Source organism: Lactuca sativa, chromosome 3, assembly GCF_002870075.4.
Source record: "Lactuca sativa cultivar Salinas chromosome 3, Lsat_Salinas_v11, whole genome shotgun sequence".
NCBI lineage: Eukaryota > Viridiplantae > Streptophyta > Magnoliopsida > Asterales > Asteraceae > Lactuca > Lactuca sativa.
This window is the reverse complement of record NC_056625.2, coordinates 201,370,862-201,442,950: the sequence shown is the minus strand read 5'-3', so window position 1 is coordinate 201,442,950 and position 72,089 is coordinate 201,370,862. Positions and strand designations below refer to the sequence as shown.

Below are 72,089 nucleotides of genomic sequence, written 5' to 3'. Positions count from 1 at the left end.
TATGTGCTAGTATGTTATGATGTTATGTGATAGTGGTAGTAGTAGGGGTGAAATAGTCCCTGGTTACCGGTCGATAGGACCGAAGGGGAGGCTAGCACCCAGATATGCTAGGCAAGATCCGATCGAAAGGACCGAAGGGGAGGCCAGCACACAGATATGCTAGGCAGTATCCAGTCGAAAGGACCGAAGGGGAGGCCAGCACCCAGATATGCTAGGCAGTATCCGGTCGAAAGGACCGAAGGGGAGGCCAGCACCCAGATATGCTAGGCGGTATCCGGTCGAAAGGACCGAAGGGGAGGCCAGCACCCACATATGTTAGGCAGTGTCTGGTCGAAAGGACCAAAGGGGAGGGCAGCACTTAGATATGCTAGGCAGTATCCGGTCGAAAGGACCGAAGGGGTAGGTCGGGCACCCAGATATGCCTGACAGTATTTGTACGTTATGTGATTGTATGGTATGTGGTACGATGGGGGAACTCACTAAGCTTCGTGCTTACAGTTTACAGTTTTGTTTTCAGGTACCTCTTCTTCGAATGGGAAGGAGCTGGCGTGGTAGCGGCACATCATACACACACATTGTTTTCCATACCATGAGTTATTCTGGGATTTGTACTCTGACATTATGATTGTTTTCATATTTTGGTTTTCAGACAAGAAATATGTTTATAAAATTATAGGATCAAACGATGTTTATTCACAAATGTTTTCCAAAGTATTGATTTAAAAATGAAATTTTTGGACGTGAAAATTGGGTCGTTACAACAGGGCCTTCCTTGACATGCATTTGTGTGTCATTTGTAGCTTTTATGACATGCAATGTGTGTCATTAAAGGGTATTTTTCAAGTAGTGGACATGGCTGGAATAAATGACTTGAAGGCGACCCTGAAGAATGAGGCTTAAATGAAGGATTTGGGAGAAGTAAAGAAGATACTTGGAATATAGATACTGTAACATCCCGACTTCCAGGTATAGGAGTTATCTTTTATATGATTTTCCAGTCGAACTCGTCGAGTTAGGTAGCCTCAACTCGGTGTGTTGAGGAATGTTTTTGCCTTGGGATTTAATGAAGTGACTCGGCGAGTTGAGGAGCCTCAACTTGGCAAGTTGACAGCTAGGAAGGAAAACCTAATTTTTAGCGTGTTGCACCCTATTTAAAGGCCTTACATCCCTTCGCTGGCCTCTTTACCAGCCTCCTCTTTCCAGAATCCCTAAATTCGAGTATCATCTTCCATAGTTGAGTGTGTGAGCTTGTGGAGAGCTTTGAGTGTTGATTTTTGGTACTCTTTTGAAGGAGCCTTGAAGTGAAGGTGTCTAGCGTGGTGGAAAGGCTTTAGATACATAATTTCCCCACTTATTGCAGTCTCTTTGAGGTATAAAGCTTGTACCTTGTTTCTTCATTGATTAGATCTCTTCTTTTGGGATTTTATATTGATTAGTAGATTCTTTGATGGATTGTCCAAGGATTTGAGTGTTTCATGGGTCCTCGTTTTAGATCTAACCATTTTGTGGCATCATTTTGCTTAAAGTTGCAATCTTTATGAGGATTTTGGTGCCATGCATGCATTAAGTCAATTCTTAATTAAGTCCATTTTAAGCTTAAGAGCTTCATTTAGACATGCATGAACATAAAGTTGGCAACTTTACATGGTTTTCGAACTCAAGGAAGTTAGATCTTGGTTTTGGAGTCTTGCCCTTATGGATTAAGTGCTTATTGCATTAACTTGTTGGGTTTTGAGCGGACTTGGTGAGTTTATTGATAAACTCGTCGAGTTGGATCGGTTTTCCTGACTTTGTAGTTAAATGGAAAAACACGGTGAGTTAAAGGAATAACTTGGCGAGTTGGGTCAACTCGGGCCGTTGACCTTGACTTTTTGACTTTTTCCTTTAACTAATTTGTCCTAAGGGGGTACTTGAGGTAACATGAATTGTAATAAAGGAAATTATGGGGTTAGGATAAGACTCATATGAGGTTGGGCCGAATTTGGAAAATTAGGACACTAGTGGGCCTTTGTGGATCTTTTGGTTTTGGACCTTTTGGTTAATGGAATTGGGCCTCAGTTTTGGTTCATGTTGGGTCAGGGGTAAAATGGATGTTTTATCCCAAGTATGGATGGCGGGCCTTAGAATGAAACCCAATTTCTAACGTTGACTTCCAACTGATGGAACATCCGAACAAAGTGAATATGTAGCACGTCCGTGACCTGTGGTTCAATAAATCACCACCATAACCAGAGTCATCATATCTCACCAAGTCACTCTTCGTATTAGCTCCATACACCAAGAAAATATCAATCGTTACCTTCATGTATCACAAGATCCACTTTAAACTTCCCAGTGAGTCTTCCCTGGATTGCTTATAAACCTTCTAAACACACTAACTGCATGAGCCAAATCAGGTCTAGTACAAACCATAACATACATGATACTTCCAATAACACTGGAGTATGAAACACTACTCATGTACTTCCTTTCTTCATTAGTATGGGTATACTGTTTGGACCAAGTTTAAAGTGAGCAGCTAAAGGAGTTCCAACTGGCTTGGACTTATCACAATTGAAGGATTGTAGAACTTTCTCAATACAATTCTATTGAGAAATACACAACTGCCCTACTTTTTTATCCCTTTATATCTGTAGCATCTATAATATTTCATAAAATTTAAACTTTTCAAAACAACCCTTTTTCTATAGAAGCATTTACAAAACCCATTGTTTCCAAAACATTATTAAAAACCAGAATCGTTCTCAACATAGTTTTCAAAACTTTGCCATTCTCAGAGTATCCCAGAAATCATAAATCGCAAAACATGAGGATGTGTACGGTCATGCCTTCACCCTAAAAAGATCCACTGAAGTAGCTGAAACCATAAACCAAAACTGTAAGCATGAAGCTTAGTGAGTTCCACCAAAATACCAACACCCAAATAGATAACATATACAAATTAACAAAATGCATACAGGTCCTTCAGCATGACTGAAACGCCCCACCGGCCTGCAGTCCATCTGGTACGCCCACAAAGCCTTTAGTCTGACTGGAACGCCCTACAGACTTGCAGTCTATCTGGTACGCTCATAGAACCTTTAGGATGACTGGTACGCCCCATCGACCTTCAGCCTATCTAGAATGTTCTTCGGGCCTTCGAACTGATTGGTACATCCCACTGGCCTTCAGTCTATCTGGGATGCCCTGGGTCTGTTGTCCTTCAGCACAAAGCAAGTCCCCCTCAACCCAACCATACATAACCATGTCGACGTATACATAATAGATAAGCATACAAATAACATATCAATATAAATATTATCGGGTTTGTTGATTGGTAGCACAAAGCACTATAGCCTCAACCCAACTACACCACATCAACATATGCAAACGGTAAATATATAGCCAGAGCAGATAACAAGCAGATCTAACAGATCACTAAGCATAGCACCATCATACATACCAGGATACAGATCTAATAGATCACTACAATACGCCATCATATGATAAACCAAGATAACAATCTAAAGGGCTAGCTTTGGTGCATTCGGAACATAAGTATAGTGAGGAAAACTCACCTCAAATACTTAAGTTCACTGCAAGAATCCTTAGTTGCCGCCCCGGCGATACCTCTGATCTATAAGATCAAAATAACACCCAATTAGAAATTGGGTTTCATTCTAAGGCCCGCCATCCATACTTGGGATAAAACATCCATTTTACCCCTGACCCAACATGAACCAAAACTGAGGCCCAATTCCATTAACCAAAAGGTCCAAAACCAAAAGATCCACAAAGGCCCACTAGTGTCCTAATTTTCCAAATTCGGCCCAACCTCATATGAGTCTTATCCTAACCCCATAATTTCCTTTATTACAATTCATGTTACCTCAAGTACCCCCTTAGGACAAATTAGTTAAAGGAAAAAGTCAAAAAGTCAAGGTCAACGGCCCGAGTTGACCCAACTCGCCGAGTTATTCCTTTAACTCACCATGTTTTTCCATTTAACTACAAAGTCAGGAAAAACGATCCAACTCGACGATTTTATCAATAAACTCACCAAGTCCGCTCAAAACCCAACAAGTTAATGCAATAAGCACTTAATCCATAAGGGCAAGACTCCAAAACCAAGATCTAAATTCCTTGAGTTCGAAAACCATGTAAAGTTGCCAACTTTATGTTCATGCATGTCTAAATGAAGCTCTTAAGCTTAAAATGGACTTAATTAAGAATTGACTTAATGCATGCATGGCACCAAAATCCTCATAAAGATTGCAACTTTAAGCAAAATGATGCCACAAAATGGTTAGATCTAAAACGAGGACCCATGAAACACTCAAATCCTTGGACAATCCATTAAAGAATCTACTAATCAATATAAAATCCCAAAAGAAGAGATCTAATCAATGAAGAAACAAGGATGCCTTCTACGCCTGTTGTATGAGCTGCATGCTAGGACTGTTTAGTCAATAGTAGGATGGAGGTTTTGGCTATTTCCAACTAATTAAGGAGCGGATATGTATCAGTACCTGCAAGTTAGTTCGGGGGAAATGGTAGGGGCTCCTGGTGCAGCTGATGGTAGAGAGTAGGTCGGAGAGTGACCTAGGGAAGCCTAGGATGAGGATAATGGAAAGGGTATCGGTAGAGGGACTTGGTGAAGTCGAAGCTATCCTTGAGGAAAGCACGGGTAGATGTGGAAGGTAGTATGGGCCCGTACTACTGAAAGCAGAGGACCCGTACTCAAATCAATGAGGGCCTAGATGAAACCCAGAACCTTGGAGAGTGTGTTAGATCTCTTTAGTATATGTATGATCTTGACTTTTGTGCGTGCATTTTCAGTATGGTGACCACACGACTTGGAACAGGAGGTTCCGGATCAGGATCAGGATCAGGCTCGGGTTCGGGATCCGAGCAGGTTGATGACAGGCTACGCGAGTTCATCGTGTCTGAGATCACGAGAGGCATCCTTGATTCGACTCCTATCATCTTCGGGTCGATCAAGGAGGGGATTGTTGAGTTGATGGAGGATCGCCTCCGATCATTCAGGAGTGACATGGCATCTGGCCAGTCAGGATCTTGCACACTGTCCTTTAAGGACTTCAGGGGCAGTGGTGCGCCGAATTTCCATGGGGCGAAGGACCCCATTGCTGCCAGACGATGGATTGCGGACATTGAGTCTGCGCAGCTGATGAGCTTCTGCCCAGAGGGGTCGAAGGTGAGATATGCAGCAGGATGCTTGCGAGACAGGGATAGAGTGGTGGGAGTCTATTGGTGACTCATTGGGAGCCTCGGCTGTTGAGGCTATGACTTGGTCAGACTTTGTGACCAGATTCAGGGTAAACCAGCTATGGAGCTTCAGCGGCTGGACAGGGAATTTTTGGATATGAGGCAGACTACGGAGACTTTGGCGGAGATCACCGCCAAGTTCCAGGAGAGGGCATTGCTGGTGCCCCAGTATGCGGGTGATGAGGATATGACGAGGACCCGCTACCATGACATGCTACGAGCTGACATTCAGGAGCATGTCAGTTTTTCAGCTTGCCCTACCTTGGATTCCATGATTGCCAGGGCTAGGGAGAGGGAGATTGATCTGGAGCACGTCCAGAAGAGGAAGGCAGTGGAGAGGCTGACAATCGGGGCTTCAGGGAAGAAGCCCAAGGGATCTGATGGTAGGCTGAAAGGCCAGGCAGGGCGGGACCGTTGTGTAAAGTGTGGTCGGTCACACAAGGGAGCTTGTCGCACTGGGCCGGGTTCGGGCTGCTATAAGTGTGGCAAGGTGGGGCATTTTGGCAAGGATTGTACTGCCCCCGCCCCTGCGGTACGGATGACAGACCTGATTTTCTTCCATTGCAATCAGAGGGGCCACAAAAGGGCCAATTGCCCAAGATTAACAGCAGCGTTAGCAGCGGCGCCGGTCTCAGCGACGGCGCGGGTTACAGATGGTCGGAAGGTCAAGGCAGAGGCTCCAGTGGTGAGGAGCCGAGCATTTCAGCTAACAGCCGAGGAGGCACGCGCTGCACCCGATGTGGTGATGGGTATGATTTTTTCCCTCTGATTTATGTATATGATGTTTGTGATATTGATATGTGCTTTGTTTAGGACCGTTCAATGTGAACGGCATCCCAATTCAGGTATTGTTGATTCGGTTGCTACCCGATCATTTGTTTCTCTTGCGCTTAGCAAGAAGTTTTTTGAGTCATCGGGCATGTTGTACTTCCCTCTAGAGGTCGAGATTGCGGACGACCGATCAGTGCGAGCATCTGAGGTCTTCCGAGATTGTGTGCTGAGGTTATTTGAGGAGCGCTACTTGGTAGACTTGGTTCCCATTTCGTTGCGTGGGAACAAGGTGATTATAGGTATGGATTGGCTCAGCCCTAATGGGGCAGTGATTGAATGCGCTCAGCAGTTGGTGCGGGTCAGGACCCCAAGTAGGGGAGAGCTGGTGATTTAGGGCGAGAGGCCACAGTGAGGACCAGGGTTGCGCAGATTATGTCGCGTATTTTATGGATACCCGGGAGACGGGTAGGGCGACGATGGACGATGTACCTGTGGTACGAGAGTTTGCGGATGTATTCCCCGAGGAGTTGCCTGGGATACCTCCGGAACGACAGGTGGAATTCAGGATCGACCTAGTCCCTGGTACGGCTCCGATAGCCAAGGCACCATATCGGTTGGCTCCTCCTGAGATGCAGGAGTTGTCTACACAGCTGCAGGAGCTGTTAGACAAGGGTTTCATTAGACCGAGTAGTTCACCCTGGGGAGCCCCAATTCTGTTTGTGAGGAAGAAGGACGGGTCGCATCGGATGTGTATAGATTATTGGGAGCTGAATAAGGTAACGGTGAAGAACTGTTACCCACTCCCGAGGATTGATGATCTCTTTGACCAGTTGCAAGGAGCATCTTGGTTCTCCAAGATTGATTTGCGTTCATGTTATCATCAGATGAGGGTCAGGGAGGAGGATGTGCAGAAGACCGTGTTTCGGACGCGCTATGGCCATTATGAGTTCGTGGTGATGCCGTTTGGGCTCACCAATGCTCCTGCCGCATTCATGGACCTCATGAACCGCGTATGCAGACCGATGTTAGACCGTTCTATGATAGTGTTTATCGACGATATTTTGGTTTACTCCAAGACGCGAGAGCAGCATGAGGAGCATATGCGGGAGGTTCTAGAGACTTTGAGGAGGGAGAAATTGTATGCTAAGTTCTCCAAGTGTGAGTTTTGGTTGGGCGAGGTGCAGTTTCTTGGGCACCTTGTCAACCAGAACGGGATTTCGGTAGATCCGGCCAAATTGGAGGTCGTGATGAGTTGGGAGGTTCTGAGGTCTCCATCTGAGAATCAGAGCTTTCTAGGTTTGGTAGGCTACTATCAGAGATTCATTCAGGACTTCTCCAAGATAGCAGTTCCACTCACCCGACTGACTAAGAAATCGGTGGTGTACCGCTGGGGGCCTGAGCAGCAGGCTGCATTCGAGGCATTGAGACAGAGATTGTGCGAGGCACCAATTTTAGCCCTGCCAGAGGGTATGGAGGATTTTGTTGTGTACTGCGATGCATCCATCGCAGGTTTGGGCGCGATATTGATGCAGAGAGGGCATGTCATCGCCTATGCGTCGAGGCAGCTGAAGCCTCACGAGGCAAACTACCCGACGCATGATTTGGAGTTGGGAGTTGCTGTTTTTGCCCTCAAGATTTGGCGTCATTACCTCTATGGGGTTCGTTATATGATTTACACAGATCTCAAAAGTTTGAGGTATCTCATGGACCAGCCAAATCTGAATATGAGACAGCGTCAGTGGTTGGATGTGGTAAAGGATTATGATTGTGAGATCCTTTACCATCCAGGGAAGGCCAATGTTGTGGCCGATGCGCTTAGCTGCAAGGCAGCTCCGATCAGGGATATATGTCTGAGGATGACAGTGATGACTCCACTTCTGGAGCGGATCCGGGAGGCTCAGCAGGAGGTTATGAAGGAGGAACATCGGAAGAGTGAGCGGATTGTGGGGCAGGTTTCCTCTTTCGAATATAATAGCCGAGGGTTATCGACTCTTTACCGTAGGGTGTGGGTCCCTTATCATGGAGGTGTGCGCCAGGTCCTGATGGGGGAGGCGCACAAATCCCGAATCTCCATTCATCCCGGGGCGACGAAGATGTATAGGGATCTTCGTCTAGACTATTGGTGGCCCTGCATGAAGCGGGATGTGGCATGGTACGTGGAGCGGTGCTTGACCTGAAGGAAGGTCAAGGCCGAGCATCAGATACCGCACGGCAAGATGCAGCCGTTGGATATTCCGCTGTGGAAATGGGAAGACATCACGATGGATTTTATCACCAAGCTTCCTAGGACTGCGCGAGGAGTGGATTCAATCTGAGTCATTGTCGATCGATTGACCAAGAGCGCCCACTTTATCCCGATTCAATAGAGCATCTCGGCCGAGAAATTGGCCGATATCTATATCAGGGAGGTGGTGGCGCGACACGGAGCGCCAGTTTCGGTGATTTCAGATAGAGATGTGAGGTTTACTTCCAGGTTTTGGAAGAAGTTTCATGATGAGTTGGGTACTCGTCTACATTTTAGCACCGCTTTTCACCCGCAGACGGATGGCCAGAGTGAGCGGACCATCCATACTCTGGAGGATATGTTGTGGGCATGTGTTTTTGATTTCGGAGGTAGTTGGGATACCTACCTCCCGTTGGCAGAGTTCTCGTATAATAATAGCTATCATGCGAGTATCGACCGTCCTCCCTTCGAGATGTTGTATGGGAGGAGGTGCAGAACCCCGATATGCTGGGGCGAGGTTGGCCAAAGGGTAATGGGGAGCACCGAATTAGTGCTTAAGACGACAGAAAAGATTCAGGAGGTCCGGAGCAGGCCTTAGACTGCTTAGGGTCGGCAGAAATGTTATGCCGACAAGCGACGATCAGACCTAGAATTCAATGTCGGGGATATGGTTCTCCTGAAGGTGTCTCCATGGAAGGGCGTCATCCGATTTAGGAAGCGGGGCAAGTTGGGCCCCAGGTTTATTGGACCCTTCAGGGTTGTAGCCCGGGTGGGCAAGGTGGCATACCGGCTGGATCTGCCAGCCGATCTCAGTTAGATCCACAACACTTTCCACGTCTCTCAGCTGCGGAAGTGCCTGGTGGATGACTCAGCAATGGTACCTTTGGAGGACATTCAGGTTGATGATAGCCTGAATTACATCGAGCGGCCTGTAGCGATCCTCGATCGGAAGTCGAAGAATCTGAGGAACAAGAAAGTGGAACTCGTGAAGATGCAATGGCAGCACCGAAATGGGTCGGAGTGGACTTGGGAGCCAGTGGACGAGATGATGGAGCATTACCCCGATTTGTTTTAGGAACGAGCAGCAGACTTCGAGGACGAAGTCTAAAATAAGTGGGGGAGATTTGTGGCACCTGATTCTTGGTACATATCCTCTTATTTAATTCCTTGTGCATTTTGCATCTTGGCCTTGGACTCGGCGAGTCAAAGGATCGACTCGCCGACTAAAAGCGGGAAGGGGCACGGGGTTTAAGTTGTGGACTCGCCGAGTCGAGTCCCGGACTCAGCGAGTAAGCTGTTGTTCGGACAAAAACCCTAATCCAGGAGTGTGCACCCTATTTAAACACTCTAACGCGGCCTCCCTTGCCCCTAACACTTCCAGAAGAGCTGTACAACGAAACCCTAGCCCCCATATTGTTCTTGTGAGTGATTTTGGCTTTGTGAAGGAAGTTTGGAGCTTAGAAGAAGAAGGAGAAGGTTGAAGGGTGCAAGGAGGGGAAGTAGATCCGAAATCTACTATGTGAAAGGCTTCCATTCAGGTAGAAAAGTTCCTACCTTGATCTCTAGTTCATTAGGTCCCCTTTTGTCCCTAATTTGTGGGTTTTAAGCCCTAAAACCTCAAACTCTATGTTTTTATGCTCTATGTTCTGAAAGGACTTCAGATCTGGACCTTAGAGACATCTTGGAAGTATAAAGTTTATGTGGTTGAAGTGATTGAGATCCTTGTTAAGTGTTTGACCTCATAAAGAGCTTGGAATTGCCTTTTGGAGCTCATAGGTCCATGCATGCACGTAAAGTTTGCAACTTTACGTGATAAGCATGCCCTAGGAGCTTAGATCTATGGTTTGGAACCATTGCATGTCTCAGATTCGGTCTGTATGGGAGGAGAGTTGAATGGACTCAGCGAGTGCCAAAGTGAACTCGGCGAGTTCTATAAAGATGGTCTTAGACTCGACGAGTTGGATGAACAACTCAGCGAGTCCTTTGAAGATTGCCCGGAACTCGACGAGTTGTTCTTCAAACTCGGCGAGTCATATGAACAGTTACTGAGTTAAGAGGGGTTTAAGTGTAGAAGGTCCAACCCTTCGTCACTACTCGCGTAATTAGCAATTTATCGAGTAGCGATAGCCCCAGAAACCCAAATCCTCAAGATGGATGCTCTGGTGAGGATTTGGAAGTGAGTAGGAGATCTGTTCGTGAGACTCGGCGAGTTGTTCTTCAACTCGGCGAGTCGGATGAGTTTCCTTGTGGCTTTCGAATGGGTGAAGAACTCGTCAAGTTGTCGGCCCAACTCGAGGAGTAGAGTCGCGAATGGGGACGATTAGAGGGTGAGGGACTCGACGAGTTGATGGCCCAACTCGGCGAGTCGGGTTAACTGGAAGTTGAATTTGACTTTGACTTGACTTGGTTGAGGGTAAAATGGTCATTTTACCCTAAGTAAAGAGATCCATTTCTAACTGAGTTGTAACACCGAAATTTTCAAAACAAATTTTTCATTTAAAATCGTTTATCTCTTTAACACTTTTCACAAAAATCTCCATTTTGTTTAATTTACAATACATGACTCTTTTGTCCAATCAAAATAGTAAACCACGATCCTCAAAATAAACGCTCCCTCTGGTGTGTACAATCGAGCCGGTGCCGTCCCGTGATACTGTGATAACCTGAAACACATAACACATAACACTATAAGCACGAAGCTTAGTGAGTTCCCCAAAATACCACTCTAACACATATTAGCCACTCGAGGATATAACTCTGTTGACCCTCCGGTCAGTGTATCTTAGTGGGACCCTCCAGTCCCAGCTCTCTGTGGGCCCTCTGGCCCTAACTCTATGGACCCAAGGGTCCTAACTCTGAATCATGCATATCACATATCACAATAAATCTCAACATATAAATAGCATACAAATATACTGGCACATAATAAGAAAAACACCACATATAGCACATATTAGCCACTCGAGGCTATAACTCAATGGGCCCTTGGGCCCTAACTCTGCGGACCCTCTGGTCCTAGCTCTGTGGACCTTCTGGTCCTATCTCTGATATATACACAGCATAAATCACATAGAAATAATGCGGTGCCACACATCACATACAATAACTCTGTCACATAACTCTGTTACCACTCTAGGTAAAGTATAGTGAGAAGACTCACCTCGGGTATCTCGGTAAATCTCTGACTCGGTAAACGCTGGCCTAGCCTTCGCCTAATCATATGAAATAAATACCCTTAATAAAATTCTCAAAGGCTAGACTATGTCCTCTTATGACACTCTCAGAAGGGTAAAAGACCATTTTCCCCTCTCATAACTCAAAAGGCCCCACAATAGACCATACCCTAAAAGTCAACTTCTCGGGTTACGCTGCGCGTACCAGATGTGTATGCTGAGCGTACCCGGCTGCATCTTAGAAATGGGGAACGCCACCCAGTACGCGGCGCGTACTAGGGATTACGCCCTACGTACTCCCCTGCTTCAGCCCTTTTGCTCTTGAGGTCTTAAACAGTTAAGACCTACGTCCATATTTTAGATCTGACCCCATCTAAGCCCCTTAATCCATAAAGTTGATGACTTTAAGCCTTTGCATGGCTAAACAAGTCGCTATCTCCCAAAATGATCCATCCTTCAACTCTAGAAGGCTTAAAACACATGCATGACTCCAAAGTAACATCCAAGATGGGAACTTTATGGCTCTAAATCACTAGTAACACTGAAAAGGGGCAGATCTCGGACCATGGAGCACTTTACACTCATAAAGTTTCCACCTTTGGGGTTTTTAGCCCTAAAAAGGACACATACAACAACAACCAAAAGAAGAGGAAAGTTTTGAACTTTATACCTCCAAGTGTAACCCTTTCCTCTGCAGATCTCAGATCCAAAATGGCACCTCAAGCTTTAGTCTCCAAGAACTCCCTTCCTTCTTCTTCACTAAGCCACTAAAGCACCAACAAGCTCAATTCAACACTCTCACACACTAAGAACGATGGGGCTCTCTTTTAGGGTTTCACTCACTGATATGGAGGCTAAGGAATGAACCATAACACCCTTTAAATAGCGCACAAGGAGGATTAGGGTTTTTGCACCTGGGTCGGGTACGCCAGGCGTAACTCTAGGTACGCCCAGCGTACCTTGGCGACTCTGCGTCCAAATTAAGCGTGTTAGTACGCGCAGCGTACCCCTCTGGTACGCCCAGCGTACTCACATGCTACAAACCCTCCACTCAAGGACTAAACATGCCCCAAACAATAAAGAACAAGGATGAAAGGAATATACCTGAATCTCGGGGTGTTACAATTATCCCCCACTAGAACTAGACTTCGCCCCCGAAGTCTCATTCCTCGAACAACTCTGGATGCTGCCCTCGCATCTCCGACTCTGACTCACAAGTCATCTCAGACCCCTTTCGATGTTGCCACTGAACCAAAACCAAAGGTACCTCCTTGTTCCTCAAAACCCTGATCTTCCGATCTCTGATCGCCACCGGTCTCTCAGCATAATTCAGGCTCGCATCCACCTAAATATCCCCCAATGGCACCACTACCGACTCATCGGCTATACACTTCCGCAACTGTGACACGTGAAAGGTGTCATGAATCTGACCCAACTCTGCAGGTAGCTCCAAGCGATACGCTACCCTGCCCACCCTTGCGATCACTCTAAACGGTCCAATAAACCGGGGTCCTAGCTTGCCCTTCTTCGTGAATCGGATCACTCCTTTTCAAAGAGATACCTTCATGAGCACCAAATCATCGACTTGAAATTCGAGCTCGGACCGGTGCCTGTCCGCATAACTCTCCTAGTGACTCTGAGCGGTCAACAACCTCTGCCTGACCTGTTGTATATGCTCTGACGTCTGAAGCACGATCTATGTACTTCCCATCACACGTTGCTCTACCTCTCCCCATCAAATGGGGTCCGATACCCTCTTCCCTACAACAGCTCAAAGAGTGGCATACTTATGCACTAATGATGGCCGTTGTCGTAGGAAACTCTGCCAAGGGCAAATACGGGCCACAATTTCCCCCCGAAATCTAATACACATGCCCGAAACATACCCTCGAGCGTCTGAATCGTTCGCTCGCTCTGAAGTGTCCACAAACATCACCATGGTAAACTCTAGCTCATTACTCATATTCATCTTTGATACCGAGCACCAGGTCAGCTTTTGGCCCCACAGCTGAACCCCCAATGGTCACACATAACATGATCCAAAATATCTCACTAACTTCCTCCCCATGACCACTATCACGGCCCAGTGACACGCAAGTCACGAGATTCCCTTTTCCTCATAAACATACAATCCAATCGAAGATCGACTCAGCTCTAACCTCTGGCGTCTGCTGCGCCTATTCTCCCGCATCATTACGACAGCCTCTGACTAGTGAGTACTACGGCTCCCTGTAGTATCACAACGCTAACTAACTAGTGAGTACTATGGCTCCCCGTAGTACCACGACTCCCTCCCTCTGACTTGTGAGTACTACGGCTCCCCGTAGCATCACAACACCCTCTGACTGTGAATACTAAGGCTCCCCGTAGCATCACGACTCTCTCTCTCTCTCTCTCTCTCTCTCTCTCTTACTTGTGAGTATTACGGCTCCCCGTAGCATCACAACACCCTCTGACTGGCGAATACTACGGCTCCCCGTAGCATCACCCTATACTCTCATTCGCCACACCATGCTCACCATCCCATGCACCGAAGACTATCATAGATAGTTACACACACTTGCCCCGATATGCATTACAGACTCTGGCAGCAACCGCCATAACACAGAACCTACCTCTGCGGAGATCCACTTCCTTAAATAATCCCTCTTGATGACAATATACGAAGGCTCCCACGGGAATCATCGATACATGATACATCACTAGTTATCTTAAACCCAAGACTCTAAATAACTCCGAAATCGGGACGCTATACGCGGAAACCACGGAACACCCTAACAGAGCATCACAATGTCCTGCCTCTACCACTGATTCCCTTACTCCCAGCACCATACACATACAACACTACATTTCCTCTTTCACTCAATGTGCAACTTCAGTGCATCCAAACACTCAATTGGAATACAAGGAAGGCGCTAACTCTTCAGAACACATTGATGACCCTCCGAAACCCTTTCCACTACTGCTCAAAATCCAAGCGAAAATACACATCCCAGCCCGGGAGTTGGCTACTTGACAATCTTCTACCCATATTTCAACCCAGAAGTTCTCAACTGCCCATACCATCATTACGAGTCTTCCACTTGAAACGACTCTGACCACCACCAGATTCCTGATGATTGACCACCCGCCGTGGAAACACCCATTCTTCTCTCAGACATATACCACATGCATTATCTCACCCTGCACCTTTCTTTGATCACCAATGACCCTGATCTCATGAATTCAAGCCGCAGGTTTCTATATCCAACCCCTAACCACTCTTGCACAAATCTCTAGTTCTCTCAATAAACCACCTGGTTCTCCCCCACTTAGGGTTCGAACCATCACTATCTGACACATCAACAACCTCACAAACTATTTTCACCAGCAATAATGCACCTGCCCCTGGAAAGTGCTACACAACGCCCGATAATCCCCTTTAAGGAAATCAATCGATCTCATAACTCTGAACCTCAGACGAATTCCTCAAGAACTTCTCATCACGACTGCCTCTAGTCGTTCCAAGTCTCGTACCAATCCAATTCCAAACAACTCAACTGTCCAATAACATCACTGACTCATAGACTGGACCACGAAATCATCGTACTCCCCCACCTCGACTCATCAACCGAAGTTCCAACACATGGATCATCCCAAGAACAAGGACCCACTCCTATCTTCAATACCCAACATAGATAGAAAAACCACTGCACTGATTAACTCGACTGGACTCCCCACTGATACCTCTACAATACGCCCTACTATACTCAAATAGGTGCAACGTGGTCCTCGACTATCTCAGTCCCAACGGACTGTCTGCTCATGGTAAATCACTGTCTAGTGGCACACATGCTACCTGATACTTTGATGGACAACCATCGTCAATGACAACCTGCAGGGTTTACCCCCAAACCCATAACATAAACATCATACCTCTCATGTTCCGCACATGAACATAAATTGCACCACCCAGGTCATAGAAGGTGACATCTCCTCTATCGATTGATTGCTCAACTCAGACCGAAATTCTCCCCTCCCTCTGACTCCTTACCAAAATTCTCTGAAAGGATCTCGACCTCCCTCTCAAGGGACGCCTCTTCGAACTCAATCATGGCCTACAAGCCTAAAACCCATAACGTCCAATCTCTACCTCATCAATCGTGACCGGATAACCAGAGAACCACAAGTATCATTCACTACGAACTATGGTACTCATCCCATGACATCTCTTCTCAATATGCTCCGGTGTATGGTACCCGAACCACAACTTCACTCCTCCATCTATTCCGATGTATGGTACTCGAACCATAACATCGCTCTTCAATCCGCTCCGATGTATGGTACTCGAACCATAACATCACTCCTCAATCTGCTCCGATGTATGGTACTCGAACCATAACATCACTCCTCAATCTGCTCCGATGTATGGTACTCGAACCATAACATCACTCCTCAATCTGCTTCGATGTATGGTACTCGAACCATAACATCTCTCCTCAATCCGCTCATTAGAACCTCCAGAATACTCCCTGTATCAAGTATGGGTCCTCTGCTTTCAGTAGTACGGACCCATACTACCTGCCACATCTACCCATACTTTCCACACGGACTATCCTGGAGCTCCTAAGTAGCTGCTCGACCTTCTAGTTCACTAATTCTGTCGCGCGCTCGCTCCCCAGTGAAATTCTCTACTCTGCCAACGCTCTCGTCTGGCTAAGGTTACTCCCTAGGCTCTTCCTAGATTCCCACACTTCTCTTGCATCAGCTGCTGAAGAGCGCCTAATGATGCCAACCATCTACCTCCTGAATATCGTCATATTCGCTTGGTAGCTGACTCCCATCATCGATAGTTCCACAAATCACGAAGCAAGCAGCATTCGAGCATCGAAGAATATATATGACTCACTCTGGGTGATAACTCCGCTTGCTCTGCTCATCCTCGAAAGTACCACTGAACTCTGCAACTCTACCCCTCGCGGGTTCGGACTATTCTTTCGATAAGCACCACGGTACTCATCTAGGCATCTCCCTTAGATTACTCCTCTACTCAAATCCCCTAAAAGGATTCCAACTAAATATTCTCACTCATCACATACTCAAAAGCACATCACATATAACAGCAAATCCTAGGCTAAGGCATCACAAATCAGGCCACTCGAGTCCTAAGATATGGAATACCTAGCCTGTCTCTAGCATGCAATAATATCTCATAAAGTGCATCATAAATATCTCATAACACAAAAGTAAGGGTATTTTGGGAAATCACCGTTCGGGCTCTGGCTGATTGTACACACTGCTCTTTCTTGCTTTCTCTTTGAACTCTTATTCGCTTTAGAAAATTATTTCTCTAAAAACTTTTCTTACTTCCTCAGTTTGAGTCCAGATTTACTCGAAGGCGCATCCGAATACCTCAAACCAAGGCTCTGATACCAACTTGTAACATCGAAATTTTCAAAACAAATTTTTCATTTAAAATCGTTTATCTCTTTAACACTTTTCACAAAAATCTCCATTTTGTTTCATTTACAATACATGACTCTTTTGTCCAATCAAATAGTAAACCAGGATCCTCAAAATAAACGCTCCCTCTGGTGTGTACAATCGAGCCGGTGCCATCCCGTGATACTGTGATAACCTGAAACACATAACACATAACACTGTAAGCACGAAGCTTAGTGAGTTCCCCAAAATACCACTCTAACACATATTAGCCACTCGAGGATATAACTCTGTTGACCCTCCGGTCAGTGTATCTTAGTGGGACCCTCCAGTCCCAGCTCTCTGTGGGCCCTCTGGCCCTAACTCTATGGACCCAAGGGTCCTAACTCTGAATCATGCATATCACATATCACAATAAATCTCAACATATAAATAGCATACAAATATACTGGCACATAATAAGAAAAACACCACATATAGCACATATTAGCCACTAGAGGCTATAACTCTATGGGCCCTTGGGCCCTAACTCTGCGGACCCTCTGGTCCTAGCTCTGTGGACCTTCTGGTCCTATCTCTGATATATACATAGCATAAATCACATAGAAATAATGCGGTGCCACACATCACATACAATAACTCTGTCACATAACTCTGTTACCACTCTAGGTAAAGTATAGTGAGAAGACTCACCTCGGGTATCTCGGTAAATCTCTGACTCGGTAAACGCTGGCCTAGCCTTCGCCTAATCATATGAAATAAATACCCTTAATAAAATTCTCAAAGGCTAGACTATGTCCTCTTATGACACTCTCAGAAGGGTAAAAGACCATTTTCCCCTCTCATAACTCAAAAGGCCCCACAATAGACCATACCCTAAAAGTCAACTTCTCGGGTTACGCTGCGCGTACCAGATGTGTATGCTGAGCGTACCCGGCTGCATCTCAGAAATGGGGAACGCCACCCAGTACGCGGCGCGTACTAGGGATTACGCCCTACGTACTCCCCTGCTTCAGCCCTTTTGCTCTTGAGGTCTTAAACAGTTAAGACCTACGTCCATATTTTAGATCTGACCCCATCTAAGCCCCTTAATCCATAAAGTTGATGACTTTAAGCCTTTGCATGGCTAAACAAGTCACTATCTCCCAAAATGATCCATCCTTCAAATCTAGAATGCTTAAAAAACATGCATGACTCCAAAGTAACATCCAAGATGGGAACTTTATGGCTCTAAATCACTAGTAACACTGAAAAGGGACAGATCTCGGACCATGGAGCACTTTACACTCATAAAGTTTCCACCTTTGGGGTTTTTAGCCCTAAAAAGGACACATACAACAACCAAAAGAAGAGGAAGGTTTTGAACTTTATACCTTCAAGTGTAGCCCTTTCCTCTGCAGATCTCAGATCCAAAATGGCACCTCAAGCTTTAGCCTCCAAGAACTCCCTTCCTTCTTCTTCACTAAGCCACTAAAGCACCAACAAGCTCAATTCAACACTCTCACACACTAAGAACGATGGGGATCTCTTTTAGGGATTCACTCACTGATATGGAGGCTAAGGAATGAGCGATAACACCCTTTAAATAGCGCACAAGGAGGATTAGGGTTTTTGCACCTGGGCCGGGTACGCCCAGCGTACCTTGGCGACTCCGCGTCCAAATTAAGCGTGTGAGTACGCGCAGCGTACCCCTCTGGTACGCCCAGCATACTCACATACTACAAACCCTCCACTCAAGGACTAAACATGCCCCAAACAATAAAGAACAAGGATGAAAGGAATATACCTGAATCTCGGGGTGTTACATGAGTGTTTGTGGGGTTTGTAGCCGGAGGATTTCCGAAGCAGCAGCGGACGAAGGTTTCCCGCACTAATTATCAGCAGCTACTTGTACGAGGTGAGTTACCTTCCAGTAGGGGTGGGTCTAAGGCCACAATGCCGGCCCACCAATGAGGAGTACTTAGAAGATAATTGTCTTTGTGATAATTTATCTTGGTATGGTATGCGTTTGGTTATGAGTTATGTCTGTATGATATGTTACATGATAGGGATAGTTTCCCTGATAGTGGTCCTTAGGATCAAGGGGTAGGTCAGTACCTGGATATGCCTGACTGTGTGCTTATATCTTGCTATTGTATGCTAGTGGTAGGGGGTGGAATATTCCCTAGTTACCGGTTGCAAGATACCGATGAGGGTTACCGGTTGAAAGATACCGATGATGATTACCGGTTGAAAGATATCGATGATGTTTTATTTTTAATTAATTCAACAAATATATTTCATAGAATCATAATGCGTAAGGAAACCAGAAGCTTTATATATACACAGTAACAATGATTAGAAAGTGTAAATTTCTTTGACAAAAAATGTGAAATAACTTAAGAAATACAAGTTTGACTTAGAAACGGTGTATATAATTTATATTTATATTTTATTTTTAATTAATTCAAAATTTTAATTTCATAAAATCATAATGTGTAACAGCATAAGGATTAAGGAAACTAGGAATTAGGAAAGTCAATATGTTTTTTTATTCAATAAACCAACGCGTCAATACGAGTCGTCTCACGTTTGCTTCGTTCCCAACTTCCCGCTGTCCGCCTCCTTCCTGCCTTCGAATTCCAACCGGCAAGCATCTCCATTCTCCATCGATTTTGTACCACGATTGATGACACTAACATATCCATTAGTGATCAGATGACGGAAGACGGGTTAATCGATGGCATCGGCGCTCAATTGACGTCGTTTATCGATCCAAGTTTGTTGTTTATACTTATTACTTATCGATTATTACTTATCCCTCTCCATGTTCATTCGATTTTGTTGAATGTCTATTGTGTGTAAGAGTGTATCAGACTATCATCCTATTTTAAAAAAATTTGAAAATCTCCATAACAAAGGAGTAGGGCCTTATATATTGATGTGCAGCTAGCCAATAATCCCTTAATTGATAACACAAGAAACATCCACATGCCAAACTCAATAATAATAATAATAATAATAATAATAATAATAATAATAATAATAACAATAATAATAAATGCACCTTTAAAAAGGATTCTGTAAGAATCAGATCAATACTAGCTGGCATAGAATGAGCTTGAATTAACCATTTGTCAAGTTGATTTTTAAATTGATTTTTGTGGTGACCGTTTATATGTCGAACTGCTGTGAAATTAATTTGTTTTAGGCAGAAAAATGGAAGAGATTGCCTCCGGGAGTGAACAACAACATCCTTCTACACCAATTGGTTCTACAAATGTCGAAGTTGAACACGATAATACAAGTCCAAATGTTCCTTTCGTTGAAGAAGCATCTCAATCAGATGCAGCAAAACCTCCAAACAAAAGACAAAAAAGCATTGCTTGGGATCAATTTGTTAAAATTACTGTTAACGAGAAACTGAAGGCACAATGTAAAACTTGTAGGAGCAGATTAAAAAAATGGCACCAAACATTTGTTAGTACCTAGGGAGAAATGCTTAGCTAAGGGCCAAACTGATATTTGACAAAAACTTTTGGTATCAAACTTGAAAACTGATTTGTCTAGATATGTCTACAATGAAAAAGATAGTAGAAATGCATTGGCTAAAATGGTCATATTACATGAGTGTCCTCTTTCCATTGTTGAGCATGTTGGTTTTAAGAATTTTACAAGAACCGTTCAACCTTTATTCAAATGCCCTTGTCGGAATACAATGAAAAGTGACATTAAAAATGTGTATGCAATGGAGAAAAGTAAGTTCACTCAAAAGACTGAAAAATTGCAAGGTAGAATTGCCATTACAACTGATATGTGGACTTCCACCAATCAAAAAAGGGGTTCATGGCTATTACAAGTCATTATATTAATGATTGGCATCTTCAAAGTAAAATTTTAAGGTACTATTTTTTTGTATGTTATATGACTTTGTATTTCTTTTCTTAAATTTATGATTATTATGTTTGGCAGGTTTATTTATGTGCCTTGCCCACACACGAGTGAAGTTCTTACAGATGTTTTGATCGATGCATTGATGGAGTGGAATGTAGACACCAAATTGTCTACTATCACAGTGGACAATTGTACTACGAATGATGCATTAATCGGTAAGATTAAAGAAAAGTTGCAATTAAGTAAGTTGATACATGATGAAACACACATTCACATGAGATGGGCATCCCATATTCTTAATCTTGTTGTCAAAATTGGGTTAGAGGTCATTAAAGGAGCAATTGAAAATGTACGTAATAGTGTAGCTTATTGGACAACAACCTCGAAAAGAGTTGATGCATTTGAGAACTCATGTCGACAACTCAATATACCTTACTCGAAGAAGTTAGGTTTAGATTGCCCCACAAGATGGAATTCAACTTACATGATGTTGAAAGTGGCATTAATGTATAAAGAGGTTTTTGGGAGTTTAAAACAACGTGATAGTCAATGCAAAACATTTCCTAATTCATTTGATTGGGAGAACGCACAAGAAATATGTGGGAGATTGGAATTGTTTGATAATGTCACTTCGATCTTTTTTGGAACAAAGTACCCTACAACCAACTTGTATTTTCCCAAAATATGTGAGATTAGACTTGAATTATCTAAATGGAGTTCTTGTTCTAATATAATTGTGCAAAAAATGGCAACGCAAATGATTGCAAAGTTCAATCATTATTGGGGTATTGTTCATGAGTTGACAGGTGTTGCTGCTATTTTTGATCCACGTTACAAGATGGAAATGATATAATTTTATTTCCAACTTCTCTACCCAAAAGATTATGTGAATCAAGTTAGTAGAATCAAAAGTTTTGTGATGATTTGGTTAAAGAATACGAAGAAAAGAGTATGGAAAGTTCACATAGGAGTTGTGATTATATGGGGTCTACTTCCACACATGAAATGGATGGTGATGAAAATTTGTCGGCTTGGGATAAGTATGTCAAGGCGAAGAATAGAGTTCCTCAATCGGTTTTGAAAACTGAGTTCGATCATTATTTAGAAGAAGGGATTGAGCCTGAATCTCAAGAATTTGATATTTTGATGTGGTGGAAATTAAGGGCAACAAAATATCCTATATTACAAGCAATAGCTAAAGATATATTGGCTATTCCCGTCTCTATCGTTGCCTCCGAATCCACATTTAGTACTAGTGGAAGATTGATAAGCCCACATCGAAGTCGACTTAAACCAAACACAATTGAAGTTCTAATGTGCGCACAAAGTTGGTTGTGGGAAATTATTAACAAAGGTAATCATCTATTTTATTATTATTTCTATTTGTTTCTAATTTACTAGTTACTGTTAACTTTTTTTTCCTATTTAGATGAAGGTGTGCAATTTACCTCAGATAACCATGCAACTATTTTTGATGATTACGATACAGACAGTGAAAGTGAAAATTGATGGTAACTATGAAACCATTTTTCATGATCATAATCGATTAAATTATAGTTTTTTATGCATTTGTTTATACTTTGTCTTTGTTTTGTTGGTAGGTGTGTGACAACCCAACGTTATTCCGTTATATAATTCCGTTTTCGCTAACGGAATATGTCGTTCAATAAAAAGTCCCGTAAATTGGAGTCGTCAAATAAATAAATATTCATTTATTTAATTATAATCCATATGATTATTAGCTAGTAAAAATAAATATAACTCGTTTATGTTAGTCCGTTTAACGAAATAAAGTTATATTATTATTTTTACCACTTAACCCGGGTAAAAAGTTTAAACCCCGTTAAACTTGAGCATCGGGTAGTCGTGTACCGGGTGCAGTACCCGAGGCATATATAAGGAAAGTGGACACCACCTTGCACCCTTTTACCACCCCAAACACACTCTCTCTCACTACTTTCTCTCTCTAGACCCGATTTCGACTCCAAAACCGCAAATTCCGGCTTCCAAACGTAAGGTTTTCCTCCCTAACTTGTTCTAAACTTGCATCAATGTGTTTATAGCTGAAAAATCATATGATTGAGGGGTAAACAATGAGTTTACGGCCTAAGAAGCTCCTTAGGCCGTAAACACCCAAAACATGGCCAAAAGTCCAACTTTTCCTTCCTTTAGGCTTGTATACTAATTAGGGATATTACCTAGAAGAGTTTAGCCATCAAAACATGAGATTTTGAAGCATAAAAGAGGGTTTACGGCCCAAGCACAAGCTTAGGCCGTAAACACCCTTTTTCCATGTAAAATTGCCCCAACAACTCATCCAATGTATGTTAGATTTGAGATATGAATTTAGGAAATGCCATTTCGAGTTTAGGGCCATCAAACATCACATTTTAGGGGGGTAATTTAGAGTTTACGGCCCAAGCACAATCTAGGACCGTAAACTCCCCCAAAGATCACCAAATGAGGGTTTAAAACCCCAAATTGGCCCTAGACCTTCACTAGAACAATTAAGGGATTGATTTAAGACCTTTGGCATCAATTTTGGAGAGTGAACAAGAGTTCACGACCAAGCCATGAGGCTTACGTCCGTAAACTCCCAAGGAGTGGCCTTTGGGCCGTAAACTCCAAGGGAGTAAACTCTTGGACCCCCCTTAGTACCCCTTTTGGTCTTGTACAATCCCTGAGAACCACTTCCAATCCATAAGACCCCGAATCAATGTTAGGATATGTAAATGTTTTAATAAAAAGTATAAAATGACTAATATCTTTTAAAACACATATCTCACATGTTAATAGGGTCCTAAACGGTGTACAAGTCCTTAATTGACACCAAATGCTCAACCGACACTTTTACCCGATTTACCCGACTTCAGGTGAGTTCATACCTCTTAATGAACCTTTCTAATGTTTTTATATGTTTTAGGGGGGGGGATACAAGTCAAATATACATGTTTATGAAAGTTAATCACATGTGATTCACTACCCGTAGTTCAAATCACATGTGATTTATCACTATGCCTTATGAAAGAACTTTGCGTTTTCAAAACTACTTTGGATAAATAGACTATTTTCTAAATGTTTTCTATAGACAAGATTTTTATAAATAATTTTCCTTATAAAATGTAACCACACTGATATATTTATATAAGTAAGACTTGAAGGACTTAGGACCGATAGCCCACCTTATTTCCTGTTCTTGTTTGATTGTGGGCTTAGGGTAGTTGTTATCCGTCTGACTGTCGTTGATTTCTTAATTATATATCATGTATATTGGTGTTGGATACAAGCATTTGCATCCCATTCGATGCCTATACTACTTAATTGCCAAGAATCATACACACTAAGTTAACTATAATAGGTATAGTTAAGGTCACTACTACTCGTTACTGCCACTACTTTGCATATTATAATACATATTATTATGAGACGATACACGAATAAGAGAACACACTACGAACTACATAAAAGACTAATACACTATAATACAAGCGAAAGCACTAATCCAGAAGAACACACACTAACTCGCTACAAGATACTCTACGCAGTACATACTATGCTCAGAGTTTTCCGGTAGGAAATGCGACGCTACATGTATAGATCTATACGGGGCAGGCGCTACTATATCCCGACTGTTAACTTCAATCCGAGCCGAGCAGGCCCAGGGATGACACTACTTCACTACACTGTGTATGACCGGGAAGGTCATGGGGTCCTCTATTACTCACACTACTAGTCATATAAAAAGGAATACACTGTATTCACACTAAAATACAAAAACTAAAGTCTATGTTAACATTCCGAAGTAAATAAGTATCTATTACTAATGGGAGTTGCACCACTATTACTGACAATAGGCATAACTTTTCTTATTACAGTATGTATTGGAGATTCACTAATATACTTTTACAACAAACGGTTTTCAATGATGAAAATTACATGCAACTTAAGGGTTTTCACTTACGATGTAAATTCTGGAAAATATAGGATTTTCTAGGGTTTTCTACTACTTATGAATGTAAATTGCAGCTTTTCACACTATCTGTACTAATGCATTTTACACAAAAACTCACACTAAACTCTTATGAACTCACTAACTTTATGCTGATACTCGTTTTCAAAATAACTTGTATCCTCAGGTCAAAAATAGACAGATACATGTGCAACATTTTGGAGAAGGTGGAGAATACAAGATCCATCTCTTATTTTTGTATTACTTTTGGCGTTTGCTGAACTTTACAGAACACACTTGTAATTAAACTTACTATGAAATGATATGGTTGTATGTTTCTTATTTTTATTATTATGCATTTGTGATGATACTGTACATGACATCCTCCACCCCAGAACGTATTCCGCCGTTATCGGTTTTAGGGTGTGACTGATTGGTATCAGAGCATTGTTTATAGTGAATCAAGTATATCAACCTATAAAAGATATACGAACTATAAACACTTCGGGACTAAAACACTCTGACCAAGAATATATACTGTTAAGTTTTTAAAAGATTTAACTAAGTATATATATACACACATCTCTATAAAACACAGAAGTCGGTATCGCATTAGAACAGAACAAAAGTATTAAGATTGTTGGATAGCACAATTGGGCTTAGAGACATATAGTCACATTTGGGGGGGGGGGGGGGGGGTGTAGCCTGATCAACTACATTTTCCTGGGAGTGACTAGCATGTGCCTAAGTTTAGTTGTGGTGTTGGAACAATTCTAAAACTTACCAACACTACCACAATAACATTTGAACAAGAATACTATAGGAGTATTCTGTATACCACTAACTACATAGGTGATAACTAAAAGGGTCGTTACTGGTAGGACAATAGTTGCTAAGTGGATACACTACGGTTGCATGTGACTAGGGCGCTATAGACTCAGAATCTGTGGCCTTTGCTTCATTTCCTGTTCTTGTTTGATTGGGGATCTGAAGTTAGGGTTGCTTATTCAAAGGACTATCTTGCTTCGGTTGCATGTAATTGGCATGCACTACGCAAGTATTGGATCGACTAATAACGATTCATCTTATAAGTATCTTAGAGTAGTACGTCTGTTAACCTTTCTTTCCCCCTTTCTCGTGTAGATAGCATGGCTGGCTTCCACCATCCCGGTGATCCGTACTATCCAAACATGGGCAATGGAGGATGGCTCGATGAGGAGTCAGACGATGATCACCCGATCCCTTTGGATGATCATCATGCTGAAGGCTTCTCGGATAGCTCCAACTCCGAGCCAGAAGTTAACAACCAACCTCCTGAAGCTCCGAACCCCAACCCCCGTCCGGCATTTCAGGGTCCCACTCCTATGTGGGCCATATCATTATACCGGTGGAGCGAGGAGCAGGGCCAGCCCTTACCTTTCAATGGAGACTGAAGCTTCTACAACATAAGAGAAGGAGCATCAGCGGACCGAGTTTTGCCCATCATGGTCCGAAGGATTGCCAGGAATGTCGAGCAGGGTCAAGCAACCATTGGTCGAGTTGTAGAAATGGATGCCAACTCGAATCTCAACACTGTTCGCATCCGCCAACTTGAAGAAGCCATGGACAGGACAAGGAGGACCAAAGAGGCTCTACAGCACCAGCTAGCTGCATCCCGAGCCGAGGTTAGTGAACTCCGAGCACGTCAAAGGATTCATGATTGACACCTTCAGGAAGTTATACGTCAACTAGTGGATCTGAGGGTTCGCCCAACAAGTAACCGTCGCATGTAGAAGACGTCTAGTTACCTCACTCTTTTGTCTAAAGGACTAGCCTTTCCTCTTATTGTTCCGTAGATCTTTTGTCTGTAACCCTTCCTAGCCTTAATAGTACTCTAACTAGACCTCTAAACTGCCAACATTTTCCTTATGGTTTGATGTAAGACCTACTGTTAGGTCAATTTTCATGAACTTGTATTACATCATTAATACCAGTATAATGGCAGTTAACTGCTCTATTACTATGACTCTCATTCTGATCTTTGGATTATGTTGATTTAATCCATGAAACACTCTATTCATATTCGCAATAGACTCTTACTATTGCTATCATTTCTATGATCTTCCAGTGAAAGATGCCTCCACGAAAGCGTCCGAACAGAGGCAGACCAGCAACTCAAACCCCTCTTCCACCACCTCCTCCTTCGCAGTTCGATCCAGTGCTGTTCCAAACGGCTGTGACTGCAGCTGTGACAGTAGCCATGGCTCAAATGAACTCCGGTGATGCGACCGGTGGTAACTCTAGATTTGGTGAAGTCCATCAAAGAGTGCAGGGATGCACTTATAAGGACTTCATGAACTGCAAACCTACCTTCTTCGATGGTACCAGAGGAATTCTAGCATTGTCTCAGTGGTTTGAAAGAACCGAAGCTGTCTTTGAAATGTGCTCTTGCCCCGAAGAGAGCAAGATCAAGTTCGCTACTGCCACCCTCACTAACAGGGCCTTGACATGGTGGAACGGCCATGTCAGTGCACTCTCCTTGGTAACAGCCAATGCCATGGGCTGGAACACTCTGAAAGACCTCATGAGAGGAGAGTACTGCCCTAGGGGCAAAATCCAAAAACTTGAGGAGGAACTTTGGAACCTCAAGATGGTAGGGACCGACATAATAGCTTACACGGCCAGGTTCTGCGCTTGGCAGCTATGTGTCCCAACATGATCCCATCCGAAAGCAAGAAGATTGAACGATACATCTGGGGTTTAATGCCCCCATATCATGGAAATGTTCTAGCCTCACGCCCTACCACCTTCGATAGCGCCAAGGAATTGGCCCAGAGTCTGATCAACCATGAAGTCTCTTCCACTCCAGCAACAGCAACCACAACTACCACTGCACCACCCGATTCATCTGACAGAAAAAGGAAGCGATGGGATAAGAAGAAAGGCAAGAAAACTCAAACCTCCTCCAAGGACCAGCAAATTGTGGCGGTCCATGCTGCCACTACTCCAGCCACTCCTGCACCGCCAAAAGCTTATAGTGGGAATCTGCCCAAATGTCCAAAGTCTCCTTACCACCACAACGGCCCCTGCCGTGAATTGCAGTGTTCCAACTGCGGTCGAAAGGGCCATACGGTGCGATCCTGCAGGGCCCCTCCCAAACCTATTTCGCAGGTTCCCGGTTCGGGAGTGACCCCGACGTGTTACGACTGCGGTGAAGCTGGTCACTTCAAGAAAAACTGTCCGAAGGTTGCGAATGCTGGGGGAACTGGAAGACTACTCGCTATTGGTCACAACGAGGCAGTAGCGGATCCCACAGTAGTCACGGGTACGTTCCTTCTCAACAACTCTTATGCCTGTGTCTTATTCAATAGTGGTGCAGAAAGAAGCTTCGTAAACCAAAACTTTAAAAACTTGCTCAAACAAACCCCTCAACCACTAAAAGAAACATTCGTCGTAGAAATGGCTAACGGGAAGACTGAAAGCTCTAACGAAATCTACATAGGTTGTATCCTCACGTTAGACGATCACTCGTTTCCAATCGATCTCATACCAGTCTCAATCAAGAGTTTCGATGTCATTGTTGGTATGGACTGGTTGAGTCTTCATCACGCTGACATCCTATGTTTCGACAAAGCCATTCGCCTAAACCTTCCGAATCATGAAACTCTATTAATCTATGGAGATAAACCCGGTACGAGCCTTCGTATCATCTCCAATATACAGGCTCAGAAATACTTACGTAAGGAATATCGCGCCTTTCTTGCTCACATCGTCGACACCAGCCAAAAAGTGAAAGATCCAAAAGACATCCCAGTTGTATGCGATTTCCCTGACGTTTTCCCAGAGGATCTTCCTGGTCTACCTCCCAAACGTCAGGTTGAGTTCAGAATCGATCTAGTCCCAGGAGCTACCCCCGTAGCAAAGTCGCCCTATCGTTTAGCACCTGCCGAGATGCAAGAACTGTCCGGTCAACTTAACGAGCTACTCATCAAGGGCTTTATAATACCAAGCTTCTCACCCTGGGGAGCTCCGGTCTTGTTCGTAAAGAAGAAAGACGAATTGTTCCGTATGTGCATCGATTATAGGGGAACTCAACAAACTCACGGTCAAAAATCGCTACCCTCTCCCTCGTATCAACGATCTATTCGACCAACTACAAGGAGCGAGTTACTTCTCCAAGATTGATCTTAGGTCCGGGTATCACCAGTTACGGGTACTTGAGGAAGATGTTCTGAAGACAGCCTTCCGAACCCGTTACGGGCACTACGAGTTCGTGGTGATGCCCTTTGGACTGACTAACGCCCCCGCCGTATTCATGGACTTGATGAATAGGGTATGTCGTCCATATCTAGATCAGTTCGTCATCGTCTTTATTGACGATATACTCGTCTACTCTCGGAGCGAGGAAGAACACATGGATCATTTACGACGAGTCCTGGAAACCCTACGGTCAGAGAAGTTATACGCGAAGTTCTCTAAGTGCGAATTTTGGATCCGAAGAGTCGAATTCTTAGGACACGTGGTTAGTGAAGACGGAATCCACGTGGATTCCTCCAAAATTAAAGCTATTGAGAACTGGTCAGCACCGAAGACGCCTACAGAAATTCGTCAATTTCTAGGCCTCGCTGGCTACTACCGCAGATTCATCCAAAACTTCTCTCGGATTGTGAAGCCTCTCACCATGTTGACACAGAAGGGCGTAGCATTCGATTGGGAAGAGAAACAGGAGAAGGCATTCCAGACCCTGAAGTGAGCCCTATGCACCGCACCAGTATTATCCCTTCCCGAAGGAACAGAAGATTTTGTTGTATACTGCGATGCATCAAATCAGGGGCTCGGTTGTGTCTTGATGCAACGAGGTAAGGTCATCGCCTATGCCTCAAGACAGCTAAAGACGCATGAGGTGAACTACACTACTCACGACCTCGAGTTAGGAGCGGTCGTCTTCGCATTAAAAATCTGGAGACACTACTTATATGGAACGAAGAGCATAGTGTACGCTGACCATATAAGCCTCCAACACATACTGAACCAGAAAGAGCTCAACATGAGACAACGCCGTTGGGTCGAGCTACTCAACGATTACGACTACGAAATTCAATATCACCCGGGGAAAACCAACGTGGTAGCAGACGCCCTAAGTAGGAAAGAGTATTATGGTCGAAGAACCAAGTCGTTAACAATGACTATCCATTCACATCTATCCGCACAGATCAAGGAGGCTCAGCTTGAAGCCTTAAAGCCTGAGAATGTGACGGGAGAATCCCTACGCGGAATAGATAAGAGTTTGGAGGTCAAGGGTGACGAAGCCTACTATCTCATGGACCGAATCTGGACTCCACGCCACGGAGGTTTCAGAGATTTGGTCATGAAGGAAGCACACAACACTCGATACTCCGTCCACCTAGGTTCGGATAAGATGTATCTGGATCTCAAAAAGCTATACTGGTGGCCTAACATGAAAGCAGAGATAGCTACCTTCGTGAGTAAGTGCCTTACTTGCGCGAAGGTTAAGGTCGAATACCAGAAGCCATCAGGTCTCCTTCAACAACCGGAGATATCGGAATGGAAGTGGGAGCGGATCACGATGGATTTCATAACCAAGCTGCCCAAGACAACGGGTGGGTTGGATACCATTTGGGTCATCGTCGACAGATTGACCAAGTATGCACACTTCCTACCCATCAAGGAAACGGACAAGATGGAGAAGCTCACAAGAACGTACCTTAAGGAAATAGTACGGCTGCATGACGTCCCTATATCTATTATCTCAGATAGAGATAGTAGGTTTACCTCGAGATTTTGGCAATCACTACAAAAGGCACTAGGGACGAGGTTGGATATGAGTACAGCCTACCATCCGCAGACTGACGGGCAAAGTGAGAGGACGATCCAAACCTTAGAAGATATGATGCGAGCTTGTGTGATCGACTTCGGTAAATCGTGGGATACACACTTACCTCTTGTGGAGTTTTCCTACAACAATAGTTATCATACGAGCATCAAGGCAGCTCCATTCGAAGCCCTCTACGGCCGGAAGTACAGATCCCCTTTGTGCTGGGCTGAGGTGGGCGACACTCAGTTAGCTAAAGGACGAGTTCCTGATAGCGCTCTCACTGGTCCGGAGATCATTCGAGAAACGACCGAGAAGATTGTTCAGATTCGCGAACAATTAAAAGCCGCTAGGGATCGACAGAAAAGCTACGCAGACAAACGAAGAAAACCCTTGGAATTCCAGGTGGGAGACCGAGTTCTTTTGAAGGTCTCACCCTGGAAGGGCATGACACGCTTCGGAAAGCGTGGAAAGTTGAACCCAAGGTATATAGGGACTTTTGAGGTTCTCGCTAGAATCGGCCCTGTAGCTTACAAACGCAACCTACCCCACGAGCTAAGTAACATACATCCTACCTTCCACGTCTCAAACCTGAAAAAATGCCTGTCCGATGAGACTCTGGTGATTCTGCTTGACGAGATCGAGGTCAACGAGAGCCTCAACTTCGTGGAAGAGCCTGCGGAGATTATGGATCAAGAAGTAAAACGAACGAAACAAAGCCGCATCCCAATTGTGAAGGTTCGTGGAACGCCAAGCGGGGACCGGAATTCACTTGGGAGCGCGAGGATCAAATGAAACTCAAATATCCCCATCTCTTCACTTAGTAGTACTGTAATAACTTATCTGTTGAATCCTAAATTTCGGGACGAAATTCCCCTAACGGGGGGATGATGTGACAACCCAACGTTATTCCGTTATATAATTCCGTTTTCGCTAACGGAATTGTAGGGTTTCAAAGCACTCCATGGATGATGGCAATGGGCCCTTTGATGAATTGTAGGTTAAAAGCCCAAGACTTGTCTTTTCCCTATAAATAGTCATGTATTATTCATTATTAGGGTTAAGAAAGAGACAAAATGTAGCCGCCACGTTGTGAGGTTTCTGTAGAGTTAGATACTTATTTCTTAAGTGTAATTTGTTCCTCACAATTCAATAAATCGAGTGATCATTTGACCTAATCTTCATATTTGTGTTTGTTCTTATTTGCCGCATCTTGTTCATCAAATCACAATTAGGGTTTTAATCCCAACAAGTGGTATCAGAGCGGGTATTTGAAGGTCTATTGATTTTTTTTTGAAGTATCGGTTCTTTATTTGATGATTTTCTACACAAGTTATTGAAGATTATTGATGTTTTGGCGTTTTGGAATCAAAATTCTGTTCAAGTTAGTGTTCATGGATATTTCTGTTGTTCCCTGCTGTTCGTGGTGGTAATTTTTTTCTCTCTGTTCTTTGGATCTGGTTAATTTGTTTTGAGATCAATAGATCCCGTTTGTGGCCCTATAATCGAGTCTTATTTCGTTTTATCACACCGATCCAATTTTGTTTATGTACACTTGGGTCTGTTACTGTTTTCATGTATTGTTCATCAACGATAGTTTGGCTCATTTATCGTGTTCTCTGAATTCGTTTATTGCAATCGACTAAACATGATTCTGTGATTTTCGTCCCTGCAAATTTTTTTCCTTCTGTTCCTAAATTGATTCTCATAATCAAGCCTTTTATCAAGATCGATTTTGATTTATCTGGTTTTTGTGTTCGATTTATGTCGGTATATTCATTCATCAAATATCAATTTGGCTTCCTGATTATATCGCTTTGTGAAGATTAAAGATGATATGGAGTATCGTTGATTAAGGGTTGTTGTGTGTAACAACATCTGTTATAGTCAAGATTTGTTGAAGAGTTTCGCTATCTGGGTGAAAACTCAGTCGGAATGAGTGTCAATTGAACTGGATTGTATTTTGATTTGGAGGGTCAAGCCATAAAAAGTCAAAATTGGATTGCAATCTTAATCAGATTCATGACCGGATGTGTAATACGACCGAATGAAATTGAAATTGTGAAAACTTCGTTTGGAACGGTGAATGTGATCGGAACCATGTCGATTAGAATCAAAACAATGAAAAGCGAGATGAAAGCATCAAATTTTTTTGGAATCGGAACTGAATGAACGATGATGAAATTGGATGCTCTGAATTGAAAAAACCTGATATCGGATTCGTAATGTACTCCATTGGGAACAAAAGAAAGAAATCTTACCTGCGAACGAATAAGTCAAACGAAAAGTCAAAATTGACTAAGTTTCGGGGTGTACAGCGAACGAAAGTCTTATCTGGGCTCGCTTTCATTTTTCCATGATGGTTCGTTGACAGTGAGAGCGTGAACCTACGCTCGGATTCGTTTTTCTGGAGATTCATTTTGGGTGTATAATCGATGGACTCGGAACGAACGATTGCACTTAACTCAGATTCGGAGCAAGCGGTCACGGATTCGCAACGAATGTTCATAATGGTGAACTGCATTGCAATCAACTACGAATGCCTTGGATTCGCATCTTGATGCTCGGAACGAATGATCCATCGGAGTTAATTAATTGGATTCATTGATTGGCTTTCGCTTACGAACTTGTTACTGGACTCGTTCCTGTGATTCTTTTAATCGTCAATAAATTGGGGAAGATGACTCCAGTTACGTTTTTGGTCCCTGAAGCTTCAATGATTTGACACCTTTGATCCATGTTGTTTTCAAAGCTTGGAATTTTTGGATCAATTCCAGAAACTGTTACAATTAAAAGGGAATTTGATGCAGAGTTATATTTTTAGTCCCAGAATTTCAGAAAAGTGACAATTTCAGCCCATTTTTCGAAAAGTTTGCAAATTTAGAGGCTAGTGAACAGTTTTAGATTTTTTAACGCACATATTTTTTCGTGAACAGAAAAATAAGGATTCCATCAAGTCTTGGCGGTTCGGAAAGTCGTTTTTCGTGATAACGACAAATTTTCACGACTTTTTCGGATTTTATACTTCATTGTATATATCATTTTGTCGCGGGGGAGCACCGTAATTTTTATCCATTCAAGATCATTCTCATGACCATAATAAGGATTTATAATCACGTTTTCGATTATAAATCGGGGGAGAATTTGGTATGGCCATTCGAAATTGGATTTGTGACTTTTCAAAGTTGAAGTTTTTTTGATAAAGCTTGTGGTAGAATTATGAAGGTAGCTTTTACAGTGGAAGTTCTTCATCAAGCTCTGCTAAAGCTTTTACAGAGAAGTATCCTTTACAGCAGAAGTTCTTTATCGAGCTCTGCTAAGGACTTGTTATATCTCCGACTTCTAGTATTTTCTCGATCAAGCGGCATTACGAATCTTAAAGCTTGGGTTGTTACATGATTTTTTTTAATCAGAATGTGTCGAATGATTAGATTACTCGATCCTCAGCAGAGCTCGACTAAGAACTTCCACTGTAGAGGATACTAGGGTTACAAAATAAGAACGATGAATATGCTGAACAATACTTTTCTAATCGTTTCTAATCCTCTCTTTTCTAGGATGCATGCAAACATCTATTTATACTAAACCCTACAAAACTCACGGATGGACAGGCCCATACCGGAGACAAACATGGACTAGCTAACGAGCCCAATAGACGCAACACTATACTGACCCTAACAATCTCCCCCTTTGCGACAATTTGGAGCGAGACTATCGTTTCTTCTTGCTTGGGCCAGCAGCGGGAGCCTTCTTTACTGTATCAAACAAACGTGTGATAAGTGCAAGGATTGTCTGTCTGAAGCGAATGTACCATTGAATCATATCATCAAAGTACTTGATATCATCCGATGTGTTCTGCTTGCATCGATGGATGATCCCTAAAACGTGTTCCAAACAGGCAGTGGTGTAGAAATGTTTGTCTGCCAAGGCAAAAAGACATTTCTGTCCTTCTTTCCTGGTAAACATGACGGAGTTTCTCTTTGGGTCAATCTTCCCCATCTGCATCAAGTTGAGATCACTGGCAGAGCCAACAGGAGATATGGTGGGCTTCTTCTTGAATACACTCGCTATCTCCTGATCCATCAGAGCAACTTCCATGACATAGCATACAAGCATCCTCTTAAAGTGGTCGATGATCGGACCATATTCAGCTTCGTTCGTAAGAAGAATGTTGTGCTAGATAATCCAGTCATGGGGATTAAGGTTGGGAAGATCTGCAAGTGAGATGGCATGTTCGGTCTTGGCAGATCCCCGTAGTACCTTGAACCGAACGTTGGTGAAGTTGCCTTCCCTGTACGGCTTTAGGACCCGAACATTGATGATTTTCTGAGCGCTCCAAGTTTGGTATTGTGGTTGAGCTACCCTCAGATAAAATTTGACTAAGTCTCGATCAACCTATGGATGAGGATGGGGGAACTCAGCAATGTTGTCAAAGGCATAAAAAACAAACACCTTTCGGGTCAGTGGCATATCGAACTGAGAGTCGACAGTGTTAGAACAATCTAAAGAGATCACAGGTTCTAGCCACAAGATATTTGGTGTTTCGATGGCTTCTTTAATCAGCTTCTCAAGAGTCCAAGGAGGAAAAAGAGTTTTCCTGCTCTCGAGAAGGTCGTGGGCTTCTTTCTGTCTTCTTTCGGCTTCTTCAGCCTCTCTAGCCACACGAGCACTGATGTCAGCCTCTTTATCTCGACCCCGTCGCTTCAAAAGGTCGGCAATTGTCTCCTTATCATCTTCATCACTCTCCTCAACAATATTCTTGCCTTTGTCTTTCACACCAGAACCGGAGGCTTGGCCTACTGGAGGAGGTTCGGTTGTGTGAGTTGCTGAAGTAGGAGGTGGTTGAGACACTTGTTCTTTTTCTCCCCCTTGTTTCGGAATGGACACGAAATCAAGGAGCCCTTCAAGTTTGCTTAGGAGAGAGAGGGCAAGAGCAAGCTTCTCTACAAGGTCATGCCTCACAGAATAATTAAGGATCGGGTCATGTGCTTCAAGGATGTTTGAGATAGCTGAGTGGACATCCGAAACACATGATTTAACCACCTCTCTTTCAAATCGAAGAGAGTCATTCTCCTGTTGAGAGTTGGAGAGTTGAGTACTCTTGACCTTCAGAGCCGTAGTCTTCCTTGCGAGAGCATCCATGAGAGAGTTCTCAGCAGCTAAGTCTTCTTGAAGCTTGGAGAGACGCTCCTCAATGGTTGTTCTGAAAGCTGAGTTGTCGTTAGAAATTGTTTGACGAAGTGAAGCGAATGACTTCAGCTCTGATGCGATTGAGAATTTGGTATGGCCATTCGAAATTGGATTTGTGACTTTTCAAAGTTGAAGTTTTTTTGATAAAGCTTGTGGTAGAATTATGAAGGTAGCTTTTACAGTGGAAGTTCTTCATCAAGCTCTGCTAAAGCTTTTACAGAGAAGTATCCTTTACAGCGGAAGTTCTTTATCGAGCTCTGCTAAGGACTTGTTATATCTCCGACTTCTAGTATTTTCTCGATCAAGCGGCATTACGAATCTTAAAATTTGGGTTGTTACATGATATTTTTTTATGGCTTATATCATTATCTTATTTGAAGATCATTGTGACTTGGAGAGGGAGCTCTTCAAAGACAAGAAGTGATTCAGTTTCTTTGTTCTGAAATAGGTTTTTATGGCGGGTTTGGTTTTCATGACGATTTTTTGGGATTACATTCAAAAATGAAGTTTAAAGACATTACTTCAGTGCTTGATTTATATATCCTAGAGCCCGTGTTTGAAGACTATTGAAGAATCAAGATTCATGGATTGCTTCATCTATTCCTCGTTGCAAGTTCTTTTTATTCGCTAGATGCTTGTTTTGGAAGTTAAAGCATTGTCATCCATTCCATACTTTGAGGGGGAGATTGTAGGGTTTCAAAGCACTCCATGGATGATGGCAATGGGCCCCTTTGATGAATTGTAGGTTAAAAGCCCAAGACTTGTCTTTTCCCTATAAATAGTCATGTATTATTCATTATTAGGGTTAAGAAAGAGACAAAATGTAGCCGCCATGTTGTGAGGTTTCTGTAGAGTAAGATTCTTATTTCTTAAGTGTAATTTGTTCCTCACAATTCAATAAATCGAGTGATCATTCGACCTAATCTTCATATTTGTGTTTGTTCTTATTTTCCGCATCTTGTTCATCAAATCACAATTAGGGTTTTAATCCCAACAGGAATATGTCGTTCTATAAAAAATCCCGTAAATTGGAGTCGTCAAATAAATAAATATTCATTTATTTAATTATAATCCATATGAATATTAGCTAGTAAAAATAAATATAACTCGTTTATGTTAGTCCGTTTAATGAAATAAAGTTATATTATTATTTTTACCACTTAACCCGGGTAAAAAGTTTAAACCCCGTTCAACTTGAGCATCGGGTAGTCGTGTACTGGGTGCAATACCCGAGGCATATATAAGGAAAGTGGATACCACCTTGCACCCTTTTACCACCCCAAACACACACTCTCTCTCACTACTTTCTCTCTCTAGACCCGATTTCGACTCCAAAACCGCAAATTCCGGCTTCCAAACGTAAGGTTTTCCTCCCTAACTTGTTCTAAACTTGCATCAATGTGTTTATAGCTGAAAAATCATATGATTGAGGGGTAAACAAGGAGTTTACGGCCGAAGAAGCTCCTTAGGCCGTAAACGCCCAAAATATGGCCAAAAGTCCAACTTTTCCTTCCTTTAGGCATGTATACTAATTAGGGATATTACCTAGAAGAGTTTGGCCATCAAAACATGAGATTTTGAAGCATAAAAGAGGGTTTACGGCCCAAGCACAAGCTTAGGCCGTAAACACCCTTTTTTCCATGTAAAATTGCCCCAAAAACTCATCCAATGTATGTTAGATTTGAGATATGAATTTAGGAAATGCCATTTCGAGTTTAGGGCCATCAAACATCACATTTTAGGGGGGGGGGGTAATTTAGAGTTTACGGCCCAAGCACAAGCTAGGACTGTAAACTCCCCCAAAGATCACCAAATGAGGGTTTAAAACCCCAAATTGGCCCTAGACCTTCACTAGAACAATTAAGGAATTGATTTAAGACCTTTGACATCAATTTTGGAGAGTGAACAGGAGTTCACGGCCAAGCCATGAGGCTTACGGCCGTAAACTCCCAAGGAGTGGCCTTTGGGCCGTAAACTCCAAGGGAGTAAACTCTTGGACCCCCCCTTAGTACCCCTTTTGGTCTTGTACAATCCCTAAGAACCACTTCCAATCCATAAGACCCCAAATCAATGTTAGGATATGTAAATGTTTTAATAAAAAGCATAAAAATGACTAATATCTTGTAAAACACATATCTCACATGTTAATAGGGTCCTAAACGGTGTACAAGTCCTTAATTGACACCAAATGCTCAACCGACACTTTTACCCGATTTACCCGACTTCAGGTGAGTTCATACCTCTTAATGAACCTTTCTAATGTTTTTATATGTTTTAGGGGGGGGATACAAGTCAAATATACATGTTTATGAAAGTTAATCACATGTGATTCACTACCCGTAGTTCAAATCACATGTGATTTATCACTATGCCTTATGAAAGAACTTTGCGTTTTCAAAACTACTTTGGATAAATAGACTATTTTCTAAATGTTTTCTGTAGAGAAGATTTTTATAAATAATTTTCCTTATAAAATGTAACCACAATGATATATTTATATAAGTAAGACTTGAAGGACTTAGGACCGATAGCTCGCCTTATTTCCTGTTCTTGTTTGATTGTGGGCTTAGGGTAGTTGTTATCCGTCCGACTGTCGTTGATTTCTTAATTATATATCATGTATATTGGTGTTGGATACAAGCATTTGCATCCCGCATTTGCATCCCATTCGATGCCTATACTACTTAATTTCCAAGAATCATACACACTAAGTTAACTATAATAGGTATAGTTAAGGTCACTACTACTCGTTACTGCCACTACTTTGCACACTATAATACATACTATTATGAGACGATACACGAATAAGAGAACACACTACGAACTACATAAAAGACTAATACACTATAATACAAGCGAAAGCACTAATCCAGAAGAACACACACTAACTCGCTACAAGATACTCTACGCACTACATACTATGCCCAGAGTTTTCCGGTAGGAAATGCGACGCTACATGTATAGATTTATACGGGGCAGGCACTACTATATCCTGACTGTTAACTTCAATCCGAGCCGAGCAGGCCCAGGGATGACACTACTTCACTACACTGTGTATGACCGGGAAGGTCATGGGGTCCTCTATTACTCACACTACTAGTCATATAAAAAGGAATACACTATATTCACACTAAAATACAAAAACTAAAGTCTATGTTAACATCCCGAAGTAAATAAGTATCTATTACTAATGGGAGTTGCACCACTATTACTGACAATAGGCATAACTTTTCTTATTACAGTATGTATTGGAGATTCACTAATATACTTTTACAACAAACGGTTTTCAATGATGAAAATTACATGCAACTTAAGGGTTTTCACTTACGATGTAAATTCTGGAAAATATAGGATTTTCTAGGGTTTTCTACTACTTATGAATGTAAATTGCAGCTTTTCACACCATCTGTACTAATGCATTTTATACAAAAACTCACACTAAACTCTTATGAACTCACCAGCTTTATGCTGATACTCGTTTTCAAAATAACTTGTATCCTCAGGTCAAAAATAGACAGGTACAGGTGCAACATTTTGGAGAAGGTGGAGCATACAAGATCCATCTCTTATTTTTGTATTACTTTTGGTGTTTGCTGAACTTTACAGAACACACTTGTAATTAAACTTACTATGAAATGATATGGTTGTATGTTTCTTGTTTTTACTATTATGCATTTGTGATGATACTGTACATGACGTCCTCCACCCCAGAACGTATTCCGCCGTTATCGGTTTTGGGGTGTGACAAGGTGAACAAATGATATTTGATGGTTCGATGTGAAAGTAGGACTTGGAATTTGGTGAACTTGATTTTTTTTGTTTTGATGATAGATGATGTTTGGCAACTTTTTGGAAGACTTTTTATGTTTATGTTTTTTTTTCTTGCAAAAAAATGGTTTAATTTGCAAACTTGAAAGATATTGTTTGTGTTTGATGACATTCAGTGATTTAAGCACTTTATATTATTTCTATAACCCTTTGTTTTGTTGGTAAATATTTAACTATTAGTTATTTTTCATAAAACAATTGAAAACCTTGTAATGGGGAAAATCCCCGATTACCCGTTGGGGATCCCCGTTACCCAATGGGGATGGGGATGGGGATGAATTTTTAATCCTCGATGAGGATGGGGTCGGGTATGGGGATGGGGAGCACGATCCCCGCTATACCCATCCCCGTTGCCATATCTATCTGCATTTGGTATGTGTAGGGGTTAGAGTTATCATGTTTTGGTCTGTGTAAGGCGGTTTTGGGTTGAGCCGCATACGCTAGGCGTACTAGGGCATCCCTAGTATGCTGGGGTAAATTGAGTACGTTGGGCGTACATAATCAGTGACCAAACCCTATTTTTGTGGTTTGAGCCGTATTTAAGCTCCTTAACTCCCCCAAACTCATTTTATTCTCAGCCTCCATCTCTCCAACACCCTTCTCTTGAAACCCTAACCCTAGTTTGAGCCTTGTGAGCAAAAAGAAAGTGTTTTTAAGTGCTTTGGAGTGTTCTTGGAGCACATTGGAGAAGAAGGAACTCAATGTAGAAGTGTTGGTTGCATTGGAGCTTGTAGATCCAAACTTTTTTCACCTTGATTTTCCTTCTAGAGGTATAAAGCTTGAATCCTAATGATGTATTTGTTAGATCTAGCTAGTTTTGGGGTGTTATGAGCTTTTGGTCACTTTAGTGCATAAAGTTTAGATCTTGAAAGTTTGTGAACTTGTTATGGAAAAAGTTGGAAACTTTATCCATCTAAACATCATATTGATTCATATCTAAGAGCTTGAGACTTGGACTTAATTGACTAAGTTACAAAGGATGCATTTTTTGGTCTCTTTGAGACTTAAAGACTAGATCTTGGTTGGTTGGACCATTCTAATGGATAAAGTTGGAAACTTTATCCATTATGGAGTTATTAAGAACCATAAAAATATCATTTTGATGGGTTTTTATGAATCATGCTTAAGTTGATGTTCATATTATAAGTTTAGATGTATAAAAATGTGTTTTGGGTCCCATTAAGGCATGCAAAGGAGTAAAGTTAACAACTTTATGGTTTAAGACCTTATCTAGAGGTTAGATTTGAGTTTATATGTTTGGTCTTCAGCATTAAGTGCTTGATAAGAATTTTTGTCCCTCTTACGAGTACGTTGGGCGTACGTAGGAGTATGCTCAACGTAATGCATAGATCAGGCTTCGTGACTTGTACATTGTGTATTAGAGAACAATACGCAGGACGTACTCCCAAGAAACTCATTTTGGGCCTTTTGGGAGTTGGGCCATGAGTTTTTGGACCAGTTATGGGAAGGGTAAAATGGTCTTTTACCCTTTAGGAAGACAGAATATTGTTCGGGCCTTGGATTTTGGGAATTTATCGTAATTATTTATTAGGGATAATTTGATTATATTCAGTGTGAAGATTCCGGTAGTAGCAGCTCGCGTGTCCGGTTATCTTGGATTGAGGTGAGTTTCCTCACTGTGTTTAACAGGCCGAAGGCACCAATGCCAACCCATAGTTTATTATGATTAGGATGCTAGTTGTCTGTGTGACTCTGCATGTATGTTTTATGATATGTTTACCGGGCGGGGCCCAATGTCGGGTGGGGCCTTGATATGGGCTTATTTAGTCATAGACATCATTCATTATCTTATTAATTATTGTTGATTTTATATCATTTTATGGACAAAAGGTACTTAATTAGCTTAATATTTCAGTTTCAGCAATAAAAGACATGCTTGGATGAAAAAGGAAGAGGATTGAGTGATTGGAAGCTTGGAGATCAAGGATTAAAGGAAGAAGCTAAATAAAAAGAAGAAACTCGACGAGTTTTTAGCATAAACTCGACGAGTTTATTAGAATATTCTAGATTTAAGGATGCCTTGCTGTATACGCTAAACGCGCGAATTATTAAAGAAACTCGTTGAGTTATTCTCAAAAACTCGACGAGTTGGGTCGATTTTTGGAAACTATAAATAGATAACTTATAGGCCCGAACCCTAAATTTTTGTGGAGGCTAGCTACGATTTTTGAAGATCAGAAGGGTTCTTGGAGCTGCTATTTTCGAGATTGCAACCTAAGAAACAATTTCAAAGAGAATCAAAGGCAAATAATCATTCTTCTTTTCTTAATCTTTGTTTTGAACCATGTTTGAATCATTAGATTTTGATTTTAGGTTATTACTTGCTGTAGATATGAGCTAAAAGCTTTTTACTTCTGTTTGGATGAGATAATCTTATGAACATGGTTTGATTGAGTGGTTGAATTGATATTAATTTGGTTATTCATCTTGTTAAGCTTGTTATAGATCCTTATGAATTGATAATAAATGTTTTTAGTTAGCAAATAAGTGATTGAGTTGCATGAATATCTTCTTGATTACTTGATTCATATAGTTTTATGAATATAAGATTGTATGCCTAGGAATAGTGAATATGAAACTAGGGTTAACTATAAAATATGTAAATCAATGTGTGAGCAAAACTAGAGAAAACCCCCCTCTTTTATTAATTGTTTTTAATTAGGTAATACTAGTACTTAATTTGATTGTTACAGTTCCCTGTGTTCGATACCCTACTTGCTTAAACTAAACTACTATCGATAGGTACACTGCCTGCGTGTGTTTGTTTACATTTGAGTTTGTTAGGATTAAAACTAGTTCGTTTTACACACATCAGGCCTGATGATTATATTGTATGTTATTTATCTTTGTGATTCATGCATGTATTTATGTGTTTGTATGTATACCGTGCGGGGACCGATGTCAGGCGGGGTCTGATGACTGACAGATCTGTTCCGAGCGGGGATCGATGTCAGGCGGGGCTCATTATATGGTTATATGTATGGTATGTAGTATTTTGGGTAACTAACTAAGCTTTGTGCTTATGGTTTCTATGGTTATGGTTTCAGGTACTTCTAGTTCGAAAGGGATGAGTCTGACTTGATCGCAGTGCATCCACTCATGTTTCCGCAACCTGATGATTAAGGAAAAACTACTTAGAAATTAACCAAATTACAATGTTTGAATTTGATGTTTATGGTTATGACAATGCACTTTAAATGTAATCTTTATCGAATTTCTTAATAGAAGTTAACGTTGCTGGTACATATAATAACTTATTGTTGCTTTTGGTTTTATATGGCCAATATGAAAAGAGCTATGTGAGCCTTCATGGGGATTGGTACACCGAACAAAATCAATTTATAAAGCTACTAAACAACATGTTTTAATCAATGAGTCGTAAACAAAGATCACGCGGATCATTGATGTTAAAAGTTACTATATTAAAAAATAATCAAATTGCTCTAATATAATTAAATATTTTTATTTAATAAGCTTGGTTCAAAAACTCAAAAAATGAATCTAACTAACATCTTTTTATTAAAATTCCACCTAAAACCACACCTTTTAATATGATATGTATTTAATTTATGTTTTCCCGTTTAACACCAATGATAATCTAGTCATCCCTAATAAATAAAGATATTTTTGCCACATGTCACATTCTCATTTATTTTGTCATATGTAATTTTGTGGTTATTTTAAATTAATTTTTATTCCACATGTCATTTTATGGTTTTTTTTATTTTATTAAATTCCATATAGTATTTAAATACAATAATAAATGCATATCAATTTAATTAATGAACTTTCTTTTTAATTTCAAATTATTAAATTAAAGATTTATTAATTTTCTTTATTTATTTATCTATTTGTTTAAATTTAAAAGAAAAAAATACTTTAATTTTTATAATTCAATATTTTTCACTTTTCGTATAAATTCAACTTATCAAATGTTTAAAATTTTGTATTTACTTTTTTTTAAACAAATTCATATAATACATGAGTCTCACACCTAAGGCTTAAGGGAGTGAAGTGCGGTTTAGGCCGCACTCAATGCCACATAAGCAGGAACACCACCCCCCTCTGCAGTTTAACCGCACCTCTCCCAAAAACTGTTGCAACCCCCTTTATTCTCTCTCTTTATTTATGTGTTTTTCTCTCTCTTCTCTTTTCTGTCACCTCTCTCTTTCTCAATCATGGTTTCCACTAAGTGGGATTGTTGGAGAACCACACTTTATGTGGTAAAAATGATGTGGCTCCTACGTGTCAAGGAGGAAGTGTGGTTCTTGTGGCACCACTCTCTCCATCCTAATATAAAATATACAACATACCAAAAAAAATTATAAATTTATAAAAAAGAGATAGGAAAAAAAAAAGAGTGATCAAGTGACCTATACGTGATGCTAGTTTTGGATACACAAACACCCTTGCTTCACGCACCCCTAAAAGGACCTGACTATTGCTATTGCTATTCTGCTAATGTCATGGTGGAAAAATTTAAACGTTACAATTTGATACATCATCCACGAGCAGTTAACAATCCGATTAGATTTGATTTACGAACCAGATGATCAGAGAAATCAATCACCATTTCAATCGAGTGAAGCCTCGAAAGAGCCCGTGAAATCTCAGATCATCCTGTTATTCGCCGAGCCTCAATTCGGAGAAGGAATCAACAAATGCAGAACCGACGATGAACGTCCCCGGTTGGAAACCCTAGAAGTTTCATCTCGGTTTCTCAAGGTTCGTTTTGTTATCATTATTGAATTTCAAGGGTTTAGGGTTAGGTCTAGGGTTTATATTTCGGTTCCTCAAACGTCGTTTTGCTATCATTATTGTTCCATCGTAAGATCTGTAAGTATCTCAAATTGAAGTTTCATGCGTTTTCTTATTGGTTGGATTCCATGGCTCCGTAATTTCATCCAAGCAATTAACATCCCTGCTCGTGTTCCATGTTAATTGTAGTAGAAGAATCGAAAACGAAAACAAAAAGTCATTGCCGGTGGTGAATCCGGATCATGTCAGAAATCTCAAGGGACATGAATACCTCAGATGATTCAAATATCGGGCCGGACTTATTCCAATACTACATTCGCGGTGTATCAGAGCTGCTCTCCGGAGATGATTTCTCACCTTCTTCTTCTCGATTAGTTGGAACAGAAGCAAATAAGAGCATCGCATCTAACGAGAAAACTTCTCCTGCTGGCCTTGGTTCCTTGTTTTCTAATGCTGTAGGAGATGGGCTCTCAGGTGTTGAGAAAGCAAGATTGATGTCAATGCTACGCCAAAGTGTTGTTACCCTCACAAAGGAAGTAGATGAGGTATGTTATATGTCTCAAATAACTTTCCACCATGGTTTTAATTTGATCTAGATGTTATTGGGCGAGTTTATAACTTTTTCATGAAGTGTTACACCATCACTTGATTGCTTACATAAAATTTGAAAGCAGATGTTGGGCCCTGTTTTTTCAATGCATCGGTTAAGAGCTCTTATGGGACCTACAAAGACCTGTGCAAGATTTCAAGATTCAAACTGTGAAGTTGTGACTGAAAATCATGCACCAAAGAGACTTAAGGTTTCATCTTCTTTGTCTTTGACTTTACACATGTTTTGTTTTACTCTATCACTATTCTATAAGCATTACTAATCAACTATATTGGAAAAAGGAAAAGTTACCGAATTGGTATATTAAGTGGTTGAATCATTAATGAACTTGGGCGTTTGTGGAAACAATTATATTTTCATTTATAGTTTCTTATATCACATTGCCATGTTTGTATCTTAAACTTATCAGTTTTTAGTAGCTAAGATTCCGAATTGTGAGAGTTAAAATTATATCATGAATCACAAAGTTTCCTTTTATTTGTGAAGAGCATAGATCTTTTATCGTATCACGTGGCTAAAGATGAGACAAAATTATTGTTTTAATGACTTATTTGGCCATTATGTGACATTAACTCTATCTTATTTCAATCTTACCAATTCCTCTGTCTGAATATTTTGAAATATACAGGGAACACCAAATGAACAAAAGGGTATGGGTATATCAGATAAGTCCTGTCAGAATAAGGAATGTGCAAAGTTTTCTGAAACGGACAATAATACCCAAAAAAGCAACACTAATGAATCCAAGGTTATTGAAGTTTTTATATTTCACATGTTCTTATCTGATATTTATGGTTATTAGTTGTTAATTTAATCCTTCATTTTTTCAGTCATTGTGTGGTGATTGTTTAAAACAAGCAAATGCCTCTCATGAATACATGAATGAGTCGTTTTTGGGATCAACTTCTAGAGATGATAAAGAAAATGGAGAGGTAGATATTCTGACATTTATTTGTGTATTATAGAATCCTACTTTGATTTGACCCTTTTGCCCCTCTTTCCCCCATTTTCAGGTTAATGATGATTTGCAAGTTCTTCTGGTAAACAGAGGTCCTAAGGTTGTAGAAAAGATGGAGAAACATTCTGCTGAATTATCTGCAATGGTAGAAAAAAAAATTCTGAAGTTCTGATTTTTTATTTTTTACATTTATTTTTGGCTAATTTGATGATGAATTTGTGTTTTTTTACAGCTTGGGTGCATGGAGGATAAACTTGAAGAGCTTCTTGATGTTATCATTTCCAGTTGCAGGTAAATTTTCATTTTTCAGTTTGCCATTGATTTGTTGATGGAGGGCTTTTACGTCTTTTTAAAGAAATGCTGAAAGTAAATGGTCAGCTTATCAAATGCTTATATGTTGATAGATCATATGCTATTCAGTTTATAAGCCAAGGCTGCAAAAGGTGCAAGACCTTAAATTATTAAAAAAATTATTTTATAAAAATTAAATATGACCAATATCTTAACAAAATAAGTAAGGGCAAATTACACGAATGGTCCCTATGGTTTAGGATAATTTGTATGTTTGGTCCCTAACTTATTTTTTTAACTCGGAAGGTCCTTACTGTTTGTTTTTGTTACGCGCTTGGTCCCTATCTTACCTAAAAAGACTATTTTGCCCTTGATTTTTTAATTTATTTAAATAAACACACCTCCAACCCCACCCCCGCCACCTTACCTTACCTACCCCACCATTTTTTCTATTTAAATGGTAGTCTTTTTAGGTAAGACAGGGACCAAGCGCGTAACAAAAACAAACAGTAGGGACCAAGCGCGTACCAAAAACAAACACTAGGGACCTTCCGAGTTAAAAAAATAAGTTAGGGACCATTCGTGTAATTTACTCAATAAGTAAATAACCATCAAAAATATATATTCCAAGTGTTTAAATGAAATAGTTTACTCACCAATCATCATACCATGAGTCCAAAGTAATTAATAAGTTCAAAAACTTAAGTCAAGTTCAAATATTAAATTTGTCCTCATCTTCAACGAGTTATAACCTTTAATAGAATGAAAATATTTGGATAAAACTGGGAAAAAGGGCTTTAAGTCTTAGTATGAGTTAAGATACAATAGAGTTCCAATTATTATTATTATTTTTTTCTGTTTTTTGATTTTTTGACCGATTTTAAGTGCAAGAAATAGCTACATACTTTCATTTATTTGTTTATTAGAGCATCTCCAATGGGAGCTTTTTTTGAGTTTATTACTATTTACTTTTATCTATTAAATGGTATCAGAGGAGATAACTTACTTGCTTTCTTTATTGACTAGCCAATATATATTGAGTGGTCAATATACTTTTACATTTAGTATATCTAAGCCCTCATTCTTTAGTAATATTTCATTTTACTCCTTAAATATATTTTTGTTTTAAATTATTGTTATTTGTTTACTAATTAATTCATTTTATTATATATAATGACAATTTATATAAGAAATGTAAATTTTATATTGATTTTAATAATGTTTTTAGTCTTAGCATAAGTTAACCATTGAAGATGCTCTTAGAGCATTTAGCTTTCATTGTACTTTGAAAACTCTTCTAAGTGTTTGTATTTGGATGCCATTGCTAATTAGGGAGATTTTTTAAAGGACAATGATGTAATAGGAAGAAATGAAAGTAGGATGTTATATCTTTTAGTTAACCATTTTAATAACTGTTATGGCAATTAGTCGTGTCAATTTATGATTTGGTAGAGAAACTTGTTCATTCTAAGACTTGATATTAATATTTGGATTTTATGAAAAATTTGGTTTATTCAGGCACATGACACTTTTGGAAAAGCATAAGCTACGAAAATTAATCGAAAAGTTGCCTCCAAAAAACTTGGATCGTGTTGCGGAAATTATACAACGGGGAAAGCCATCTGAAAAGCGATCTTGTGATAACATTGATGTTGATCTACAACAAGAGGTAATACAATCATGTTTTATGTTTACTTAAATGATAATATCTACTCCTTCGAAGAAAAATGGTAATATTTATAACATGGTCATCCCCAAACACAAACGCATGCACCAAGATATTGTCATCTTTGAGCAGCCCTACGTTAGTACTTCTTAGGGGTCACCCATCATAGTATTGCCCAATATAAAAAAAACGTTTTGAAATTAGAACCACACCCTCACCATTGTAAGGAATATCTCCCCCTATCCTTACCGGATATCGTGTTTTTGGGCGAACCGTCATGAGGACTTCCTATTGGGAATGTAGATTTGGTCTGCTCTTGTGTGACCTTGTTTAACCACCGACACGAGTTCAACATAATGAGGGAAAAAGTGAAATTGATGGAAGTGTGAAGAAAGTAAAAGAAATTGGTGTTCATGAGTTTCATTAAAAGAATGAAGCGAACAGAAATGGAAGGAAAACTTTCGTTTCAATTTGGAGAGAGAGAGAGAGAGAGAGAGAGAGTTCAACCAACTATAAATTGACAACTCATACAAACAATATATAAGTAAGCAAATTGAAAAAACTCTCCTAGTGTAGATATAATGAGTTTATTCATTTCAGTTTTTTTAATGAAAAAACTCAGCACTCTTATTGTCGGTGCTCTAATGGGATCTAGCACCCTCACGAATTTAAAACACGTTTTGGAAGTATAAACACACTTTTATAAGGAATGCTCCGTTCTCCTTCAAATCGACTGTATTGTTTTTGCCCAAGCACGTCTAACTATGGAGTTCTGACCTGCTTTTGCCAAGCACGTTTAACTACGGAGTTTAGATGACGCTTTAATGACTTTAAAGCGCGTCTTTGAAGGAGACGTATCCATACCCTTATAAGGAATGTTTCGTTTCGCCTTCCTCAGCTGCTCATATTATGTGGTTATGGTGCAGGATAATATAACACTATGGCGATTATACTTTTACGTTAAAGCGGTTGAAAACGCTCAAAAGCTTTGTTAGGAGTCACAGACGTTCTTATAGACTTCACGATTAAAAAGATTTTGTTGTAACGATCTAACGTTTCTTATGTTGAGGAGATTTGGGTCAAAGTAAGTCAGAGGTGTATATATAGATATCTTTGGGAAAAGTTGTACATACAACAATCGATCGATCATCCAAATGTTATGTTTAAGTGGAAGACAAGATTTGTTGTTTTTTTTGTTCCATAAATAACCACTTTATAGTTATATTATCTTTTGGGGGTTATGAATTTTGGTTACAAAGTTTTATGTTAAATTCGTTTGGATGTTGATTTTTAATTGTTACAAGTAAATCCATAATGTGGACCTCTTGACTGAGATTTTTTTTTTGAGAAGTGATTCGTACACAACATTTTTTTGCCATACACAACAATTCATGCATTATAGAGTTGTACAATACAACATTTTAAAGCACTAAGTGTTGTGTATGGAGAAAAATTGTTGTGTACGAATCAACTCCCTTTTTTTTTTTACTGGAAAGCATTTTGAGTAGGTAACAAATAATAGGGTTAAGGGGGGTGTTTGAGAGTGCTTTTCAATCTACTTATTGACTTTTTGGAAAAACTAGAAATTCTTTGGCTTTTTGGAAAAGTCAAGAATTCCTGGTTTTTTGAAAAAGTCATTTTTTGCCTAAAATGTTAGTGTTTGCCAAACATTTTTTGAACTTATTGACTTTTCAAAAAACCAATAATTTATTAAGTCATTTTGAAGAACACTCTCACACACCCATAAATGTGCAAAAATAGGAATGTACCTTTTTAACTTTTTACTATGACATTGTATTTTTCATTTATTCTTATTATAATATTCTTTATGAGAAATTAAATATTTCTTACATATTCTTCTTATTTATCTTCCTACTCATTTGATCACAATTGCCAAAATCAAAAGTGGGATTAAGAGAATCTATAGTATCCACATGTCATAATCTTATATGTATATGGGGATAATTATGAAGAAAATGTTGGAGGATATTTAATTTTTCATTCCGATATGAAAAATCTATCTACTAATGTTATCCAAAGGCCAAATTGCAAGAAAGTCATTATATTATCTCAAAATTTTGATTTTGACACAAAGTTATTTTTTTTCTTAATTATTATGTCACTATATTTACAATTTTGTTGCAATATCAACAAAGTGACCGATTTTCCTTGTTTTCTTAGTATCTATTTTTCATGAATTGTAATAAAGTCATTAAGTTTATCAAAAGTTTGATTTTGATATCGAGTTTCAAATTGCAAAAAAGTCACTATAATACTATAAACTTTCGATTTTGACATTAATTTTTTTTTCTCATTTATGTCATTACATTTACAACTTTGTTGTGATGTCAATCAATTGATTGATTCTGAAGATGTTATTGTGGTTTAGAAGTTCGATTTTGAAGCTCGATTTGTACAACAAATTAATGAGGTCGATCCAATGGATTAAACTCACTTACAAGTCAACGAAAAGGTCTGACCTGTCCTTCAGGAGGCAGGAAGCTAGTCTAACCTTGTCCCCCTCGGGATAGCGGCGGGTACGGAAGGTGCTGGCAACATTGGACAACCACTTGCTGCTCACAATGGGGTCCCTCGCCCCATGATAGTATGGCGCTCCACATGCTCGAAAGTCCCTGAAGGTCAGAGTGCGTGTCCCGATCAAAGCCACAATCTCAGCACGAAAGGCGCTCAATTTCTCATCAAGAATCTCTAGAATACCCTCCTTGACCATGCCAAAGATCACATGAGTTAGTTAAAGCATACTATGCGTAATCTCAGACGAGATGAACTCCCTCGTCTAGTCATCAAGCTACCCGTCTCTAGATCCTGAGCCCGAACCCTCTCAGCATCGAAACTGCTCCTTGGCCTGCCTCGTAATACCACCATACTGAAAATAGACCATAAAACTATCAAAAAAGCATCAATGCGCATATCGGGGAAATCATAACTACATAAGCTTCCTGGCTTCATTACAACCCTCCTTGAATCGAGTACGGATCCTCTGCTTCCAGTAGTACGAGCCCATACTACCTTCCACATCTATCTGTATTTTCCTCAAGGAGTGCCTTCACTCAACCAAATTACTTCATATCCAACAATCTCTTCACACATAAGGCTCCTAACACTAGATCTCATCTTAGGTTTTTCCTAGGGCAAACTCCACACCACTATCTGCCATCAGCTGCAGAAGGAACTCACGCTAACTTCTTCTAACTAGCTCATGAATACAGTTACATATTACAGAAACTAGATAATTCTTCGAATGAAAGGCCAAACGCTACAACAGATGGACTCAAACAAGAGCTGCGCAATAGAGCTAAACCTAACCCTATAAAATTATTTAGTCTCCATAATATGTAACTTAGCATATTTGCTTACTAATTAGCTGAAGCTAACTAAAACTCCTAAAAGCACAAAGTAGACAACATTCGAGCATCAAATAATCAGAACAAAGCATAACCTAATCAACCTTTCTATCACTGATTGATCAGTGTTAGCATGAAGATCCATAATCTCATAAAGCAGGCACACAAAGGTATCTCTCCTAGATCCTTAGCCCTAATCTAGCATGCGATTCACATATTCACAATTCAAAACATATTATAATATGTATGTGTATTTTTGGAAAACTTACTTGAGCTCGGCTGATTACATACACCACGCCCCTTTTCTCTTTTAGAAATCCCTTTTATAAAAATGTTTTTTTTTTTGAAATTTCTACCAAATCCTTAGTTTGAGTTCAGACATACCGGAGAGTGTGCCCGAATCCCTCAAGCAAAGGCTCTGATACCAACTTGAAACATCCAAAATTATGGTCCCAAAATTTTCATTTATAATAACAGGTAAAATAGTAATTCCAAACATTATTCATTCAACACAGCAAAACCATTGTATCAAGTGTTATCAAAATCAGAGTGAATATCAAATGCGGAACTCCACTGGTGTGTGCGATGCAGTTAACTCGAGCTCTTCCCCTTGGAACCGGAAGTATCTGAAACATAAACTAAATTTCGTAAGCACAAAACTTAGTGTGTTCCCCCAAAATACCACATACCATACATATCATGCAATAATGAGATACGGGCTCCGCCCACACTCATATAATAGTGAGATATGGGCCCCGCTCACACACATATAACGGTGAGATACGAGCCCTCCCTACACTCGGATAACGGGCCCCGCCCACACTCGAATAATAATAAGATACAAGTCCCGCCCACACTCATATAATGGGCCCCGCCCAATAAACATACATATACAGGTACAGACAAGTATCAAACAGACAATAAGTATAATAACATAACCAAATGAGGGTCGGCCTTGGTGCCTTAGACCCGCTGAACCCGGTGAGGTAAACTTACTTCGAATACAGAGTGACAGCTGAACAGATCCCGACTCCGAATATCGACTCTACTCAACTCCTAAACAAAAACGATTTCCTTAATTACAATTCAAAATGCCCAAAATCCCTTATATGTCAAACTTGGTCATAGACTAAAGTCAAAGTCAAAGTCTACAACCCGAGTTGACCAACACGCCGAGTTATCCTTCAACTTGCTGTGTTTCTCCATTAGACTGCAAAGTCGGGAAGAAACGGATCCAACTCGCCGAGTTTAACAATAAACTCGTCGAGTTCGCCAGAAACCCAACCTCTTTATTCAATAAGCCGACACAATCGAAACTATGAGCTTCACAACTCAGATCTCAACTAGAATGGCTTAAAAGGGGGAGGACTTAATGGGTTCAAAACCCAAACCCTTGGCTTAAAAGGGTGAGGACTTAATTATTAAGCACTAAATCACTAAAGGCATAGCCCCAAACTGCAGATATGGCCCTTAAACCTGAATGGCCACGAAAAGTTTCCAACTTTACACTCATGCATGACTAGGAGAGGCTCAAATGCTCAAAAGAAGCCAAAAGAAGGACTTAATGAATGCATGAAACCCTTAAGACCATAAAGTTTGCACCTTTATGCTAAAAGAGCTCATGAAGATCACAGATCTGAAAGAATAAACACTTGGGACGCTTTACTTCCCCCAAAACCACCCAACCGTGGATTAAAGCATACAAATCTAACCCAAGAAGAAATCTAAGCAATTATTAAGCAAGGTTAGAACTTGATACCTCAAAAACTTGGTAAATGAGCTAGAGATTCTGGATCCAAGACTCCTTCAAGCCAAGTAACTCCCAATTCCTTAGCTCCTTCAACAAGCACCAAAAATGAATACTCAAGGCTCTCCTCAAGCTCACACGCTTAACAATGGAAGACAAAACTCGATTTTAGGGTTTCTGGACAGAGGGGGGCTGGTAAGGAGGCCAACCAAGGGACTTAAGTCTTTAAATAAGGTGCAACACCCTAAAAATTAGGGTTTCCTTCCCAGCTGCCAACTCGTTGAGTTGAGATACCCAGAATCTTCGAGTTGACTCATTAAACTTCGCGGCCAAAAATAACTCGACACGCCGAGTTGAGGCTTAAAACTTGCCGAGTCTTCCAAGAAAAATATAAATAATTGGAAAAATAAATTCATACCAGAACCCAGGCGTTACACTAAGTGACCAAAAGGTGCTGAAACTCCAAGCTCACCTCCAAAACGAGACTAAGAGCGCACAAGATGGACATTAAGGTGTTGTTTGGCAGAATCTGAATTTTTAAGATCTAAATTTTTAAGATGTCTGAATTTCTAAGGGAGTCTGAAATTTTAAGATCTGAATGGTTAACATGCTGTTTGGTTGAGACCTTTGAATTTCCGTGCTGAATTATAAAAATGACCATTTACCTTTATGTTTTATTTTTTATTGAATTCAAGTTTGTTTATAAAATAACCTAATCAAGTTTTTTAAAATAATTATAAAAAAATATAAGCATCATATAAAATCCAAATTTAGCATAAATTAAATCAAACATAAATATTTTTAAATCCAAAAAATCATACTAAAGTCCAAATGAAATCCTACAAATTTAATTTGACCCCAATTGATTTGCAATCTAGTCACGGAAATTAGCTATTTATTCGTAATCCCGTCCATTGACCGTAACTTCATGTAAACAAGGTTGTAGAAACGTTTGCTCTACACCTTCAACCTTCCAACTAATCATATCATTCTTTTCTCCCATGTCTGTGATCAATTTAACAAACAAATGCATGTTTTAGCAACAATTTAAGCAATGCAAAGGTACATTTTAAACAACCATTTTAATCAATATAAAGGCACATTTTCAGCAACAATTTCAACAAAAAAAATGCACAATTCAACAAAACAAATGCATATTTCATGATAACATCAAGCATATATCTGATTTCAGCCTCAAAATTTTAGCACAACATCACCATCAAATTTGATTTCAACGAACCAAAACATAAAAACCAATCAAAACATAAAACAATCTGATTTGAACATAAAAATTGACCAAATCATACCCCATCTGAAAAAAACGACCAAAATAGCCTTAACATGTTGAATTCGATTTTTAGATGAAGAAGAAAAGAAAAATCGTTCGAGGAGGCGGTAACTTCGTTCGAGGACGCGACATCGATGTTGGTGTGCGGCGGTGTCGTTGCAGGTGGCGTCCTTGGCGAACCTGGTGAAGGGAAGAACCTCGCACATGGACCGGAGAGGAAGAGCCCGTTTGGTGAAGGTGTTCATCGATTGGTTAGGGCACAATAGGAAAACACATGTTTTTTAAAAAAAAAAATTCAAACTTGGTTTAATATCTAAAAATTTAAGAGGTAAAAAATAAGATGCAAACAAACAATCTGAATCTGTATTTTTTAGACATGCCTCTTAATTTTGCAATTAAGAGGTAAACAGACTGGGCCTAAGCGAGATCTAACAAATGACAAGGAAAGTTTGAAGCTTTATACTCACAAAAGTCCAGGAGATGCACAAAATTTCTAGATCTAAAGTTGCTTTTCTCCTCCAAGCTCCCAAAAGAAACCTTGATCTTCAAGCTTTAAGCATAAAACATGGAAAAATAAGCTACAAAGGTGAAGAGAGTCTCAAAACCCAATTAAATTATGTATCAAAAAATGGATGTTAATGTCACCTAAAAGGGTGAGCACGTCCTTTTCACTGACTTTTAAGTGAGTTTGAACCACTAGATCGACCAAAAAAGATATGTGAAGTTGGGTTCGATGGAAACCCTATATTTGAAACTCAATCCTACCACATAAGATCTTACGTGGCTTCCACATCACAGTATGGTCATTTCATTTATTGGTAAGCTGCTAGATTGATGGTAACCCGTCAACTGGGTTAGAAGCGATTTTGTAGGGATCTTCATTTATAGAAGTCTTCATTTATTTGTTGTACAAATAAATCAACCTTATAGGGGCATTCATTTATTTGTTGTACAAATCGACCTTATAAGGGTCTTAGATCGACTTTATAAGGGTCTTAGATTGACCTTGTAGTTGTCTTTATTTACTTGTTGTATAAATCGAGCTTCTAAACTACAATAGCATCTCCTGAAAGGGTGACTATGCACTTTTCGTGAACCAATAGATCGACTTTCATTAGTTTGTTGTACAAATCGAGCTTCTAAACCATAATAACATTTCATGAATCGGTGAAATCAAAATTTTATAGTAATATACCGACCTTCTTGCAAATTGAAACTCGATGTTAAAATCGAAATTAGGTAAACGTAGTGACTTTATTGCAATTTGGGAAAAGTGGTTACCGGGAGAACAGAAAGAACAATCACTTGGTTGATATTGCAACAAAATTATAAATATTGTGACATAATTGACAAAAAAATAACTCAGTGTCATAATTGAAATTTTGTGGTAATATAATAACTTTCTGGCAATTTGCCCTTATCCAAATGTATAACATTCTTCAATTCTATAATTAAACGGATTTTTTTGAAGTATGTCTTAACAAGATTATATATATATATATATATATATATATATATATATATATATATATATATATATATATATAATGCTATATTTTCATATTTTTTTAACAATACAATGTTTTAATAAAAAAAAGTGCAATGTTGTTGAAAATAAAATGTAAGAAGCTATAGTACATAGGTGAATAAAAGTTACTGTACAACGACCTTTTACAAAAAATAAAAAACAAGCAGAATGTTTTCATTTAAATTTCTATTAGGTTGCACGAAATGGGGTTATTTTTTGAGTAGATTACATGAATGGTCCCTATGTTTGGAGTAATTTGTACGTTTGGTCGTTAATTTATTTTTTAATTCGGAAGTTCTCTACAGTTTGTTTTTGTTGCGTGTTTGGTCACTGTCTTACTTAAAAAGACTATTTTTGCATTGATTTTTAATTTATTTACAATAAAAAGGGGCAGGTAAGGTAAGATAATGTGAGGTGGAAGTGGGGTTGGGGGTGTGTTTATTTAAATAAATTAAAAAAACCAAGGACAAAATAGTCTTTTTATGTAAGAAAGAGACTAAACGTGCAACAAAAACAAACAATACAAACCTTCCTAGCTAAAAAAAATAAATTAAAGACAAAACATGCGAATTACCCCAAACCATTAGGACCATTCGTGTAATTTACTTTTATATTTTTGTTTGGGGTTGGAGGTGCCGGGTACCCCCAAGATGAAGACCCTTTCTAAAGTAGTACCGCCACTTTGCTCGCTTCAACCGATCGCTCTCTCTCTCTCTCTCTCTCTCTCACACACACACACATTATCTCTCTCTCTCTCTTCATTAGTTAGTTGTACCTCATGCTTTATAACTTGTACCAAATATTGTTTGTATGTTTTTAGTTAGTGAATTAGTTTTGTATGTTTTAATGTTTTTGTTAATTAATTTTGAATGATTTTAGTTACTGTGTACTTATTTTAAAATTTAAAATTAAATGAGTTGGGAAAGATGAGTTTCTATATGTTTTGGGTTGGAAATGATGGAAGTAAGAGTAAAGAGAAAAATTGGTATGAAACTAATATGATAGTAGGTTGAGTGAATTTGGAGGGAAAGACTCCCTCCACTCTTAAAAAGATAGTTTTAATTATGTTGCAAAGTAACCTTACACGTATATATGTATACGAAGATCATCCAACTATGCAAAAGCTTTTTAAAAAAAAAACTTACTATAAATAATTTTAAAAAGCTCATCTATCTTTCATTTGTTTTATGGGTGGTGATAAACGAACTCCATAGATGGACGTGTGTGAGATCTGTCAATATTAGTTATGTAAATAGTGTGAAAGTTTATTTAAAATCATTATTGTTGTATTTATATCAAAATCGGTAAATATAATAAAATTAATATTATTTCATGATCAAAAGTATGCATATGTGGTTTAACTTTTGGTGAAATTATTTTAATGTTTTGATATTCTTAATTTCTGTTGAAATAATACTTGAATTTTGTTATTATTTAGTGATATTATTTTATTTACTTCATCCCTTTTATGCAATTGTTATGCGGTATTTTGATGTTGATGTTGATGTTTGTGTTTGTTTTGTCATGTTGTACATTTAAATGTTCTTATTAATGAGTTAAAGAATGTCTTATGAGAAATCAAATATTTTTATTTTACTTATTTATTTATTTATTTTCCTATTTAATAAATCAAGACAAATCTCAAAATTAAGAATGAAGATTATGAATGGAAATTAATGGATTTTATATATCATGATTTTATTAATTTGAATAGGAAAATAAATATAAATAAATTGTACAAATATGTTTATTTTTAGGAAAATGACTCTTGAGGGTAACTAACTGTTGAGTTTGTTTTGATTTGGTCCTTTTTTTTGTACCTAATATATAATTCAACATTTTGTTTGCGTTCACCATAACCTTTTTGTCTGGTTATCACTAGCGATAGCCGGTCAAAAGGTTATGGTGAAAACAAACAACAAGTTCGATGGTATATTGGGTACAAAAAAAGGAAAGTGACTAAATGAAAACAAACTCAATAGTTGGTTGCCCTCCTAAGTCATTTTCCTCAAAAAGTTGAATAAAATTAAAGCTGCAAAAGTATCAAAGACTTCAACCTTCTTAGGCCATAATGTATATGAAGAGCGTTTCAGAGGGGTAACTTAGTCAAAACATGGTCTATACTATGCTTACGGTGGTTAGCTGTCAACAACTCTCTGCAAAAGGATATGACTGTGTATGAGATGTATATTTATCAGCATAAACGTTTACCTCAAGGTATATTATGATGATGTGTCTGCAAAAGCTGCATGATCTTGTATATATTGATGTTGTATCTTATCCCATTAATTCGATCTTGAAGTCAAGTAAACTCAAAAATCAAAGCACTTGTGATTCTAATCATTTGTAGACTTGTCCAGAATCCATGATACGATAAATCATTTAATTGGAAATGTAAATGTAGTCATGAAATACACCTACTCAATCAAGATTGCTCTAATAAATATTCAAGTGCATTACAAAGTTGTACATGTATGAATAATGTTCTTTCGTTGGTTATGTTTTGAAGAGAAGCAAGAATGAATCTCATAAAGTAATTATTATAAGTAGGAGATGACGTGAGATTTTCTGTAAATGAGTAAATGAAAAATGACTCAGGTGGGTAACCAACTGTTGAGTTTGTTCTCATTTGGTTTATTTCCTTTATTTTGTACCCAATATACCATCGAATTTGTTTGTTTCATCATAACCATTTGACTGATTATCATAGGTGATAACCGGTCAAAAATGTTATGGTGAACACAACCAACAAGTTCGATGGTATAATGAGTACAAAAAAAGGAAATAGACTAAATGAGAACAAACTCAATAGTTAGTTACCTTTCAGAGTCATTTTCCCTTTATTTTTTTTAAATTTTATTATAATAGAATAAAAATACAAAGGAAACAAAACTAAAAGTTATAAGGTTAAATCATTTGAAAAATATTAAGATAATCTGGGTATGTTTTGTTAGAGTGATTGCAAACTCATCTTACAAATGAAAATGAAATACCACATAAATGAAATACCACATAAATCAATATCTTGAAAATGAAATACCACATAAATTAATCTCTTGAACAGTTGAAAGCTTTGTAAATGATACTTTTTTATTATATATATATATATATATATATATATATATATATATATATATATATATATATATATATATATTCAAATGTGGATTGATATCTATTGTGCGGACGTGTGAACAACGCTATTCTGTGAGAATGACAAAGAAAATATGTTGTTTGATAATGTGAATACGTTCAATCTTACATAACTATCGTCATTATCACTAATTAAATTGTTTATAAGGTTATTATAGACATTTTATTATTATTCTCATTCCGTCAGAATGTTGTGAGAATGTTTGTCACAACTAGAAATTTTGATGCTTTGTAACTACAACAATTATATCAATTATGAACCAACAATATGAAAGCATGTATGATGCTTATTCAATAACAACAAAACTTCATCAAACACTTCATTCAAGCACTACAAATAGTTAATAAAGAATTGGAAACACTTGAAATCCCGGTTTAAGTCCATTTTGGACTAGGATTCTGTTGGAATAGTGTCTAAGGCTGCAACTATATTAGGCAAGTATTTGATCCGGTTGTGCATGGTCCTTTTGGGTTGCCTTCACCATAGCAACTTGATAGGATGATTTTATAAGAGAGAGTAAATATTATTAATATATTATGGGAATAATATAATGAATAATATATTTGTTATTTGATTAATATAAGTCATAGAATTAATTAGAATTAATTTGGTGACTTAAAGAGATTAATTAAATAAAGGGGTATAAACTGTCAATTGTTTGATAGTTAAGCTTTAGACTGTAAATCCATTTGGATATGCTTTGGACGAATTCTAAGAGTGTTAGGATAGCCAAAATCGTCCAAAGGCTTATCTATGGAATGGATTTGGATAGCCTTAAGAGAAGATTATCCAATTAGGGTTTAGGTTGTAACCCTTAAGGAGTCTACAAGTATAAATAGACCCCATGGCATAGGGAATTCGTGATCTAACCTAAAGTAAGGAACCTCTGGTCGAAATTCCTCCCCTCTCCTCTCTCCTAAATCATTCTTATTGCTTTGGTGTTTGTAAGCCATTAGAGGAGTGACATTTGTGACTCTAGAAGCTCCAAGACCTCAAGATCAATAAGGAACTCAAAGGTATGATTCTAGATCTGTTTCAATGTTGTTATTTAACCTAATTAGTCATTAGAAGACTTGGATTCAAAGCATGTTTATTAGAAAGCCTAGATCCAAGCATTAGGGTTTTGCATGCGCACATAGGAAAGTTCTTATGGCTAAAACCCATCAGATTCCCTTATTGGGCCTAATGGACCAATAAGCTTCCAATTTGACTATCTTGAACTTAGAACTCTTAAATGGGCCCAAATTGGACACATATACATGAAACTTAATGTTTTGGGCCTTATTGGGTCACAACCAATTTAAATTAGTCCTAATGGGTCATAAAAATCATGCTTTGATTTAATTGGGCCAAAAATCATCTAAGTAAAGCACAAGATGGGCCTAAGGGCAAAAAGCCCAATTTTCTTCCTCTTCTCCTCTCCTTTCTTGGCCCAACAACCCAAGAGAGAAAGGGTTGACTTTAGCATTGCCACCTCACATTTACCCCTTGGATCTCCATGCATTCATCTCATATATCTATGCAAACATCCCATCAAGATCTCTCTCTTCTTCTCTCTTTTTTTCTCTCGGCCGAAACAACACAAACACACACGCATTTCACTCAAACTCTCTCAAAGAAACTCCCTTCATCCTTCATCAAATTCTCGAAATGTAGGAGGCTTTTCAAGGAAATCAAACCACAAAATTCATCATCTAAGGTATGTTGATGTTTAATCCATGATCTAGCTACTTCATTTCATCAAAAAAATCTCTTCTAAATCTAATCAAACTCGTGGACATAGTGCTCCTCTTCTCTTCGTTCGCTAAGGCTTACGAGTAATCAAAGTAGACGGAATTAGGACGTTATTCAACAGTAATCAAGGCGGAGTAATCAATAGTCATTCCATATGACGGTACAAAAGTCAGTAATCACGTATATCTTTCGACATCGAAAAACATCGGGTTTTCTGGGGAAATCAATACTATTCGTTCGGAAATTCCCTAACTATAATACAAAACACCCTTCATATATATATGGTTTGAAATCATTCATGCATCAACTTATGGATCTTCACACTTTGATAAACTAATGTCTTTTCAGAAAATATCGGATTTTCTGGGTTTTACAAACTATACAAATCATTTTATTCACAACCTTGCATATGAACTCACCAACATTTCATATGTTGACGTTTTCCAAAATAACTTGTATTCTCAGGTAACAGATAAGCGGAAGGGTAATACCAAGTATGTTAGGATGTTTTGCTTATTAAACTATCAAACAATTTATGTATGGATTTGTAATGTTAAAACAATGTACTTGATGTGAACAATTCCAGTTGTAATATATTGATGCATGATGATGTTAATGTTATGATTAATGTATATTCATTGTGATGATATTCAATTTAAGTCACGCGAGCCCTCGGACGTTTCCGCTGTCTGGTTCGGGGGTGTGACAATGTTTATTGATTCGTATTCTGTAAGAATGAGAATAAGTGAAAAACGATCCGTGAGAACAAAAATGAATACTAATTAGTAAGAATGCGTTAAAATGACAATAGTTGTGTGAGGTTGAACTTATTCACATTGCTAGACAACTTAATATCTTACTAATTCTCATAAAATAGCATTGTCCACACGTTCATACAATAATTGTCCATCCACATTATAACCTAGCTCTCTCTCTCTCTCTCTCTGTCTCTCTCTCTCTCTCTCTCTCTCTATATATATATATATATATATATATATATATATATATATATATATATGCTTAGGTTATTGTATTCAAAGTAATTATTGTGTTATTGTTTGCATAAATATGGGCCAATCATTTTACTTATTTTAAAAAGATGATTAATACATATTATTGAATTAAAAATAATCGAAAAATACCGTCTAATTTAACTAGAAGGGTATTTTAGTCTATATATATATATATATATATATATATATATATATATATATATATATATATATATATATATATATATATATAGAGAGAGAGAGAGAGAGAGAGAGAGAGAGAAAGAGAGAGAGAGAGTTCAACCAACTACAAATTGACAACTCATACAAACATTATATAAATAAGCAAATTGAAAAAACTCTCCTGAGAGAGAATTCAACCAACTATAAATTGACAACTCGTACAAACAATATATAAATAAGCAAATTGAAAAAACTCTCCTAGTGTGGAGATATAATGAGTTTATTCATTTTAGTTTTTTTAATGAAAAAACTCCACTAAGCAATCTTATTGTCGGTGCTCTAAGGGGATCTAGCACCCACACGAATTTAAAACACGTTTTTGAAGTATAAACACAGTCTTATAAGGAATGCTTCGTTTTCCTTCAAATTGATTGTATTGTTTTTGCCCAAGCACGTCTAACTATGGAGTTCTGACCTGCTTTTGCCCAAGCACGTTTAACTATGGAGTTTAGATGACGCTTTAATAACTTTAAAGCGCGTCTTTGAAGGAGATGTATCCATACCCTTATAAGGAATGTTTTGTTTCGCCTTCCTTAGCTGCTCATATTATGTGGTTATGGTGCAGGATAATATAACACTATGGCGATTATACTTTTACGTTAAAGCGGTTGAAAACGCTCGAAAGCTTTGTTAGGAGTCACAGACGGTCTTATAGCCTTCACGATTAAAAAGATTTTGTTGTAACGATCTAACGTTTCTTATGTTAAGGATGTTTGGGTCAAAGTAAGTCAGAGGTGTATATATACATATCTTTGGGAAAAGTTGTACATACAACAATCGATCGATCATCCGAATGTTATGTTTAAGTGGAAGACAAGATTTGTCGTTTTTTTTGTTCCATAAATAACCACTTTATAGTTATACTATCTTTTGGGGGTTATGAATTTTGGTTACAAAGTTTTATGTTAAAGTCGCTTGGATGTTGATTTTTAATTGTTACAAGTAAATCCATAATGTGGACCTGTTGACTGAGATTTTTTTTTTACTGGAAAGCATTTTGAGTAGGTAACAAATAATAGGGTTAAGGGGGGTGTTTGAGAGTGCTTTTCAATCAACTTATTGACTTTTTGGAAAAGCTAGAATTTCTTTGGCTTTTTGAAAAAGTCAAGAATTCCTGGTTTTTTGAAAAAGTCATTTTTTGCCTAAAATGTTAGTGTTTGCCAAACATTTTTTTAACTTATTGACTTTTCAAAAAATCAATAATTTAATAAGTCATTTTGAAGAGCACTTTCACACACCCATAAATGTGCAAAAATAGTAATGTACCTTTTTAACTTTTTTACTGTGACATTGTATTTTTCATTTATTCTTATTATAATATTCATTATGAGAAATTAAATATTTCTTACATATTCTTCTTATTTATCTTCCTGCTCATTTGATCACAAGTGCCAAAATCGAAAGTGGGATTAAGAGAATCTATAGTAACCACATGTCATAATCTTATATGTGTATGAGGATACTTATGAAGAAAATGTAGGAGAATATTTAATTTTTCATTCCGATATGAAAAATCTATCTACTAATGTTATCCAAAGGCCAAATTGAAAGAAAGTCACTATATTATCTCAAAATTTCGATTTTTACACCGAGTTATTTTTTTTCTTAATTATGTCACTATATTTACAATTTTGTTGCAGTATCAACAAAATGACCGATTCTTCTTGTTTTCGTAGTAACTATTTTTCCTGAATAGTAATAAAGTCATTAAGTTTATCAAAATTTTGATTTTGATATCGAGTTTCAAATTGCAAAAAAGTCACTATATTACTATAAAATTTCGATTTTGACATCAATATTTTTTTCTCATTTATGGCATTATATTTACAAGTTTGTTGTGATGTCAACCAATTGATTGATTTTGGAGATGTTATTGTGGTTTAAAAGTTCGATTTAGAAGCTCTATTTGTACAAAAAATTAATGAGGTCGATCCAATGGGTTAAACTCACTTACAAGTCAACGAAAAGGTCTGACCTGTCCTTCAGGAGGCAGGAAGCTAGTCTGACCTTGTCCCCCTCGGGATAGCGACGGGTACAGAAGGCGTTGGCAACATCGGCCAACCGCTTGCTGCTCTCAATGGGGTCCCTTGCCCCATGATAGTATGGCGCTCCACATGCTCGAAACTCCATGAAGGTTAGAGTGCGTGTCCCGATCAAAGCCACAATCTCAGCACGAAAGGCGCTCAATTTCTCATCAAGAATCTCTATAATACCCTCCTTGACCATGCCAAAGATCACATGAGTTAGTTAAAGCATACAATGGGTAATCTCAGACGAGATGAACTCCCTCGTCTGGTCATCAAGCTACCCGTCACCAGATCCTGAGCCTGTACCCTCCCAACATCGAAACTGCTCCCTGGCTTGCCTCGTAATACCACCATACTGAAAATAGACCATAAAACTATCAGAAAAGCATCAATGCGCATATCGGGGAAATCACAACTACATAAGCTTCCTGGCTTCATTACAACCCTTCTTGAATCGAGTACGAATCCTCCACTTCCAGTAGTACGAGCCCCACCCACACTCAGATAACGGTGAGATACTAACCCTCCCTACACTCGAATAACGGGCCCCGCCCACACTCATATAATGGTCCCCGTCCAATAAACATACATATACAGGTACATACAAGTATCACACAGACAATAAGTATAATAACATAACCAAATGAGGGTCGGCCTTGGTGCCTTAGACCCGTTGAACCCGGTGAGGTAAACTTACTTTGAATACAGAGTGACAGCTGAACAGATCCCGACTCCGAATATCGACTCTACTCAACCCCAAAACATAAACAATTTCCTTAATTACAATTAAAAATGCCCAAAATCCCTTATATGTGAAGCTTGGTCATAGACTAAAGTCAAAGTCAAAGTCAACAAGCTGAGTTAACCCAACACGCCGAGTTATCCTTAAACTTGCTGTGTTTCTCCATTAGTCTGCAAATTCGGGAAGAAACAGATCCAACTCACCGAGTTTACCAATAAACTCGTCGAGTTCGCCAGAAACCCAACCTCTTTATTCAATAAGCCGACACGATTGAAACTATGAGTTTCACAACTCAGATCTCAACTGGAATGGCTTAAAATGGGGAGGACTTAATGGGTTCAAAACCCAAACCCTTGGATTTAAAGGGTGAGGAATTAATCATTAAGAACTAAATCACTAAAGGTATAGCCCCAAACTGCAGATATGGCCCTTAAAGCTGAATGGCCATGTAAAGTTTCCAACTTTACACTCATGCATGACTAGGAGAGCCTCAAATGCTCAAAAGAAGCCAAAAGAAGTACTTAATGAATGCATGAAGCCCTTAAGACCATAAAGTTGGCACCTTTATGCTAAAAGAGCTCATGAAGATCACAGATCTGAAAGAATAAACACTTGGGACGATTTACTTCCCCCAAAACCACCCAACCATGGCTTAAAGCATACAAATCTAACCCAAGAAGAGATCTAAGCAATTATTAAGCAAGGTTAGAACTTGATACCTCAAAAACTTGGCAAATGAGCTAGCGATTCTGGATCCAAGACTCCTTCAAGCCAAGTAACTCCCAATTCCTTAGCTCCTTCAACAAGCACCAAAAATGAATACTCAAGGTTCTCGTCAAGCTCACACGCTTAACAATGGAAGGCAAAACTCGATTTTAGGGTTTCCGGACAGAAGGGGACTGGTAAGGAGGCCAACCAAGGGACTTAAGTCTTTAAATAATGTGCAACACCCTAAAAATTAGGGTTTCCTTCCCAGCTGCCAACTCGTCGAGTTGAGATACCCCGAATCATCGAGTTGACTCATTAAACTTCGCGGCCAAAAATAACTCGACACGCCGAGTAGAGGCTTACAACCCGCCGAGTCTTCCAAGAAAAATATAAATAATTGGAAAAATAAATTCATACCAGAACCCAGGCGTTACACTAAGTGACCAAAAGGAGCTGGAGTCCTGAAAACTCCAAGCTCACCTCCAAAACGGGACTAAAGGCGCACAAGATGGACATTAAGGTGTTGTTTGGTAGAATCTGAATTTTTAAGATCTAAATTTTTAAGATGTCTGAATTTCTAAGAGAGTCTGAAATTTTAAGATCTGAATGGTTAACATGCTGTTTGGTTGAGACCTTTGAATTTCTGTGCTGAATTATAAAAATGACCATTTTACCTTTCTGTTTTATTTTTTTTTTGTTGAATTCAAGTTTGTTTATAAAATAACATAATCAAGTTTTTTAAAATAATTATATAAAAATATAAACATCATATAAAATCTAAAATTAGCATAAATTAAAATTAAACACAAACCTAAATCAAACATAAATATTTTTAAATCCAAAAAATCTTACTAAAGTCCAAATGAAATCCCACAAATTTAATTTGACCCCAATTGATTTGCAATCTGGTCACGGAAATTAGCTATTTATTCGTAATCCCGTCCATTGACCGTAACTTCATGTAAACATGGTTGTAGAAACATTTGCTCTACACCTTCAACCTTCCAACTAATCATATCATTCTTTTCTCCCATGTCTGTGATCAATTCAACAAACAAATGCATGTTTTAGCAACAATTTAAGCAATGCAAAGGTACATTTTAAACAACCATTTTAATCAATATAAAGGCACATTTTCAGCAAAAATTTCAACAAAAAATGCACAATTCAGCAAAACAAATGCATATTTCATGATAACATCAAGCATATATTTGATTTCAACATCAATATTTTAGCACAACATCAACAACAAATCTGATTTCAGCGAACCAAAACATAAAAACCAACCAAAACATAAAACAATCTGATTTGAACATAAAAATTGACTAAATCAAACCCCATCTGAAAAAAACGACCAAAACAGCCTTAACATGTTAAGTTCGATTTTCAGATGAAGAAGAAAAGAAAAATCGTTCGAGGAGGCGGTAACTTCATTCGAGGAGGCGGCATCGGTGTTGGGGTGCTGCGGTGTCATTGCAGGTGGCGTCCTTGGAGACCGTGGGGAAGGGAAGAACCTCGCACATGGACTGGAGAGGAAGAGCCCGTTTGGTGAAGGTGTTCGTCGATTGGTTAGGGCACAATAGGAAAACGCATGTTTTTTTAAAATTCAAACTTGGTTTAATATCTAAAAATTTAAGAGGCATTTAGAACTTTAAGAGGTAAAAAATAAGATGCAAACAAACAATCAGAATCTGAATTTTTAAGACATGCCTCTTAATTTTGCAATTAAGAGGTAAACAAATTGGGCCTAAGCGAGATCTAACAAATGACAAGGATAGTTTGAAGCTTTATACTCACAAAACTCCAGGAGATGCACAAACTTTCTAGATCTAAAGTTGCTCTTCTCCTCCAAGCACCCAAAAGAAACCTCGATCTTCGAGCTTTAAGCATAGAACATGGAAAAATAAGCTTCAAAGGTGAAGATAGGCTCAAATCAAGTTAGAGGAGGCTAGTGTTTCGTGGGGTCTCTTTAGGGAGTGATGGAGGTTGACAATGAGCTAACCCAGGGGTTAGTGGTGCTTAAATAGCTTCCAAAACCCTAAAAGCCTTTCAACCCATGGGCCGAGAGCGTCGTGCCCCATTGCGAATAAATTTAATTTTCAGATTTCAGGTTTTATCCAATTGATCTAATTCAAAACCCAATTAAGTTATGTATCAGAAAATGGATGTGAATGTCACCTAAAAGGGTGAGCACGTCCTTTTCACTGACTTTTAAGTGAGTTTGGACCACTAGATCGACCAAAAAAGATATGTGAAGTTGGGTTCGATGGAAACCCTATATTTGAAACTCAATCCTACCACATAAGATCTTACGTGGCTTCCACATCACAGTATGGTCATTTCATTTATTTGGTAAGCTGCTAGATTGATGGTAACCCGTCAACTGGGTTAGAAGCGATTTTGTAGGGATCTTCATTTATAGAAGTCTTCATTTATTTGTTGTACAAATAAATCAACCTTATAGGGGCATTCATTTATTTGTTGTACAAATCGACCTTATAAGGCTCTTAGATCGACCTTGTAGTTGTCTTTATTTACTTGTTGTATAAATCGAGTTTCTAAACTACAATACCATCTCTTGAAAGGGTGACTATGCATTTTCGTGAACCAATAGATTGACTTTCATTAGTTTGTTGTACAAATCGAGCTTCTAAACCATAATAACATTTCATGAATCGGTAAAATCGAACTTTTATAGTAATATATCGACTTTCTTGCAAATTGAAACTCGATGTTAAAATCGAAATTAGGTAAACATAGTGACTTTATTGCAATTTGGGAAAAGTGGTTACCAGGAGAACAGAAAGAACAATCATTTGGTTGATATTGCAACAAAATTATAAATATTGTGACATAATTGAGAAAAAAATAACTCAGTGTCATAATTGAAATTTTGTGGTAATATAATAACTTTCTTGCAATTTTCCCTTATCCAAATGTATAACATTCTTCAATTCTATAATTGAACGGATTTTTTTTGAAGTATGTCTTAACAAGATTATATATATATATATATATATATATATATATATATATATATATATATATATATATATATATATGTTCATATTTTTTAAAAATACAATGTTTTAATAAAAAAAGTGCTTATAGTGTAATGTTGTAGTTGAAAAGAAAATGTAAGAAGTTATAGTACATAGGTGAATTAAAGTTATGTACAACGACCTTTGACAATAAATAAAAAACAAGCATAATGTTTTCATTTAAATTTCTATTAGGTTGCACGAAATGGGGTTATTTTTTGAGTAAATTACACGAATGGTCCCTATGTTTGGAGTAATTTGTACGTTTGGTCCTTAACTTATTTTTTAACTCGGAAGTTCTCTACAGTTTGTTTTTGTTGCGTGTTTGGTCACTGTCTTACTTAAGGTAAGGTAAGATAATGTGAGGTGGAAGTGGGGTTGGGGGTGTGTTTATTTAAATAAATTAAAAAAACCAAGGACAAAATAGTCTTTTCATGTAAGAAAGAGACAAAACATGCAACAAAAACAAACAGTACAAACCTTCCTAGATAAAGAGTAAAATACACAAATCGTCCATGGGACAAGTGCCAAATTGCACGTTCAGTCCCTATTTTTAAAAATTAACTCGGACCGTCCCTCAGGCATTTGAATACTACCCGCCCAGTACCTGTTGTCGTTAAACGTTAGATTTCTCCGTTTGGGTGCCCCACGTGCCCTGCACGCAGGGGTATTTTTGTCATTTCATGTCTCGTGCCCCTAATAGAGTCGTTGCCCCTCCCCTGCTTTCATTTATCTTCGTCACCCTTCTTCCCTATTACTTCTTCCCCCTTTCGTTCTTCGATTTCCCTTCTCCAACCAACAAAAATGGCAATTAGATGCAATTGTGGAGCTGAAGCTATGATTCATACCTCATGGAGCAAGAACAACCCTGGAAAACGTTACTATGCTTGTTCTGACCCGGTTAATTTCGATTTCTTGATATATCTAACCTAATCTCCTAATTTCTCCTATTTTCTATAAATTTTAGCATTGCTAAATTTTTCTACATGGTATTTTGTAGGCTCGTGGTTGCAAGTTCATTGGTTGGGTGGTGGAGGATCAGAAATGTGCTTGTATGAACATAAGGATGAAGCTTGAACAACAAAATTTGAAACTGAAGTTGTATCTAGCTATTAGCTGGTTTCTGTTTGTGTCAATTCTAGTGTACAACGTATAGGATAAGTTGTTAGACCAAAGTTGGATGTATCAGTTTAAATGTTAATGAAAATTGGGTGTTTTTTTGGATGTATCAGTTTAAATGTTAATGAAAAGTGAGTGTTTTTTTGGTAATTGCCAAACATGTATTCAAACCAAAGTTGGATGTATCAGTTTGCATGTATTTAGACCAAAGTTGGTAACTGCCAAACATATATTCAGACCAAAGTATTCTTACTAAAACAACAATTTATGTCATATCATTAAGTCATCAAACCATTAAAACATGCATCCATACATTAACAACCTAATTAATCATGAAGTCATTCAAACCGTTACAAACATTAAGTCATCAAACCATTACAACTATCAAAGTTAAAGAAGTAGCACAACATTAGTTCAAACTGAAATTATAGACCCAAAATACATGACATAACATTGTTTCAAGGACATCAAAAGCATTTGCATTCAAAAGACAAGAAAGTAATACACAAACACTAAACCATCAGACTTTTCCCCTTGTTCACAGCACCTGAGTTCTGTCCCACACAAGCATTCTGTCCCACATCACTATCACCAACATTCTGTCCCACATCACTACCACTGGCCTGTGATCCTCCCACTGTCTGCCCATTGCAGCTCCTTCCATTATGACCAACATTTCCACACTTTGAACATCTAACTGTTCTGGTCCCGGTAGCACTATCATCTTCAGTAGCAGATCTTCTTCTTTTCTTTTTTGGCCTACCAATAGGCACATGATGTTTTGGGGGTAGTAACTTTGTTGGACAAGTACTTTTTGCCCACATCATCCTCCCATTAATTGGTTCAATCTTAAAGGAATACATCTCTTGCCATGTCTTCAACCAGTATGTTGGGTGAACCCATGTTTCAGGTATCCCAACATTCTCATTATTTTTCCTCATATCCCATATAGCTGTAATTGTGTGCTTGCATGGTATGCCAGTGACCTCCCATTTGTTACATGAGCATGTACGTTGTGTTATGTCAACTACACATTGGTCCACACCTTCACCACCTATGACCTGATACTTCCCATTTCCACAAAACACAACCCTATACTCTGCAGCTTCACCTTTGATCTTCTCTAGAGTCTTGGTAGCTGTAGGAGTTAGTGGGCCAGAACATTTGTCAATTGTCTTTTGGACAATAACAAGCTTCTTCATTATGTACTCTCTAATAAACTCCAAGCAACTTATAATTGGTTTGTCACGACCCTTGACAAGTTTGCTATTCAATGTCTCACAAAGGTTGTTTAACAATGCATCACAATGTGCTCTTCCTATGGAATAACAATGTTGCATCATAAGTTTCAATAATCTTTGAAGATGAATACAATCAACAATGTTGAAGAATTCTAACATGTATAACTAACCTGTGAAGTGAGACCTGGACCAATGTTGGGGTGGAATGGCTTTAAGCCATTCATATGCATCATTGTTCAATTTCTTCAGTTCCTCCATTGCAATATTGAATTGCTGAACAGTTGTTGTTGCTGCACATTTCCAGAGACAATCTTTAAACTCCTTGCCCCTCCACTTCCGCTTCATATTCTCATGGATATGACGAAGGCAAAATCTATTTTCTGCACAGGGAAACAATTTTGCAATTTCAGGCAACACACCCTACAACATATACAACATAAACAGAGTCAATTTTATATAATTAGTACAGATAATATAAATGGGAAGTAGTTAAACTGTGTATACTATTACCTTTTGCCTATCAGTTATAAATGTAAAGTTTGAATTGGTAGTCAAATCCAAATCATCACCAAGATTTTTTAGAAACCATGTCCATGAACTGTAGTTCTCAGACTCTACAAGACCATAAGCCACTAGGTAAGTGCAGTTGTTTCCATCTAATCCCTATAATAGTAAGAACAAATTAGGTTAACATCTATAAGTCATAAGTAAGATTAAGTAGTTAATCCATGTATAAAATTACTTACCACTGCAGTTAGAATCATACCAGGGTAGGGACCCTTCATGAATGCACCATCCCGTCCAAGAAAGTCTCTTTTCCCTGCTACAAATCCTTGTTTCAGTGGCCCATGACATATATATATATATATATATATATATATATATATATATATATATATATATATATATATATATATATATATATACGTCTAAAAATTCTAGTATCTGATGCAGGGTTGGAAGAATTATCCACTTGAAGCTTGACTGTTGTGTTTGGGTTTCGACTATGAACCTCCAGTAGATAGTCCCTCAATATAGAATATTGACCCCCAAAATCACCCCTAATAGTTTGTAGGGATTTTGCTTTTGCCCTAAACACTTTCATGTCCTACATTTGAATTTGGTATTTTCTCTCTAGCTGCTCCTTTAAAGCCCTAATTGGTATTTCTGGGTTAGACTCTAACTGCTCAAGAATTTGTTTGGAAAGAAACTTCTAATTATAAGCTTTGATTTTTCTTGTTTGTAGACATTTATGCTCCTTTTCATATGTTTTCACAGTCCAATCATCAGCCTTTTTCCATTTACTTATTAAAAGTTTCCAAGGGCACTTACTGCTTTCACCTACTTCCA

General features: G+C 38.9%; 2 protein-coding genes across 5 annotated transcripts; one reads left to right on the top strand and one right to left on the bottom strand.

Annotated features, from left to right (window-relative positions):
- The first annotated feature begins 43,910 nt into the window (after nt 1-43,910).
- On the top strand, nt 43,911-61,273 carry LOC111904744 (uncharacterized). Of its 4 annotated transcripts, none has more exons than XM_052769468.1 (9): nt 43,911-44,252; nt 44,475-44,830; nt 44,960-45,085; nt 45,524-45,643; nt 45,726-45,827; nt 45,909-45,998; nt 46,086-46,144; nt 47,663-47,813; nt 61,092-61,273. In XM_052769468.1, exons 2-9 carry the CDS (start codon nt 44,528-44,530, stop codon nt 61,200-61,202), a joined length of 1,062 nt encoding a protein of 353 aa, XP_052625428.1. In that variant the 5' UTR covers nt 43,911-44,252; nt 44,475-44,527; the 3' UTR covers nt 61,203-61,273. The 4 variants fall into 4 exon arrangements, with proteins under 4 accessions (XP_052625428.1, XP_023756240.1, XP_023756239.1 ...); XM_023900472.3 differs by lacking the exon at nt 61,092-61,273 and adding an exon at nt 54,284-56,675 and having other exon boundaries at nt 44,478-44,830; XM_023900471.3 differs by lacking the exon at nt 61,092-61,273 and adding an exon at nt 54,284-56,675 and having other exon boundaries at nt 43,912-44,252.
- Nucleotides 61,274-70,010: 8,737 nt separating this feature from the next.
- LOC111904750 (uncharacterized) lies at nt 70,011-71,524 on the bottom strand. Its single transcript, XM_023900479.1, has 4 exons — nt 71,486-71,524; nt 71,250-71,402; nt 70,910-71,159; nt 70,011-70,816 (listed from the first exon to the last, which is right to left on the bottom strand). Exons 1-4 carry the CDS (start codon nt 71,522-71,524, stop codon nt 70,011-70,013), a joined length of 1,248 nt encoding a protein of 415 aa, XP_023756247.1.
- Nucleotides 71,525-72,089: the final 565 nt, after the last annotated feature.

What these genes read in the sequence shown, in the direction of transcription:
- LOC111904750 (XM_023900479.1), bottom strand. Translation starts at nt 71,524, where the DNA reads ATGAAGGGTCCCTACCCTGGTATGATTCTAACTGCAGTG. An exon ending in GTATGATTCTAACTGCAGTG is followed by an intron (nt 71,403 to 71,485) that starts GTAAGTAATTTT and finishes TTACTATTATAG; the next exon opens with GGATTAGATGGAAACAACTG. An exon ending in GTCCAGGTCTCACTTCACAG is followed by an intron (nt 70,817 to 70,909) that starts GTTAGTTATACA and finishes GTTATTCCATAG; the next exon opens with GAAGAGCACATTGTGATGCA.
- LOC111904744 (XM_023900472.3), top strand. Translation starts at nt 44,528, where the DNA reads ATGTCAGAAATCTCAAGGGACATGAATACCTCAGATGATTCAAATATC. An exon ending in ATGATAAAGAAAATGGAGAG is followed by an intron (nt 45,828 to 45,908) that starts GTAGATATTCTG and finishes CCCCATTTTCAG; the next exon opens with GTTAATGATGATTTGCAAGT. An exon ending in ATGTTGATCTACAACAAGAG is followed by an intron (nt 47,814 to 54,283) that starts GTAATACAATCA and finishes TTCGATTTTTAG; the next exon opens with ATGAAGAAGAAAAGAAAAAT.